Raw genomic sequence first — 72,089 nt, 5'->3', positions numbered from 1 at the left:
GATCACCTATCACCCGTCATGTACCTAGTGATAAATCGAAGTAAAGTGTCGGAGGCCTCGGCCCGGACCAGGACCGTTCTAGCGTTAGTAATACTTAAGTCTATGACATCGGTTACACGCTAATTCTGGCGTCTGTCTAAGTGGTTACCTTAGACAGACGCCAGAATTATTAGTGGTTTAATGGCTACCTTATAGCATGACGCTATAAGGTAGCCATTAAAATACGACACTTGAATTAAGCGTGTGAACTGGTGAAAGGATGAAGCTTAAGCCGAGATTCAAGGAGAAGCAACATTAGCGTAACACACACATAGAGATACTGATACAACATGCTTAGAATAAGTTTTTGGCAAAAATTTAATTTTTGGTACAAGCTTTTATTGCTGACTGTACTTTTCTTTCCACAGGCAACTAATGCTCATCGAGACAATTCTAAAAACCCCGAACACAATTAGGTTTCGTTGTTTTATAACATAGTGCGTATGGTCACCTCCGGTCTCCATCATCAGATCAGCTCGATGACACCATAATATTGCATTTTCACCCGACTTACGTATGTACCTATGCAAAATTTCAGCTCAATCGGAAACCGGGAAGTGGATCAAATTTAACTTGCAAGATTTGATTATACACAGACAGACAACGGTCAGGTGAAAATAGTTAAATAAAAGCTTGTAAAAAGCTTTTATTTCTGTGTCTTAAGCTTGTTTTACCACGGGGCAACGAGGCAAAGTTGTTGTTTAACCCCTCATGTTAATATTGATGCCCAACTTACCCGAACAAGTGGAAGATTCCAATATTTAATCACGAGCTAAGCGAGTACAAGTTTTACATACGAAGCAGGGATGTTGCGGATGCAGATTTTTTTGACATCCGCGGATGCGGATGCGGATATTTAAAGGCTCATATCCGCGGATGCGGATGTCAGGATTAGGTACTTAAAAGACGTCAAATATTACATTTTAGTAATTTTAATTTAAAAAAAAGAAACGTTTAGTTTTTGAGCAAGAATATCATCAGACGTTTGAGACGTGCAATATACGTATTTTATAAACAGTATAACTTAGCCGACTTTTCTGGATCTAGACGATTTCGTTATAGGTAATGACGAAATTACCTAGCACTTACTTTTGGCAGCAGGTTCGTGCAAATCTTAATTCCCCTATAATTGTGTAACTTTTCCCATAAAAGCCCCTACCTTTAAAGGCCCGAGCCCATAAAAAAGAATGTTACTTGTTCGACACTTGTTTTATTGTAAATTTCGATTGGTCAGCGTGTAATGACTGTAATAAGACGCGCTGCGGGCCCCATAAGTCACATACGCCAAGGAACGGGATTATAAAGACAACGGATCATCATTATCTACCGTTTATATCGTCATTCGTTTATTCGTCGTGACGTGTCTTGCTTGGTGCAGTTGCGTATGCTAAAAGGAACGTGGGAAGACCGATGCTGCGCTTTAAAGACTGTGTCAAGCGAGATATGTCTGCATTTGAAATCGACCACCATGCCTGGGAAGCCTTAGCTGAAGACCGTGATGGATGGCGCAAGCGTGTTGTGGAGGGGAGAAGGCTATGCGACCAAGCCTGGTTTAATGCTTTAAATAGCAGAAGGTGTCACAGGAGGCAAACCGGGACCGGAACCTCGGATGGCATGAGCTTTTTCTGCCAAAAATGTGGGAGGTCGTGCCGCTCACGTATCGGCCAGTCACCAAACCCGTTGTCTATACAGGCAATGTATAAATCGTCTGCAATAGACGGAAAGGCCTGTGATGATGATGATATCGTCATTATACCTACAACGGCTGGAGTCCGCCCGGCAGCGTTACTCCGAGGACTGGGTACTCCAAAGGTGGGACTAGGTAGATTTCTGTCTGGTAGATAAGTTAAATAATTTCAAATATTTCTAGCAGATCTAGCCACGCGACAGCAATAATTATGTTCATCAATATTGATTCACTCAAGCGAAAGACGCCAGCCAGTCGCCTCGATAACAGCATTAAAAATCCTCTTATGACATAAATAACACCACACTCACGTTTCTCGATGCTCTCACAGTACTAGTCACGAACTTATACTTCACTTAATTAGCGTAAATAAGACAGTTTTGCGAAAAAAAACAACGCGAGCCGTGAAAAGGCCCTTGTTTCCACCGAACCGGATTCGAGGATTTAAAGTCGGCGTCTTAGGACACACTTTATGTCACTGTTTATTTTTTAATGAGGTTTATCGTCTTGAATGTACACGCAAAAAATACAGGCCATATTTCAGTATTTATTTAAAATGTATAAACTTGTTTTTAATAATACTGGAGTTACATTAAGAACTCGTAATCGTGTTTAAGACTTGGTCGTTTAGATTAGGTACAACTGTTTTTGAAAACAGGGAATTCATCATGTTTATATATTTGTTTTGAGGAGTTTACAATATTTCACATAATGTAGTACCTGACTGCCCTGATTTAAGACGCATTTATGTAGGTATATCGTACATAAATTAGTAACACCTATCATCCAATCAAGGATCGTAAATATAAACGCCCGACATTTTTAATAGGTACATAACATAACCCTGTTCCATACAACAGAGACCTTCTTAGTCCTTATACCAATGTCAACTATTATAATTATTGCCCCAATGACGTCCGTACGAATAGACTGTGAATAGGGAAAGCAAATCGGTTATTTTCGGTTATTTTTTGTATGGAAATAATCGGTTATTAACCGAAACCGCGGTTATTTCCATACAAAAATAACCGATTTGCATTCCCTAACTGTGAACGTATATTTAGACTCTAAAACATAAATTGTGGTTATGTTTGCAAAATAACGAGCGTTGTTCCGAGCCTTGCTTCCAATACATTCTAGAATGTAACCCCAATATCGATGCTTGAATAGTAACCATAAAAATCGATTAATCATCGGTCTTTTCGTTCAGTCCCATCATCAACCCATCAGTTTGAGAGCAACCCTTTTGCCATTAAAAAAAATGTATGAAATAGGAAAAAATAATCTTCTTTGGCAGCCAGTTACGAAAACCATAGTTATGAAAACGGACCAAAGGGAATACGCAAGTCACCACGCGTATGAAACGTCACTTATTGAATGCACGGCGACGAAAGAAGTGAATTGGCATTTAAGAAAAATATATATCTACTTGCAATCTACTGTATTATCAAGGTATGAAGTCCGTATAGAATTGGCCTATAATTTGCTTTGTAATGCTACATTGCATCTTCTGCATATGCTGGCTTGGCAAAATCTAGGACTTTAAAGGCAATTTTGTGTTTATTTTTACTTTAAAAGAATTTAATTGTAAAGTTTCGAAAATCTACAAGGTGTCCAGAAAGGGTATCGGGTATTTGTTTTAGCGCCATATTCGAAACGGGGCCACGAAAGGGAGCGGGGAGGGGTTCGTGGCGTGCGCCATTTAGTGGAGTTTTATCCACGATGGAACAGTACTCGGGGACGCATCGCGCATTTGCGTACGAGCGTATTATCGTAACGGTGATTCAATAGTGACTGCTCAACGTCTGTATCGTGCGGAATATCGTACACGCGGCGCGCCAAGTGACGAAATGGATCAGGATGTTCGAGAATACAGTTTTGAATTTTAATCGTCGCACCTGTATTCTCGAACATCCTGATCCGTTTCCTAATGCTATCGTCACTTGACGCGTGGCGTGTATGATATTCCGCACGATACAGACGTTGAGCAGTCACTATTGAATCACCGTTACGTGATACGCTCGTACGCAAAATGCGCGATGCGTCCCCGAGTACTGTTCCATCGTGGCTAAAACTCCACTAAATGGCGGACGCCACGAACCCCTCCCCGCTCCCTTTCGTGGCCCCGTTTCTAATATGGCGCTAAAACAAATACCCGATACCCTTTCTGGACACCTTGTACCAAGTCCAGTGTAAGGATGTCAATCAATTGTACTCATATTTATTCAACTTTATAGGTACCTATTAAAAACCTTTTATATATTAGTTTGTTGTCAATTTACTTATTATTTTATTAGTTTTATACCCAGACATCGTAACTTTTAAAGCATTTTTGGTGCAGCGGAGTGGTGTTAACGGAATTGGTATAGATAATTCCAACTGAAATGATAAATTAAGATTAATATTAACGTAATTAATGCTAATCAATCATTAGGGTTGAAATTGTTTATACCGATACCGTTAACACCACTCCGCTGCACCAAAATGCTGTAAAAGTTACGATGTCTGTTTATAAGACCCAAAAGAATCTACATAGATGCACTTTAATAATAATATTGACAATGCTCTCTGCTGACCTAATTTCAATTTTTATATTATGTCTCTACCCATTAAAACCATTGCAGGTCTTCGTTAAAGTTAAGTGGCACACAATAAAAAGTAAATGAGTCCAAATTAGCCATTACACAGAGGGTCAGAGACGATTGCCATTATTATGTGCTCTTAATGCGCGCATGTCGACAGTCAACTGGAAACATGTCCACTACTAATGATGCTGTGAAAAATACGTAAGTATTAAATACTTACAGAATGTTTTTGTTGTGACTGACCCTGAGAGGTTAATATGCATCTATAGTTCGTTTTCTTTAGCATTAATAATATGCATCATAGTTCGTTTTTTTAAAGCAAAAAAGCATACTCCCAATCCTAACCCCTCTGGTGTTCCATGTGTGACAGTAATTGCTTACCATCAGGCAATTCGTCTGCTCGTTTGCCTCCTTAATCGTAAAAAAGGTACTTTTAGTGTGGCTCCGAAAACCGGAAAAAAATTTGGCAGTGGTATTCAATTATGATTCACGAGTATATTTTATTACTTTATATACCTACCGGTGTTTTCTTGGAACAGCTGATTTTTTTTCAGATTTTTTGCTTTTTTTTTGCTGATTACAAACTTTCGTTCGTATTCTTGGCGTCTCTAAAATTCAGCCTGTATGTTTTGTGTATGTTCTGTGTGTTAGGTTTTATTATTTTTTATTTATTTATTCAGAAATACTATTGCATTTTTATGCACTTACGATATTCAAGAGAATGTTTTTTTTTTCATAACTTAATTAGTCAATGGCTACCCATCGAGATGATTCTGTAAATAGGTAATTTATGACGAGTACTAACTCGATTACGTTACCATTTATTATTAACTACTTTCAGGTTTTTTATGGTCATCTTTCATCTCGACTTGGCTTTATTATGCCTAGTTTCAGCTTAATCGAAAGCCGTAAAGTGCCGTAAAATGTTTTGCAAATTAAACAAAATAAAAATTATTCAGGATTGAAACATATTTTTTCCTAAATTTTAAATATACAGTTAAACAGGTATATAGAGTTAAACCAAGAAAAGTCTGCAGAGATTATGACAGCACACGCAGTGCCAGTGTTATTTTATACGTCATAATTTCATAGAAGTTTGACGTTTAAAATAACACCGGCACTGCGTACGCTGTCTAAATCTCTGCAGACTTTACTTGGTTTAACTCTGTACATATACGTATGGAAGTTATTGAAAAGACACCTCTACTCGTTATAAACATCACCAAAAGAAATGCTCCCAAGAATTCAAAAACGTCAAGTCACTGTGACGGTTAAAATCTATAATTATGGGGTAGCGAACAAATATCGCGCACTCATCACTTCGGCCGACTACTTGAGACAGTTTTATCCGACTGAGGAAGGGAACGTTCCTCGAATGTGGGAATGTACAACTTTGACTTGTTACATTGATTTGATTTGTCAGTGTTTTAATTATTTCAATTATAATCGATAACTTTTCTTTGGCGGTCAACCGTAACCGTTGAATTGATTAAATTATTGAATTAAATACCATCCAAAAATACACTAAGTACATACAAAAATATGAGAAGCTTCCGAAATTTTTCAATGTGGAAATTTCGTAGTTTTGGAAGTCCTAGTTGAATTGAATTCATATAATTTTATTGTCCAATTGACCACATGAAAAGAGAATAACGCTAATTCAACAAAAAACTACCCGTAATTAAAGTTATCCATAATTTCGCTACGCTGATTCCGCTGCTTATTTATAGTTCTAAAAGCCCTATAAATAAGTGTAGGTAGGAAATGGAGACGTATAATTTAATTTCACCATAGTAACCGTTAAAGCCTGCATGAAAGGTGGTCCAGTCGTGAGTGAAAGAGAGAGGCGACATAGCGTAGGTGCTATTTAGCCCTCAAGGTGGCAGGCTTCGTGACTTACCGGCGCAGCAATAAAGAAAAAACCGCGGCCGCCTTAAAAATGTTAAAATAAATAAAATGCACACGTCGGGGCTTATCTTACGGTTGAGCGCTGCGAGGACAGCGAAGGGTCGGCGTTCAGTGGGCTTGAGAAATATAATTTAGGTCCCTACTAAACCTACCTTCTGGGTAGTAGAGTCCCTAGCAAGCTCGGTTCCCCATACAAACGTAGTTACGCTCTTATTTTGAAACGACTATGGACCCTAAAGAGAATAGTTTGTGACCGGTTCTCAATACAATCGTATTCCTCGGTATCGATCCTAAATATTGACACCATGGAAAATATTTTTTCACCACACCGCTTGTAAAGGCTCTCTATATTCTTCAAAAACCGACGAGAAGTTTGCATTTTGTCTACAAAAGTAGTGCAAATTTTAAGTGGTTTCCGCGTGTTGGATTTTGGTCCCACTATCTTCTTCGAGTTGTCAGTTTCCCCAGTTTATGTTTGTATACTTACTAATTGTTATAGATTTTTTTATTATTTTATTTTCAAAGTAATTTATCACTAGGTATTTAACTACATAATTGAAAAAAATCTGCTTGCGTCTCGCACATTGTAAGTCAATAGTTATTCCACGGAATTCAATTGCTTGATAAATAGATGACAGTTCGAGTCGTGATTTAATTGCAACCTTTTTACACGCCCATATTAAAAAAGGAATTTTAAATCGGCAGTGTGCGTTACGCATGCGTGGCGTGTGCCGGCGGCAGGTGCGAGCGACCGGTCTGCGCTCGCGCCGGCCCTCAGACACGAAACAACTTAAGTCACATGTTAAATGTATGAACATAGGACTATTTGCATCCATATGCATGAGCATATGCATTCTACATTCAAAAGGGCATAAGTCAATGCGGTAAATGAATGGAGATAGGATTATTTGTAACTGAGCGTGTCCAATAGCTTAGTTTACTTTCAAAAGGTAGTATGACACTATGACAATTTGTGTTGAGATGTGTCTTTTTGTTACAGTACGGCAGCACTGTGTACTGTCTTACTGATAAATAGATGGATAAGTCATGAAGAGTAAGGGATTTAGGATATTTTAGTTTAAAGATGTGTTTGGTAGGTATTAGGAGAGCATTGATTTATCATGCTAATAAAGAATAATTTATGTAGGTACTAACAAAAAAACAATGGCGCCTGAGATCAAAACAAAATGCTGTTTTAGTAAGAGGTAAAAAATTCTTTCAGATTTACTAGTGTTTGACTGAAATTTGGGTTCCGAAAGGTCGATACCTGTCGGAACCCAAATTTCCCGATGTATAAGAAAGGTTGGGTTTCAGTCAAAACTATAGCAAAACTAAACCTTTGGCAAAAAATCAGTTTTTTGTCGGCAATTTGTAAATACATACTATTTTTTTATTGTTTTAAAGAAACACAGTATCTGAAATGCTCCAAACTGTATGTTACTTACTGTTTGTTGGCGGTGGTAGGTACTTACTGCTCACAACATGATGATTTGCATAAGATTGTTCCGTAATATTTATTTATTTCTTTCTCACAGCATCCGACCATGAGTTATATCGCCAGGGTGATCACAACCTTTGTCTGGGTTTCCAATCTGCCCATAAACTTTTACAACATTATCATAAAAGAACGCTTAAATGGCGGCTTGATTGCTGTTAAGTCTGATGCGAAAATAATTAGTCCATTAGTCGAAGGGTTTAAATGAGTGAAGGTTAAATAACAAATGTATTTTTATATCGAAAATGAGCAAGCTGCCTTATGAGAAGCGGTCATCGGCCCCCATGGACATAAGGAACATCAAAAGTGTTATGCGTTGTTGATTTTTGATACACATGGATATTCTTGGAAAACCCCTTGTCTAAAAAAAAACACCTCAGGAGATTCTCACTTCATGTTATTACTGCTGAGCATAGGCCTCTTCTGATGTAGACACAACCTTATCCCGGTCCTGAGCTAGCATCACCCAGAAGCGATCTTCCGAATGTCGTCTACCGTCTACCCAACGAGCTAATAACGGGACGCCAGGCCTTTCATCCGAAAGCGCTCATCAATTCGTTAACATTTTGGTCCATCTACTTGGCAATATGTCTCCCCAACTCCATTTGAGTTTGGTAACACATACGAAATTTGCCCCGATCCGAATTATGTACCTACAGTTCGAGAAATTGGTGCAAATTATATTTCATCCTATAGGTACGTAGTTTTAGTTTATTTTAATAAGTTATTTTATATTCAATATGTTATACATAGGTACCTACCTTCATAGGGTATTTTAAGAACGATTTTGTCTATTAAGTTGTATCCTATTACGCGATTAACTTTTTAATTCACGATTTGTAAAAAAATAAAGACGTACTGGAAGGCCTAGCTAGAATGAAGGTCGTGGGACGTTATGGTTCTATTAGGGTCCTTTTTAGGGTCCCGTAACGAAGTTATTATAATACATGCAAAAAGGCCGGCAAGACAAAACTAGGTTACAAGTAGGGTTACCAGATACAAATTTAGAATTCCCTAATAAAATTTTCTAAAAAAAAATTTTGACGATGCCGACGACGACAGGGGGAGGGGGGGTTGGGTTGTGTCTAGCCGTTAACCAATAGCAATAGCCCGATGGAGCCAATAGCCACGTTTTATTAATTTTAGCTAAAACCAAACTCATGGCATATGTCCATTTAATTATAGTGCAATAATATAACCTGGACTGAGAATCTCAATGGCCAAAGTTACCCTCCAGGACTTTACGGTACTTTATAAAAAAGTCTATCAGTTCAAAAAATCCTGATATTTTCGTGTTCCGTCCCCATTCCTGACAAAAGGCCAAAATTCCTGACATGTCAGGAAAATTCCTGTCATCTGGTAACCCTAGTTACAAGTCCTGATCCAGACACCTGGCAATCTAACCTTTAAAATGTATTATCTTATTATATCTCCATCATTGATCAGGCGGTCTAGCATAAATAGCGTTCTCACGCGAGTCCTTACTTATAGTTCGTTTTTTTTTAGCATTAGAAAGAACTTGCAAGAAGGTAAGCGATTTTGGCATGTCTTTTAATTGAAAAACGCTTTTTAAAAATCAAAAACTATTACTTCTGAAAGCAGGAGAATATAAATGATCGTATTAGATTCATAATTGTTACGTATTTGCCGTAACTTATTTTTAAAATGTGTTTTTCAATTAAAAGACACATCAAGATTGTTTACCTAATTTCTAATGCTAAAAAAAACGAAGTATATATATGGAGTCGCGCGCGAGAAAGTAACTAATGCTACACCGACAGGTCAGTGTTTTGTGCTTAGTGTTTAACTTGGTTTACTAACGAATGGGCCAAAATCGTTTCCCAAAGTATCACATCCCAAACTATGTTTCCCAAATTATCATTTCCCAAAAAAATGTTTGGCAAAACAACTTATCGCAAATTTTCAGTTAGCAATAGTCTTTTTTGGCAAGTTATTGTTTAGCAAATAATTACTTGGACAAGTTTCATTTTACCAAATATTATTTAGTCAAATGTATCATTAAGCATAACTTACATGTCCCAAAATATTGCATGGCATACAATTTACATACCAATAAAGTGGAGGCTGCAGAATTTTATTTGTCTAGTATTTAACTGATCATTACATATACATAGTAAAATGTAACGTCAAAAAAAAACATTCTTACTGCCAAAAATATGTAGTAAATGATCACTAAAATTAAAACTCCATTTTAATGTAAAATGACAACCAAATTTGTTACATCTTGCTATACTATTAAAGCAAATAACACCAAAGTAATCATTGTAACTCAAAAATAGTAAATAACCACCAATATCCAAAACAAATTTTAGTTTAAAATGTCATGCAATTTTTTTACATCTCGTTATTCTATTAAATTAATTAATCCACTTCGATGACCTTTTTTTAGTACATAGAATTTCGTTTCTGTAAGGACCGCAGTTCTAACCTAACCTAACCCACTTTTCTAATAGCATTTCGATTCTGTGAGGGTGACAGTTCTAACCTAACCTAACCCACTTTTCTGATAGCGGTTCCGTTTTGTGAGGATCGCAGTTCAAACCTAACCCAACCCACCCAAATTACGTAGAATTTAACGTACCTATTATAACATAACAAAAAGTACTTTAAATAGAGATGCCTATTTGTCAAATTTGCGAAGTGACAATTTTGACCAAACATCTTTTTGGAATATAATATTAGACAATAAAAAACGTTTGCTAAATAAGTTTTTGTCCTAATAACATTTGACAAAGTAAAATCATGCCAAATGATAATTTGACCAAATAAATTATATGCGAAGTGTAACTTTGCTAAAGGTTCCTTTGGGAAATGAAACTATTGCGATAAGTTTGTTGGGAAGTGAAATTTGGCGAAATGTATTTGGCCGAAACGAAAGTACACCGTTTAACTTATATGTGACAAATGATTGTAGAACCCTTAGTACTCAACCCCGATTCACACTAAACTGTTTATTTGGTAGCGTCGAAGCCGGTCACGACGGTGTAAGGCCGGTCCGCGGCGTGTGCATTCCTCTCCCAAACCAGAACGGCCTAACTTCTCACATTACCCGTGCATATAAACCTTATCGGAATGTGTCGAGCAATTACAGAGATCGTGACGCGGCCGTCCTTTGCTTGCAAGCGGCGTAACGCACGCAAAATAGCGTCAGCGTTTTTTTTTTGTTGACAACTTGCCGTAAAGATTAAGGCTCGTGATCTAAAACACTTAGCCCACTTGCACCCTTCCACTAACCCGGGGTTAACCGGTTAAACCTGGAGTTACCATGGTCACCAGTACAAATTGACACTGACTTAACGATTTAACTGTTTAACCCCGGGCTAGTGGAATGGTGCAAGTGGGCCTTATGGCTTTATTTATAAACGCGCTACACGCTTCGAATAGCTAGAGTCTGTGCGGAAAGAGTCGTAGAATGTACGGGCTCCCTTACATTCCACGACTTTTCTCTTTCCACACAGACTCTATTAATCGTTTGTCTTAATTTGTTTGACTTATGTATTTGTAAGAAAGGGATAAAATATAAAATATCTAATTGAGGCTTGTAAAGTTGTATAAAGCAAAATTCTACGCGTTTTTATTTTACTATTTTTTCCGCGTAATAAATAAGCTTTCCTCCAATGCTCTACGCCATTTCCATCATCATCACTAAGATGGTTGGCAATCATCAACTGTGCGTTTTACCAGAAACTTCCTGGTATGAAATGAACTGTCGCCCGTGGTATTTCCGGACCGATACGACCTTCAAGAAAAGAGCGTACCTACTCTCATCTTCTTCAAGATCATCTTCATCATCTTCAAGAAAAGAACGTACTTGTTGTAGGTGTCCACGAGTGACGGTAATTAAAAAAATGCAAAAGGTACATTGTTACCTACAGCTTTCTAAGTAAGCCCCCATTCGCACGGGAGCTTTTTCAACGCGCGTTAAAAAAGCGTTTGAATGACACAAATGGATAACCATGTATGTATTCACATGACAGCGGTGACGCTTTTTATCAAGCGTTGTTGGATTTTCAACTTTAAGCCTTGGTCGTTAAATCGAATTTAGAGTGCGGACATTCAAGTGCTTTTTTAACGCGCGTTGAAAAAGTTCTCGTGCGAATGGGGGCTAAGAGAAAGAGGGCAGTTACTTAGTTAGTTACTTTGCAATCTCATTATAGCAGACGGACAGACAGATACACCCGTTTTAAAAATCCACTATAAAAACAAAAATAAACTTAACTCATACTAAAAAAGTTTTTGACCCATTTCACTCATTTTTTAACGACGAAATGCAATAAATAACATTGGCAACACTGTTTCAAGGCTCGAAGTGCCTGCAGTAATAACCTTTTTACAATTCTGTGAAGTCTCTATAAACTAGCTTGGCAGCAAGGAACATATTTCACGTTCGGTTAATTGCCCATCATAATACTTAATTACATATAAAATTAGCGGGAATGCAACGCATAGTGCTGTAGATTACCTTTCTTAGAGTTCGCATTGTAAAAGACTTGTGAAAACTGGAGCTGATAATAAAACAACGCTATTTAACTTAGCAGCTATGAGATATATAATTTTGATAGTTGATAGTTAAATATGTAGTACGAATGTCGAACGACCCAGAAATGTTTATATTAAAGAGTGTTTACATTAAATTTTACAATAAAGAGTATTCATACTGTATTTTTCTTGTTTGAAGCACTCGGAAACAAAGAGAACCCCAAATTCCATACAATGCGGATCGCCAAAAAGAAGCTGCTTGTGGTTATTTGACTTTCTATAGGTAGGTACTCCTCCATTTTCTATAGTACAGTAAAACCTCCTAAATATGTATAGTCCAAAGCTCCCAACTATGGTCCAAAATTAACTGATTTTTTTCCGTTCAGTAAAAGACATAGTACTGTATTTTTTGTAGTTCTAATTCTAAGACAAGGTATGTTTATAAAAGGACGAAAAAAATCGGAGTAAACCAAAAAGGAACATTGATGCTATTAGTACTTACTTAATTTCCTTTTGAACTTGTGAACCATAGTTGCAGCATTTGACTATAGTTGGGAGGTATTACTCTATAAGAGATGGTCTTATATAAAATAATCCATCTACGGGTAAATATCTGTGAATGGCCCGAAGCTGGTAAATCGAGCTATGGCCGCGACCATGCCCGTTCTTCGAACATTAAATCGTACAGACTTAATGGTCAGTATCGAAATGACAAATGTATGTATCAAGCGTGATTATGATTATATGTGTGTACGTTTTATTCAATTATATATTTTTTACCTGCCTATTTAACTTTATACAGGTATATATGTATATATATATATTCACGCCAGTAAGCAAAGTGACAGCCCCAAAAACTGCCCGCAGTGCGAACCATACACGTGATAAATAGATTTGTCGTACATATCCATAACGATTGTCGTTAATATGCTGAAAAAGATATTCGTATAAAATGTTAAAGGACTGACCTTCCGTGTCATCATCATGTCGGTGTCGTTTAATATTCTTCTCTAGCTTCTTTATCTTGTGAAGCAATTATCGTAGTCACGATCTTTATGCTTTCTCTTACCCATTATATGATAGGTAAGCAATAAAATTAATTTATAGCTGAAAAAAATGTTTTTTGTTATAGAACGTGTCTACAGGCGTAGCACTGAAAATTGTGAATGATGGTAATGTCATATGTCAATACGTTTTTAAATTTTTTAGTTTTTCTATTCTCTCAAATTCAGTGTTACAGGCCAAGCATTACGTGAAACTACATTGTGTTTATTTCTAATCTATTCGACGAAGCAACTCGGATAATTATGATAGAACTTCACTTATGGTAAGTTCGTTTAATCATTAATTATATATTTTTTACCTGCCTGATAAATGTCAAAAACTGAGCAAAGTGGTAGAACAACAAGTGACATTTTATGTTCATCAAAGCACATTTTTTGAGACGCATATTTACGCATATTATGTCAAAAACTAAGTGAGAAAACGGCTATTGATAGTATTGATAGCACTGCAATGGATATTAATATTCCTGGTACAGTGATTATGAATTTTTAGCTATGGGATATTTTCACTCCTCTAGACCAGTGTTTTTCAAACATTTTCATGACGCAATCCCCTTAGTACGAACAAAATGTTTCCCTTATGTATTGTTTTAAGACTGGCAGAGGCTTCGCGACCCCCCTGGGGGTCGAGACCCACAGTTTGAAAAACAGTGCTCTACACTGTCTAACACTTACATGCATGCCCCTGAATCACCTAGGTATATAAAATGACCAGCGACCCGCCAAAGGCTTCTCACAGGTTACACAAAACCTCAACAAATTATGCACTTAAACCTTCCTCAAAAATCACTGTATTGATAAGTGAACACCGCATGATAATCCATTCAGTAGTTATCGAGTTTATCGCGAACATATTTACATACACAGAAACAGACAGACGGGGCGGGGGACTTTGTTTCATAAGGCGTAGTGAACGTATATTCAATCTCATTTAACATAACAACATTTTGCATAATAACATATAGGTATGCCTACTGTTACATCGGACACATTGCAAACTTGCTAAAAAGATCAGTTATTGTGCCAAACTTCCAATTAAGTCCACCCGCTTCCTGACTAACGACATACAGCCTACGCTAATTAGGTAGCGTATAAAACGAGCATTACTCCAAACACTTCAGATTGCCATCAAAGTTACGAGCCCCCTCAAAGCAGGTGCAACTGAGATTGTTGTGTGTTCACAAACACTTTGTATTCGTCTTGTGGACAATGTAAAATGTAACACACCGTAACAGGATCTAGTTCAGCGGTGTCACTCACGAATCCGAGCCAATCGTGCAGTCTAAATAATGCAACTAGTTACGACCAATAGCGCGCCTGATGCGAACTCATCAATCAATCGCGTTGTGGCATTAGACTGCACGATTGGCTGGAATTCGTGTGCGTGACACCACTGTTCTGGCCCCATTATTATTGTCCGTAAGGCCCGCCCTTAGAAATATTATGTCAATGTTTGAATGTTGAACTTGAATTTAACAAAGAACATCTCGAAAGGCCTTTTTTGAAGTAATATATAAGTCAATCCCTTACTTGTAGCGTTTTGAATAGCCAAGCTGAACTTTTAGCACATAATTCGGGAGCAAAAATATTTAGCGGATCGAAAATGGTTTCTTATACTCGTTAAAAAGGATTTAAGATCTACGGTTTAAGAGTTCATTGGCATTTTTGTTCGTGAAATAAAGACTAACTTAACTGATGTACTCGTAAGTAGTTAATGCTTTGGTCTGGACACGTGGAAGTGTAAGAAGCCGAGTATACGGGAGAAGTAGAAGCGGGAGTTGGAAGGAGTAGACCTCGGCGGACTTTCCCTGATCATCATCATCATCATCTCAGCTGCTGCACATATTAGGACTCCCCCTTGGACATCCATTCGTACCGGTTGGAAGCGACCCGTATCCAGCGTACTCCGGCGACTTTAACAAGGTGGTCTGTCCATCTTGTGGGTTCCCTGATCAGATCGGGGAAATCCTGAAGAAAAGCCAGGTCAAGAGCACCCTACACCGGCGAGCGTGTACGAGGAACGTTATCAAAGTGAAGGAAGCGAAAGAGATATTATGTTGGGTGGCTTGATTATATGTATGTATGTATGTACGTATGCCCTACTGAGCATAACAAGGAATTAAAAAATCAATTATACTTTTTTTATTAACAACTTTTTCTTTTTACTCAAATCTAACAAACGTTGGCGATATCGTTAGTATATTTTTGAGAAATTTTGAGAATTTTATTAAGAGTGTTTCTTTTAGTAGCGACCTGTATTATATTACACGGATCACGCACTTACTTAACCAAAAAATGTCCATTAAAACCTTTATGGCGTCATAAAATCGTATATAAACCGAGATAAGCATAAATAAATCCAGATTATGACCTCTATAAGTATAATGTGTTTGACATTTAGCACAACCTAGTTTGTGCATAAAACTATTTTCGTCTGGCGAATTCTTTCGTAAATACCTTAAAATAGGTAGTAAAAAACTTAGTAACTTTTAACCACATAACTTTTTTTATAGAAATAAGCTTTTTGGGAACTTGTTGAAAATACCTATAAATTTTGACTAAACCGAATTTTGAATACCACGGCCAAGATGAAAGTGGGGTTAACATTTTTGACATAATATCCCACACGGCCGAAGTTATGGGCGCAAAGGGCCTACCGCTAATATCGAAGTTCGCAAATTGCGGGCATCGTTCTCTTTTACTCCTAATTGGCGCGGTGATTAGAGTGACAAAGAAAGATGCCCGCAATTTGCGAACTTCGGTGTTCGCGGGGCCGTTCAGATTGGGTACTTTTATTTGGATGGAACATTATTATCGCATGTATCTTTTAGTTTCGACACGTTTATGTAAAGTTTACATTGTCGAGTTATTAGAGGTAGCGTGCGGATAATTAATCGTCCAAAGTATACGTTATACAGGATGTTAAATGATTTAAACACGGGTTTAATGTTTAACACTGGTAGTGCTTTATTTACACGACCAGTGCCAGTCATTATTTCGCATGCGATTTAGATTTGGGTGCGAGAACTTTAATATAAAGGATCAAGGAAATATAATGACTCAATGTGGTAGATAAGTTTATTTTTACTTTTTTAAGTTTATAAAGCTTATCGAGAGGTCATATACCTAGCCATCACAGTAATATGTATGTGCAAGTAGTTGCATAGTATGATGTATTTGCAAGTAGTTGGATGGATCTGTGTAAATAATGTATGAAGTTCTGTGAGGCGTTGGAGAAGCGTGAATCATCTGTCTTGTATTAGTTTTTCTTTCTGACATATTGTTCTATTTTTCCTTTCTAGACTGTATCATGTACCTTGTTTGTATAAATACTGATTATAAATTGCACAATGTATTAGTCCGCTGTAATGCTGTGTAAATTTTATGGATCAATACAATAAAAAAATAAAATAAAATAAAATAAATATCTGTAATTTGCACCAGTTAGTTACATGCAATTGCTTATTACCCTTACGTTCAAGCCTTAAGCTTCATGGATTTTCACTATAAATACTAGGTACGCTATTATAACCGAATCAGATGAAAGCTAATAGATGCTATTACGTAAAAAAATATTATTAAAGTCTATTTTATAAAATAAATATTCTTCTAGTATAATGAAAATAACAAAATTCAAATACCACTTTCTTATAAAAATTAATGCAACATTTTGCCAGTTCCCATCTGGCATTTCGCGGTTCATACAAAAAGTCACAACCGTGGCTATTACTTAGGCCGACGCCTGGTTACAGCGACATTTCGATGCTTAATTACCCGCGCGTTAATGCGTGCCGCGAAATAAACGGCCAGACGGAATTTTATCGGGCCGGCGTCGGCTCGGTTGCACACTATAAAGTTATATGCCCATTTTCAGTGGCCGTATTTAGGTCCTGGGCTATAACCGCGAAAATCGAAGTTCGTAAATTGCGGGAATCTTTATCTGTCACTCTTATTACGCCTTCGTTGGAGTAAAAGAGAAAAATCCCCGCAATTTGCGAATTTCGGTTTTCGCGGTAGCCCCTCTGGTTTCAAGACTTGGCCAGAAAACGGGCACTAAAACGTCTAAAACACATGCGCGATGAGGGTCGCCTAGGTGCGGACCCTCAATGTACTTTTATTTGTCATAAATGTGGGCGATTGTGCCGTTCAAGGATCGGGCTATAGAAGACAGCGACGCTGTCGCTGGATTATATAATTACTATAATTCATAGATGCTGCTTAAATCATCTGTAAAGATGTATAAGGCTTGATGATGATGATGATTCAAAGATTCGCGTCATACCTAATTTTATAGAATTATCGATGTCGGGGTTAGATCTTAAAATTCACCATTTCATGATGCAACCGTAAAATACCTAATCGGTTCCTAAAATAAAATACCTAATTCAAAACTAACCTAACAATTTTATGAAGTAGGTAATTATTTTGTGATTCTTGGGGGCCCACTAAGCCCGGACGATATCAGCCTGTCAGTTAGAAGCAAAATTTGACAGCTCCAAACAATTGACAGGCTGATATCGTCCGGCGAACTTGGTATCTAATATAAGGGCCCCTTAAAATGGCATTTCATCGACATCGAAACAATGTTGTTGGATCATTTTTTGTTTCAAGTATGTATAACAAAGCATTAATTATTTTGTATATTCAGATTAATTAATGTTATTTTTCGTTGGAATATAAAAATGTGACATTTTATTTTATTATAACACATCGAGATAACTAGGTAAGTATATTCGAAGTTACAAAAATACCTTGAATACCGCTCTGGCTAGCGATGTGAATTTTATAAAAAGACAGCCTTTTGTCTTGTGGCTCGGCTTCGTTCAAACTGTGAACCTGTAAACCTACGCACTGCCTTATCGGGAGCGCTACATCACCTTCGATAGCAGGCGTGGTTGTTACGGATCCGAATGCATTCCCACCTACCTCTTTTAGGTAAGTTTACACAAGTCCATATTACAATATTGAAAAGAAAAAGTATTACAAAGCCTATGAATACACCTAAACTAAATTTAACAATCTACATAATATTGAACAAAACTAAAAAATAAATGTCAGCCCATAGAAAGAGTTAATAGTTTTACATATCTTGGCATGAAAATCGACGAAAATTTCTCCTGGACGACTCATGTAGATTACATTAGTAATAAATTAAGAATACTTTTAAGCATATTTTACCATCTTAGTTTTAAAGTTCCTGTCAGCACGTTGAAATGTATTTATACTTCTTTAGTAGAGTCTATTATTAGTTACGGTCTTGACTGCTATGGCCTCACGTTTAAAACTAACATAGATAAATTAGAAATGTTACAAATTCGTTTTCTAAAGTTACTAGTTAATAAAAAGATAAAACACAGTTGCAAATCTGACTATAGACAATTATTTAAAATATGTAAAATTTTACCAGTGGGAGTAAAACTCAAATATATGTTAGCTGTAAACAGTCATGGCAGCCAGGAACACAGGGATCTAGTCAATCATAGTCATAATACCAGAGCACTAACTGCGGGCAAATATGAAGTACCTAGGGTGTATAATTATTATGGCGATAGGACACTAAAGAAACGTTTACCCTATTTACTGAACACTTTGCCCACGGATATAGTAAAAGAGCCCAAAATAAATAGACTTAAAATCAGTCTAAAAAGGTATCTCCTGAATACTCTATAGGGGATGTGTTACCCTATAGTGTATTCATGATATACCTACCTATTTCAACTACGAATGTAAACCTATTCTAATTTTTAAATTTAATTAAGTTAGAGTTAGAAAAACATATTTTGTATCACGTAAAAAATTACACCCTGTAGTATTATAGTATACTGAGACTCCACAGTCAAACTAAATGTAGTTTTGTGGAGCATTGTATGTAACAATAAAGTTGTAACTTCTAGTATAATAAATAACTAAATAAAATAAAGGGGCCCACTGATTACTAATTCGCCGGACGATATCAGCCTGTCAGTTAAACTCAAAATCTAACAGCTCCGCCGACAGGCTAGACCATACATAACAGTATTATAACAATTTTATAAAGTTCAAACAGCCCTCTAGGCTTCTGAAGTCATACTGACAGATGAAAATACAATTTATTTATTATTAACCATCTGTTTTAGAGTGTGTTTGTCTATTATGAATGGAAACTTTAGGAATTATACTTGGTCAAGCAGATCTTGTCAGTAGAAATGGCGGCAAATTTGAAAAATGTAGGCGCGCAGGGATATCGTCTCAAAGAAAATTTGAATTTCGCGCCTTTTTCTACTGACAAGATTTGCTTGACCATGTATATCTCTTAAATTTTTTTCATCATATTAATTCTACAAGAAGGTTAAATATTTATGTTTGGACCTGCTTTAACATTATCAATAGTAATTTGTCTTCGTAAATAAAACTTATTTAACCTTGAATTAAACCTTTCCCAGATTTTTTTAAACCGCCTGGCAATGTACATTTATTTTCAACTGGTTTTATAATTATCATGAATCGTATGGTGTTACAACTCAACGGCGTCAAGATAAATACAATAAATAGTGAGACAAAGGTCAAACAAATTGTCGCAGTGTATTTACGAACAGGCCTTCACGGTCTAAAAAACTATTATACTCGTAGTAGCGTCTCCTTAAGGTATGGTTAAAGAAAAACAATGGACGTATAAAGAATATAGACATGCAAAGTCCTATACTCTGTTAGGTATCTTTAGGTATTTAAATAAAAGTACTTAAACAAACAATTTGTGAATTTTCGGGTAGTTATAACAGTTATTGGTTAACCAACCAAATAGAAAACCGACTGGATCTGTCACTGCACGACCTGACTTCATAGAAGGTAGCATCCTATAGAAGTGGTATACGCGTGCCTCCGTGAGAGACAAAACATATGCAATGCGACATTATTAAAAACACGTTTTAACATTCCTGACAACATACCAAAAACAGTCTACGTAATTCGGTCGGGTTATTTGTTGCCCACCATAAACCATACTAAATTTATGTTGAGGTACTAACAAAAAGTGAGATTGTGACATATAGACAAGCAATAATACGGATTTCTATGCTACTCCTACTGAAAGTTCCATAAGTGCATCTCGTTCGGTTGTTTGGCCCCTCCCCCGTTTCATCTCTATATTATGGTACTTCTATGCTTGAACCTATAATACATTATTTGATCATGTAATGTTTTCATCTACAGTTCAACTGGCTTTAAGGAGCCGTTTTCATCTACACTTCAACTGGCTTTAAGGAGCCATTTGAGGGTAGATTTTTAACCGACTTCCAAATCTCAAAGAAGGAGGTTATCAATTCGGTTGTATGTTTTTTTTATTTTTTTCTCTTTATTTATTTTTCTTCTTAAGTTAGGTTAATTATAATATGGATATAAAAGTAAAATATAAAAACACTTACAAACAATAAAAAAAAAAAATATTTTTTTTATAAATTTTTTTTTTTTATGTTTGTTACTCCATAACTCCGTCATTACTGGACCGATTTTGAAAATTATTTTTTTGATTGAATGTATATGCATACAGATTGGTCCCGTTTTTGTCAAAACCCAGTTCTGATGATGGGATCCATGAGGAATCGAGGGAACTCCTCAAATCTTAAAGGCATACATATAGTGATTTTTGGTTTTTTATCAACGAATCAAGCATATACATCCAAAAAAGTGACATTTGATGAATTGGAACTGCTGATGATGATCAGAACAGAACTCTTCAACGACGCATAGTTCACGTTTGGCGATTTGTCCTCTTCGTTATGTTCGTTAAGCAAGTTAAGTTTTTAAGCCACACTTTTGTCAAGCTCGAGTTCTGATGATGGGATCCATAAGGAATCGAGGGAACTCCTCAAATCTTAAAGGCATACGTATAGAATTTTCTGTATTTACATCATAAAATCAAGCATTTACATTAAAAACTGTCGCATTTGATGAAGTGGAACTGCTGATGATGACCAGAACAGAACTCTTCAACGACGCATGGTACACGTCTGGTGATTACGAATTTCGATTTTGACTTGGACTGGGACCCGGACTCGGACTCATACCCGGACCCGGACCTGGACTCGGATCCAGATTCGGACCCGGACTCGGACCCGGACTCGGACCCGGACTCGGATCCTGACTCGGACCTGGACTCGGATCCGGTCTGGGATCCGGACCCGGCCTCGGACCCGGACTCGGACCCAGACTCGGACCCGGACTCGGACTCGGACCCGGACTCGGTCCTGGACTCGGACCCGGGCTCGGACCCGGACTCGGACCCGGACTCGGACTCGGACTCGGACTCGGACTCTGTAACGTAGACATTTTCTTAGATTTTAAATTTATATTTTTGGGTAGAATTCTTTTTCTTATTTGAACGTTTTTAACAATATCCCAAACTAACTCGATTGATTGCACTTCTTTGCATAATCTGTTGCATTCAGATGCACCTTTTGATGCTTATCTGTTGTCGGGGTTGTCATATTATGAGTAAAAATAATTAAAACTTGAGATATTTATGTTGTCACTCCAGGAAAACTTTGTATGATTTAGGTATGATGTTTATAGATAGAAAATAAGTTTGATGTAAAACAAAACATATAAATTACAGACTTACAAAGTGGCTCTGAAATGAAACCTTATTAGATTTAATGATAAAAATATATTTCTTAGGCTCAGGAGTGAATTTGTCTAAATAATCAGTTCAGAATTTTCGAAGAATTTGTGTCTTCAGGGGATTGGCACCCTACTTTTGTTTTTGGCCTTTTGTTCTCAACATATGAGGTCATTCTGAGATGACATGCACATTTGATGTGTGGACCCCTCCGGGGACGCACGCTCGCATGAGCCCTATTTTGTGATAAGACCACACATTCCACATGGCGGTCAAAATGGTGGAAGCAGTTCGAGTCCTTCGGTGTGTTCCACTGAGTAAGTATAAATGGAATTTAGTTGTGATCAATTCCACAATGGCGCGAAACGTTGTGGGTTTATTCTTAACCAGGTTTTTGGTTCTTTACAGAGGTGACTCCTGCTCGAGGGAAGGGAGCGCTCCGCCAGAAGTCCTAACAGCTTCCAGTGCGGTTAGCTAAATTTCAAATTGTTTAATTTCTTCTCTAGCGGCCATAAAGGGCATCGGCTAATATATCCTTTTCTCGCTTTGCAGGAGCCGGGATGTTTCTAGAAGCTTTCGATGTTTCTAGAAGCTTTCGATGTTTTTATATTTCTTTTGAAGATGTTTTTGAAGTTTTAAAATGGGGCTGTGGGATCTGTTCCACGCCATCTGCAGCGGCCTGCTCCAACCTGGGTAGCAGCCAGCTGCCCGGGGAAAGGCGAGCTCGCTCCCCGCTGCTCCGGTTCCAGCAGCAGCTTTGAGGTCGGTCCGTTGCATAACTTTTGAGTAGCATCAGCGCTCAACTACAAATTTAAAATGGTTTAATAAAATTTAATTTAAAGTTTTGAAAGTTCTGGTGCATAAAACTTAGGTATTCCGAAATTTAATTTTTAGTATTTAATTAATTGGTGTTGACCTTTATTACTTGAACCTGTGAAGCGACCCAGCTTTGCCACTGAGCTTTTGAAATAATTGGTTAGGAATAAAGTTTATTAGATATAAATTTGTTTAATTGTTTCTCCTCTTAGCTTTCCTACAGCAAGGTTTCCATTTAGTTTGTTTTATTTAATTTTGATTTAATTTTATTTTGTTAACATGGCTGTTTCCATTTTAGACAAGCCGGAGCTTTCCATTCATTTATTTTACCCCCTTTCAAAACACCCGTGTTACAACTCGGACTCGGACTCGGACTCGGACTCGGACTCGGACTCGGACTCGGACTCGGACTCGGACTCGGACTCGGACTCGGACTCGGACCCGGACTCGGACCCGGACCTTGGCCCGGAAAACCACTATGATACCTTAACTAAATAAACCACTATGATTACCTACCATAAAATGTAGGTATAAAGTATGATGATGCCAATCTTAATAACCCCTACCGCTTAAACCCCCGTACACCGCACCGCATGCGCCATTAAGTGGGTTAGGTTAGGTTTGAACTGCGATCCTCACAGAACCGAACAAGGGTTAGGTTAGGTTGAAACTGCGAGCCTTACAGAAACGGAATGCTACTTGAAAAGTGGGTTTGATTAGGTTCGAACTGCGATCCTCACAGAACCGAACTGCTATCTGAGAAGTGGGTTAGGTTAGGCTAGAACTACGACCCTTATGGCTCCTCTACACGATGGGCCAACGCCGGCCACTCCAAGGGACGCATTTATGCGTTAGAGGGAGCAAGTAATATTGCTATCTCTTTCTACCGCATGGCTGCGTCCCTTGGAGTGGCCGGCGTTGGCCCATCCTGTAGAGGAGCCATTACAGAAGCGAAATGCTAGTAGAAAAATGGGTGGTTTTACCTCCTTTTCTACATAGTGTACTATCTACTATAATCTTTCACCGGCCCCCAAAGAAGTCGGTTTTTTTTTCTTAAAAATTATGTTTAATTTTATTTGAATACCTAAAGATACAGAGTATAGGTATCGATGAGCGGATGTGGTGGACGCTGATCTGCGCGAGCTCTAGGTTGTAGACTGTCGAGAAACGGCACAGGACCGGGATCAGAGGCGAGCAGTCGTGTTGGAGGCCAAAACACACTTTGGGTCGCTGCATCGGAGGAGTAAGTAAGTCTCCACTACTTTCGGCGCGATTCAGGAAATGAATTAGACATTCACTAGATATGAAATAGTAACGATATGTGACGTTCCACGGCAAAAGGTACCTTATGGCCGCAATAATATTGGAGCGGCTTTAATAATAGCGTTTAAGCGCCGACCGTCATAGGGTACCTTTTTTCTTGGAACGTCACATATCGTTACTATTTCATATCTAGCGAATGTCTAATCCAGTTCCCGAATCGCGCCGTTTGTCTCTAAAGCCATTAAAGGTCTACCCGTATATAGTGCTTAGACTCCGAAGTTCTGGAAGTCACGTACAAAAGTTTCAAACGAAAGTTACCCATTGAAAAAGATAGAGCAGAGTCAGGAACTTGTTTCAAATATCGTTATAACTTAACTTACTTTCAAATAACTTCACATATCGTTACTATTTCATATCTAGCGAATGTCTAATCCAGTTCCCGAATCGCGCCGTTTGTCTCTAAAGCCATTAAAGGTCTAACAAATTGCCGAAGCTTTATACAATTCCGACTACACTAATTAAACTATTACATTAGGTGTCGGTATACCTTACGCGATAATCGAAGCAAAAACGAAATTGCGCTAAATTCAATTGGCCAATTCGATTTTTTCCTCTCATCAATTCAATTAAATCGACGAAGTTGTATAAAGGTATTAAAACGCCTGGATAATAATAGAGTTAAGCCGTTTTAAAAGTATATAGTTACTTCTAGTGGCTCTGAGCGTAATTGGAAAGATTAATGCTCGGAGTAAAAAATCGATTCTTTCTCTGCATCGGATTGGACATATTGAAGGCATGTTCGGAATTAAGAGTCACATGTACCCACCGCTAAAAGGCGCTCCCATGCAATTAATGTTACGCTCTCTTTTTAAATTATAGTATTTTTGAAACAGGATGGTTACGCTGACAGATGTCATCTCAATACAATTTTGCAATATTTGGCGTTTTAATGTTATAAATTGTATGGAGATGACACCTGTCACCATACTCATCGAGTATAGCCGCCGTGCAGGTCAGGATCTCGACGACTCAAATAAAAAGCATCGATTTGAAGTAAACTATTATAATTTTCCAAAGGTATCTTTTTTTACAAGGGCTTTGACTAAACGGTTAGATGTAGAAGTGGTGTGGTTATTGTATGGCGGCTGATGCAAGAGTGATTTGGCAAATTTTTAAAGTACAAAATGGTGGTTTAGATTTATGTGCCTCTAATTGGCCGCGATACAGTGTATGTGGAGCGCTCCTATTGGTGCTTTAGAAAAAGCTTCCAAATACTAGCCGAGCCCGACGGCTGCGTTTAGGTACTGCATTATACAAATAAAGGTTGCGTTCGCAACATCGAGTTTGAAAAATACTAGGTATACCTACACGAAACTTGGCATGAACATTTACTTATTAACATATAATTACATATATCTAAATCGGGTACTAGTTTGCTTTGCTAAAAATTGTTGTATTAGAATTTCTAATAACGAAAATTAGTACCAAACATATTATACGAGTAAGTTACTTATTATTGTCCATGTTATGCCAGAATGTCGTGCCCGTTGAGCCCGTAACTTCAATGGGATGGCGGCGGCTAGATTCACAATGACTCTTAATCGAAGAAAATGTTTTTGTTCGCAGATAACATCACTGCACACAAGTCTGTTCAAATAGATAATAGGAAATTGAAGTCAAGAATGCAATTTCAGTCCATTCGTTACGTTAAATCGATTATAAGGTGTTTGTAGAGGTGTTATTAAAATTCTATTTGTATTTTTTTTGTTAAGCTACTGATAGCTTTTTTATCTTGTAGAATTTGGTTAGTAAAAAATAATCATAATACAGTTATGTATGTAGGTACATATTGTCAGGCGCGGATCCAGCCCTCAAAAAGGGTTGTGGTCACAGCCACTCCAAAAACAGCCAAGTGCGAGTGGAGGGTACCTGATGATCCCCGACCAATAAATTCGCAGAGGGATCGCAAGCGATTTATTTCAGTCTACTTATACACACTTAGATAGATTACTACGCTAAAAAACTAAAAACTAAGCTAGAAATAATTGCCCCTGTTAGTAAATATATAATTCTTGCAAATAATTAGGGCACTGTATTCAGCTGGGGTACCTAGCCTAATAATTCTCCGACCAATTTTTAGCAAATTGTCGATTCGCTTACAACGTTTCGCCGAAAATGGTTTCGCAGAGTCAATTATTCGTAGATGTAACTTTTGGTCGACTAACTTTTGGTAGACTCTTGATTCACATATCATTCAGATCGCTTCTGTGTACATAAATTAGCAGACCAATTTGGTAGAGTAATCTTTTCATCAAGCAACCTTCAGTCGAGTAACGTTATATAACTTTTTGTAAAGTTTTTGTCAAGTGGCACTCGATCACACTACATATAAGTATTGCATGTGGACGGTTTTGCCTGTGGACACTGCCGGTATGTAAAGAACTACTAACGATAGATAGACTACCATCGTGAACTTAAAAAAATGCATTTTCTTATGGCTCCTCTACACGATGGGCCAACGCCGGCCACTACAAGGGACGCAGCCAGGGCCGGATTAAGCATGTGGCCCTAGGCAGTGCGAGGCACGGGGCCCCTTACAGTCAATTCTGCACACACAATATTCAGTACAGGGAAATAAGTTTGAGTTTTTAATTTATATACAATAACAATTTTGATAGCACTCGCAGAGCAAGTGTTATTTTAATCTTCAAAACTTCTATGAAATTATGACTTATAATTAGCACTTGCACTGCGTATGCAAGAAAAGTCTGCAAAATCATTGGTCTTACTCTATTCATTTACTAGTCACAAGCTAATATGTAGATACAGGGTCATCTAAAGAACAAAAAGAAACGCGAGCACAGCGAGCGCGAAATTTTCTGTTAACTATATCGCAAAAAGGCCGGGTATCAATCTTCATCTGGGCCTAAGACTCCGAAGTGAAGCGAAGTTAGGACACCCTGACTAACGAAAAATCAAGCTTTATTCGTCTAAAGCTTTGCATACTAAACGATGATTTCGAGGTCTTTGTAGACCCTGGAGACAATATCAAGTCCATAATAATTGCTGAAAAGTTGTACCAAAAATATTGTCCATAGGTACAAACCCTGCCTATACAAACAGTAGTTGTACCTATGAACAAAAATATCAATTTTAACATTTATTTTATATCTATGGTTCCTATTTAGCTAACGTGGGAAAACTAGTCTGCAATTATAGACTATATAATAATTATTCAAAAGAAATAAATAAGTTTATGACATTGTCAATAGTTTATGATTTATGAACAAAATAAGGCCAAAATCTGGAAAATGTCTACATGTAGAGCACTTGCCCCTACACTTAAGTAGTCGGAATTTTACCAAAAATGGCATGCGATTTTTGTAAGGTCTATGGAGCCCTTTCCATGCCCATATAGACCTGTGGCCTATTTTATAAAGCTACAAGTTACAATTTACAAGCGGAAGTCTCGTTCTAAAACATAGGGTTAGAAAGAGACTTCCGCTTGTAAATTGTAACTTGTAGCTTTATAAAATGGGCCACTGCGCTCTAAAACTCCTATGACAGTCAAAGTCAATTAGAAGCTGGCATGGCACGTTTAAAATTTAAATTTAAGACTTCATAAGTTAACAATTTAAAAAAAATGCTGTTTATATTCTGTATCACTAATAATTTGAGTTGTCAGCTGATACTAAATACTTATGACAGGTAGTTCTATTTAACTAAGTACCTTCATAGGTATATAGGTACCTACCGTGTTTCAGCCAATGGTTAATTTACTCGGGCAATTTTAACTTTTACCAAACTCAACGATCATTCTACGATAAGTAAATCTGCTTACCTATCGATCAACTGACTACCTACTCTGTGTATTTATATGTACCTAATGAAATTCTATCAAATGTTCCTCTGCCAAAGCGTCTGCGAAACAAAAATCGGCGTAATTCTACTCGGGGAAACAATCGGGCACCCTATTAGGGTTGTGGGCATGCCCACCGTGCCCACAACGGTGGATCCGCGCCTGCATATTGTAAGCAACCCGGGGCCAAATTCGACACGTACAACTGTCAGATTTCGCATCCACGTCAAATCAACAGTTGATTTTATTGCATACTGAGTGTTGATTCCATCAACGGTGGATAATATAATTTCGTACAACCAAAACTCAACTCTAAACTAAGGGTGGTTCGGTTTGGTTTGCTTCTCACCCCAACTGTGGATTGTTAATGTCAAATTTTGACATTGTACGTATTCGAGAACTTATGATTTCTCCCACATCAACGGGATATCAACACGATACGTCAAACGTCGCTTGTCGAATAGGGGTCCCGAATCTCATCGGCAACTGTCTAAAAACACCCACATTTTTTCACTCACAAACCTAATCTATATTTATTCAACATGACGCCCAGAAAAAGTTCTGTTTACACACATTTACACTTTCGTAAACACTGATTGAGGCAGACCGCCGCAGAAACGGGTACGAGCTAAAGATCCCGGCGACATCGCACGTGCGCGCTGTGGGTGGGGTGTCTTATGTTTTTTCATGTTTGAGGTCTGGCGGTGAATAGAACCTTACTAACTTATGAGTAACACAGACATCTCCAAGCTTAAATGGAGTTGGGCGGGACATGTTGCTAGGCAGAGTGATAGCAGGTGGACCAAAAGTTTGACGGATTGGTGGCCGCTTTCGGATGAAAGAAGTGCCTGGCGTCCGTTAGCTCGTTGGGTGGATGACATTCGGAAAATTGCGGGGCACTTTTGGATGAGACTAGCCCAGGACCGGGATAAGTGGCGTACACAAAGAGAGGCCTATGCTCAGCAGTGGGCGACTGAAGGCTAGAATGATGATGATGATGAACACAGATGAGTAAATTAATATGTTTTAACTAATTATTTAGGTGCATGTCACACTTAATGATGGCACATGAAATTCAGAAAATTAAGAATCAGTATCACTTTCAGAGGTTCAGTCACCTGAAATTAAATAAGGTTACACAACGTTACGAAGGCCGCAAAAAATATCTGACTCGATCTTATTTGTAGAGCCATAAGAGCGAGAGCGTGTCACATATTTTTGCGGTTGTAGAAGAGTAACATAATTATTATTGCAGGTGACTGTTTATGAAATTTGTCTGTCATTGTTTTTTGTCATATATTTAACTCAATTATTAGATAAGGTGATTTCGAAAGTTTGGAATAATGTCCCATTTTTAATAGGTCCCAAGATTTTCTGTAATTTCCCTCTCCTTTCAACGTAATTGATCTGGTAAAGAAAGGTAGGTATATACGGGTCATCTGATAAAGAGGCTTTCCTTCGGCCTTTTCCATCCTTTATTTAGACGTAAGTACATTTATATTAATGTTGGTTGTATTTAAAAATATAAAAAACATACTCGTACAGTCACCTGCAATAATATGTTACACAACGAAGGCCGCAAAAATATCTGACACGATCTTATTTGGAGAGCCGTAAGAGCGTGTCACATATTTTTGCGGCCTTCGAAGAGTAACATATTATTGCAGGTGACTGTACCAAGTACTGTTGTTTTTTAGTTTAGTTTGAAAGAGCGCATCGCCAACAAACTTTATTACAGTTTGCCGAAACTTTAATTATAGGCACACTGTTTTTTGTGTTCTGTTAAATAAGTAAAAAAATACGCATACGGATGGACTGATATTATATTACTTAGTAATACAATATTTATATTACTTGATTAGGCACCAAAAGAAGCATAATAAAAACACTGTTTTTGAGAAATTACGATTTAAAAGCAAACAGGAGGTGACCAATTTGGCCGCTTCAAATTGCTATTATTACGGCCATCGAAGTTAAGGCCACCCTGATGTTACAATTATTCTCTAAAATGCTTCGGAGGCCTTCATTAAATACTAAAATGTTTATTAAATGTGTATAGAGATATTATTTATGGGTGGCTTGAAGCTGTGTTTGAGATAATTGTTAGTTTCTTTCTGAAGAAACTACTGTGGAATGTTCAGGCCATCAGGGAAAGAAACATGGTAATAACTCAAATAACAGATCTAGAGATCGATTCTAATTTTATAAAGTTTATAAACTGGTTATGACACGACTTTCAATATCGCTTTGGTGATTGGCGCGCATCTAAAGGTGACAGTCCATTTCCAACGACAGCAGCACTACCATTCATTTTAGTATGGAAATTGACAATAACACCGACGCGTTCGCACTAGTAGTGCAGCTGTGGTCAGAAATGGAATGTTACCATAAGGGTAACCCTTTATGGTAACATTCCATTTCTAACCGCAGCTGCACTCCCGGTACTGAACGCGTCGCTGTCATTGTCAAATTCCATACTAAAATGAACAGTAAAACAGCTGCGGTTAGAAATTGAATGTTACCCTAACGCTTCAGAGGGCCTAATACTTACCGCGAACCACGTTCGACTTGTTGCATCGCTGTCACACTTATGTGCGAATTTACAAGAGGGACAGAGCGGCAACACGTCGAAAGTGGTTCGCGGTAGGCCCTCAGCATCGTGGGCGACCCTCAAGGTCGTATCAAGAATATCAAAACAAGTGAAATCTGTGACCGGCTCCTAACGTAGATTCTCCTCAAAATACATACATACAGTATATAATGTATATAGGTAAGTACCATAATTTTAGGACAATTTTTTTCATATGGATATCGAAACCGCTCGCAATTTTGAGTTTCCTAATACAAATTATCAAAGAACCAATGTAAGACTGTTTTAAAAATGCTCAAATAACCTTCAATTCCTATACTAATGGTCAGAATGAAGCTTACCGGCCGCAGCGACCACCTAAATAGTTCGTGGTCGGAGTCACGGCGGTCTTGCACAAAAACGAGTACGAAATCCAGACCACCGCACAGAGGCCACCGAGGCAAATGTTTTTCAAAGCCATACCACGAACAAGACAAGACCTTCCGATGGACTTCTGAGTCATAAACAGGCAGAAAAAGTTGTATCTTCCATTTTCAAAATTGGGTCTGATTGCTGGCAATAAAAACGGACCCGACGCAGTTTCATTGGCATTTGATACACAAATGTTCTTAACTTAGCGCCACTTGCACCTTTCATCGAACCCGGGGTTAAGCGGTTAAACCGTTAACCCAGTGTCAAATTGTACTGGTAACCATGGTAACTCTAGGTGGTTAAATATGGTTAACCCCGGGTTAAAACAAAAACAAATTTCATAATTACGGGGAGGTACAAATAACTAATACTTACGGCTTGTTAAATTTGACAGACGTTTATAAAGACTTCTCCATGAAGATGAAAAGAAGAAAGTTATACCCTTCTACAACTTTCTTCATTTTACTACCCTAAACTGCTACTTACCCTTGCTGTCTCCTACAGATTCATTTGTTTAAAAGCAACCATAATGAAATTAATGAAGTCTTCTCTTGAACAAGGGCGGATTCACGGGGGAGGGTGCATGGGGTTCATGGGCGTTTTGACCCTTTCCTAGGCCCTGGGTCTAGGAAAACAGTAGATATTTTTCTAAGCCGGCGACCCCCTCCGACTTTATACCTAGTCAGGCGACTCCCCCTTCCCCCTGACTATAGAACTGGTTCCGCCATTGAACGCTGCTGTTGATTTACTTTCAAGTGAATTATGCACAGAAAAAAACACTAAATGTGTGACACGTCATTCAAAGTCTTAGCATAGCCCATAAACAGATAGGTCTAGAGAAACATCCAGTTTGAATAAAAATTCTTGCTTCTTCAAAGTCTTCAAACGAAGCTTGCTGTCTTTTCAATTAACTCTCAAACATGATCGTGACGTGAAAATGCCAAGCAAAATGTACGGAGCAGGTAATCAACAACACAATTAATTAACCATTCGTCAACCTTATTCTCAACGACGTAAGGTATAGCTATGGCCAATAAGTGTTTACATAAACACGTAGCCAATCTGCATACAAGCGCCATGTTGGGTTCTCATTAGCTCTTGTCACGCGTCATAACACTGATTAATTGTGCATCTCACTGATACTCTGTGGAGATAAAAATACGTACAAGTATGGTCGGGAGAGGGTTCTGTACAGGTAGAAGTAGAAAAGTCTAAGGTCGTGACGCGTTTCATAAGTTTTCAATCAAATTCATTGTTAAAGTTACCGCAGCAAGAGGGGCAGTAAAAGTCAGGTGCCCACCGTAACTTTTATACATAATATGTACTACCTCCACTTGTTGCGAGTCCCACTTCATAAGGTCGCTCAAGTACACTTTCGGGTAACATGTCAGCTACTCAGCTACTTAAAAGACTTTCACTGCTGGCTAAGCAAAGATCTTCAACGACCAGCGGTTCCCTGCTTTCTTGCCCACCACCTTGTTGGAAGCTTCTTGCTTCGTCTTTCAATTCGAAGTAGTCACTTAAGAATGATATACGATAGGCAAATTGCGATCCTAGCTTGCTCCCGCTAAGTGATAAGCCTTCTTATTAGACCCTTCGTATACGGAACCCTAAAAAAAGGAATGACAAGAAGCAAGCATCGACCTTTCCGTAACGAGGAGCCGTCACTCAGCGGCCCGACTGAGCCTCGATCTTGACATGTTCAATTTACGTACCAACAGCAACACATTTAATTGACTAATCATGGACCCTATGTCTTCGCCATAAGGGTTATTTGTAGGCTACGGTACATCAAAATGCAGCTCGATGCATTCGTCCAACCGAATGATAGGATTGATAGGTAATAAAGTCATGGCATCGAATGCTCTCAAAACGTTTATTGACGGAGTTTTCGACCATTTTGGACGCGATGCCACGCACCGCCTAGTTGTTAATTGTTATGTATTTACATAGTTACGAGTGTAATACCTACCGTGTTTGTCAATTACTCATTCATTATATTCTTCGTTGGCCTAAAGATTTTCCACATAATATGTATGTTTAGCAAACTAAAAATACATCATTATGCACGAAAAACGGGCTACCAAAGGAAAAGCAGGATAACCCAATTTATTTCTCAATCTCGTTAACACAGTAATTCAGAACGCTAAGCCTTAGTTAATCCCATCAAAATTGACTATTATTTAGCCAAAATTACAAGGGTACAGTCATTAAGATTGACGTAAACTGTGGTTAGAAAATATGCAGCCGCGGCGACCTGGGTGGCTCGCCAGATGTTTTAAATTCATAAAAAAATCACAACCATATCAATTACGGTTGGTCCTTAGAGCACGATATCGTGTATTACACACTTAAACCTTGTGAATTTTAATGCGAATCAGGGTAAACAAGTATTCATATTCAGTTTTTATTAATATCAATAAATGAAACGTGTAGTTCCATGCATTTGAGCTTTTTATTGGTGCGTTTATCGTTATCTTAATTAAAATAATAAACGAAGTAGCTTGAGATAAAATAATCGCTTCGCCACCCAGCGTGGGGAGGCTTCGTGTGTTCACGAAATTAAATAATTAAGACACGCTGGATCGAAGTTGGCAAATTGCCGTGGTCGGTGCCATAATTTGTGCAATAGTGTGTGATTAGTGTCCGAACAGTGCAAACATACGTAACAAATGATGTATTTGGACCACCAGCAGTATGTATATAATTAGTCGCCAAGGCAGGAGAGGTTGTAGAATTGGAGCAATTACTTACATTTGCTTATTATTGAATACTTTCCATAAGAAAGATGATCGTTTTTCCGTTCTATTACTACATTTTCTACTGCTATTGACTATGACTGCAGGTACAAGTGGTAGGCACCGTAAAATCAAACTATATTCCAGTAAGTACTGCAAACTATGGTCCAAAAGTTCAACACGTAATGAAGTATAAATACCTACCAATTTTCTTTTTGGTGATGCCTGAGTTTTTTGTACCTTTTTAAACTATGAAAAGATTTTTGCCTTAGAACTGCCACATTCAAATAATATTCTCAAACGGTATTAGACTAAATATATTATTAGTCCACGAACTGGGGCCCATCTCTCGAAAGGTATTAGTCTAATATTTTTAGTGCATTGCCATGGTAATCAATACGACTTGACTTGATAATTTGAATCATAGTTTTGGTAAATACTTACTTAAGTACATATCAAATCTGTTATGTAGCGAGACACGACACCTACTTATTCACAAGAGGCTATATAAAGTCCATAAGTGTTTTGTTTACAGTAATCAGTAATGTAAATACTCTACCAGGAAGGCGATTGACATGAGTGTCAACTCGTTAATGTTATCTTGTAAATCGCTTCAGACATGTTTAAAGTACATGCCTACACATAGTTACAGTCTCATATTAAATAATATATGTTTTTCTTTCTACAGTAGGTACTTTACTCTGTATAATTTTAAATTTAATTTAATGTATGTTAAAATATAATATGTAATATTCGGAAAATATGTGCCCTCCCGGGTTACTTGCTGGAAAAGTGGTAGGTAATTTAGTGGTATGTTAGGCATAAGATAGCTAATTAATTAGTTAATATACTTACGACAAATAAAAGTACATTCTAGACTTTGACATCTTTATAGGTAGGTACTCAGTTAGGTACTTATGTTTATGTAAAAGCGTTTTAGTGTTTTATTTCATTAAAATATAAAAAATAAGTTCAAAAACTAAAACCCGACTACTGCAAATCGCGCTCTAAAAAGTATGAAACAAGATAGAATTCGTATCAAAAATTATCAAGCAGGAAATATTATAAATGTTACCATTTTTTTTATATAAAAATACAACGTAATATAATTTACTATTTTTTTATATATATTTACTGAGATTCAGAGGATCGCCGTGGTCGTATGCCACGATTATAAACTTAAAAGTAATGTGGCATACGACCACGGCGATCCTCTGAATCTCAGTAAATATATATAAAAAAATAGTAAATTATATTACGTTGTATTTTTATATAAAAAAAATGGTAACATTTATAATATTTCCTGCTTGATAATTTTTGATAAGAATTCTATCTTGTTTCATACTTTTTAGAGCGCGATTTGCAGTAGTCGGGTTTTAGTTTTTGAACTTATTTTTTATTTAATTAATTTTGGGGTCATGATTCCGTGACTAACTTTTTGAAGTCACTTTATATTACTTTTGCGATGGCGTCCTCAGTACAGAAATGCACGCAGAGCGCCGCCTATATCGGGCTACGCCCGACTCCTTTAGTGCCTATGAGGGCGCCGATGGCGGCCGTCTTTGGAATGCGTACGTCGGGTTACGCTCGACACTTTTAGTATGAGGGCGCCGAATGCGCCCGGTTTTGGAACGCGTACGTCAGGCTACGCCCGACTCTTTTAGTATGAGGGCGCCGACGGCACCCGGATTTGGAACGCGTACGTCGGGCTACGCCCGACTCTTTTAGTATGAGGGCGCCGAAGGCGCCCGGCTTTGGAACGCGTACGTCGGGCTACGCCCGACTCTTTTAGTATGAGGGCGCCGAAGGCGCCCGGCTTTGGAACGCGTATGTCGGGCTACGCCCGACTCTTTTAGTATGAGGGCGCCGAAGGCGCCCGGCTTTGGAACGCGTACGTCGGGCTACGCGCGACTCTTTTAGTATGAGGGCGCCGAATGCGCCCGGTTTTGGAACGCGTACGTCGGGCTACGCCCGACTCTTTTAGTATGAGGGCGCCGAAGGCACCCGGATTTGGAACGTGTACGTCGGGCTACGCCCGACTCTTTTAGTATGAGGGCGCCGAAGGCGCCCGGCTTTGGAACGCGTACATCGGGTTACGCTCGACACTTTTAGTATGAGGGCGCCGAAGGCGCCCGGCTTTGGAACGCGTACGTCGGGCTACGCACGACTCTTTTAGTATGAGGGCGCCGAAGGCGCCCGGCTTTGGAACGCGTATGTCGGGCTACGCCCGACTCTTTTAGTATGAGGGCGCCGAAGGCGCCCGGCTTTGGAACGCGTTTGTCGGGCTACGCCCGACTCTTTCAGTATGAGGGCGCCGAAGGCGCCCGGCTTTGGAACGCGTACGTCGGGTTACGCTCGACACTTTTAGTATGAGGGCGCCGAAGGCGCCCGGCTTTGGAACGCGTACGTCGGGCTACGCCCGACTCTTTTAGTATGAGGGCGCCGAAGGCGTCCGGCTTTGGAACGCGTATGTCGGGCTACGCCCGACATTTTTAGTATGGGGGCGCCGAAGGTGCCCGGCTTTGGAACGCGTATGTCGGGCTACGCTCGACACTTTTAGTATGAGGGCGCCGAATGCGCCCGGTTTTGGAACGCGTACGTCGGGCTACGCCCGACTCTTTTAGTACGAGGGCGCCGAAGGCGCCCGGCTTTGGAACGCGTATGTCGGGCTACGCCCGACTCTTTTAGTATGAGGGCGCCGAAGGCGCCCGGCTTTGGAACGCGTATGTCTGGCTACACCCGACTCTTTTAGTATGAGGGCGCCGAAGGCAACCGGCTTTGGAACGCGTACGTCGGGCTACGCCCGACACTTTTAGTATGAGGGCGCCGAAGTCGCCCGGCTTTGGAACGCGTATGTCGGGCTACGCCCGACTCTTCTAGTATGAGGGCGCCCGGCTTTGGAACGCGTATGTCGGGCTACGCCCGACTTTTTTAGTATGGGGGCGCCGAAGGTGCCTGGCTTTGGAACGCGTACGTCGGGCTACGCCCGACACTTTTAGTATGACGGCGCCGAAGGCGCCCGGCTTTGGAACGCGTACGTCGGGTTACGCTCGACACTTTTAGTATGAGGGCGCCGAAGGCGCCTGGCTTTGGAACGCGTACGTCGGGCTACGCCCGACTCTTTCAGTATGAGGGCGCCGAAGGCGCCCGGCTTTGGAACGCGTATGTCGGGCTACGCCCGACTCTTTTAGTATGAGGGCGCCGAAGGCGCCCGGCTTTGGAACGCGTATGTCGGGCTACGCCCGACTCTTTCAGTATGAGGGCGCCGAAGGCGCCCGGCTTTGGAACGCGTACGTCGGGTTACGCTCGACACTTTTAGTATGAGGGCGCCGAAGGCGCCCGGCTTTGGAACGCGTACGTCGGGCTACGCCCGACATTTTTAGTATGGGGGCGCCGAAGGTGCCCGGCTTTGGAACGCGTATGTCGGGCTACGCTCGACACTTTTAGTATGAGGGCGCCGAATGCGCCCGGTTTTGGAACGCGTACGTCGGGCTACGCCCGACTCTTTTAGTACGAGGGCGCCGAAGGCGCCCGGCTTTGGAACGCGTATGTCGGGCTACGCCCGACTCTTTTAGTATGAGGGCGCCGAAGGCGCCCGGCTTTGGAACGCGTATGTCTGGCTACACCCGACTCTTTTAGTATGAGGGCGCCGAAGGCAACCGGCTTTGGAACGCGTACGTCGGGCTACGCCCGACACTTTTAGTATGAGGGCGCCGAAGTCGCCCGGCTTTGGAACGCGTATGTCGGGCTACGCCCGACTCTTCTAGTATGAGGGCGCCCGGCTTTGGAACGCGTATGTCGGGCTACGCCCGACTTTTTTAGTATGGGGGCGCCGAAGGTGCCTGGCTTTGGAACGCGTACGTCGGGCTACGCCCGACACTTTTAGTATGACGGCGCCGAAGGCGCCCGGCTTTGGAACGCGTACGTCGGGTTACGCTCGACACTTTTAGTATGAGGGCGCCGAAGGCGCCTGGCTTTGGAACGCGTACGTCGGGCTACGCCCGACTCTTTCAGTATGAGGGCGCCGAAGGCGCCCGGCTTTGGAACGCGTATGTCGGGCTACGCCCGACTCTTTTAGTATGAGGGCGCCGAAGGCGCCCGGCTTTGGAACGCGTATGTCGGGCTACGCCCGACTCTTTCAGTATGAGGGCGCCGAAGGCGCCCGGCTTTGGAACGCGTACGTCGGGTTACGCTCGACACTTTTAGTATGAGGGCGCCGAAGGCGCCCGGCTTTGGAACGCGTACGTCGGGCTACGCCCGACATTTTTAGTATGGGGGCGCCGAAGGTGCCCGGCTTTGGAACGCGTATGTCGGGCTACGCTCGACACTTTTAGTATGAGGGCGCCGAATGCGCCCGGTTTTGGAACGCGTACGTCGGGCTACGCCCGACTCTTTTAGTATGAGGGCGCCGAAGGCGCCCGGCTTTGGAACGCGTATGTCGGGCTACGCCCGACTCTTTTAGTATGAGGGCGCCGAAGGCGCCCGGCTTTGGAACGCGTATGTCTGGCTACACCCGACTCTTTTAGTATGAGGGCGCCGAAGGCAACCGGCTTTGGAACGCGTACGTCGGGCTACGCCCGACACTTTTAGTATGAGGGCGCCGAAGTCGCCCGGCTTTGGAACGCGTATGTCGGGCTACGCCCGACTCTTTTAGTATGAGGGCGCCGAAGGCGCCCGGCTTTGGAACGCGTATGTCGGGCTACGCCCGACTTTTTTAGTATGGGGGCGCCGAAGGTGCCTGGCTTTGGAACGCGTACGTCGGGCTACGCCCGACACTTTTAGTATGACGGCGCCGAAGGCGCCCGGCTTTGGAACGCGTACGTCGGGTTACGCTCGACACTTTTAGTATGAGGGCGCCGAAGGCGCCTGGCTTTGGAACGCGTACGTCGGGCTACGCCCGACTCTTTTAGTATTAGGGCGCCGAAGGCGCCCGGCTTTGGAACGCGTACGTCGAGTTACGCTCGACACTTTTAGTATGAGGGCGCCGAAGGCGCCTGGCTTTGGAACGCGTACGTCGGCCTACGCCCGACTCTTTTAGTATGAGGGCGCCGAAGGCGCCCGGCTTTGGAACGCGTATGTCGGGCTACGCCCGACGCTTTTAGTATGGGGGCGCCGAAGGTGCCCGGCTTTGCAACGCGTACGTCGGGCTCCGCCCGACTCTTTTAGTATGAGGGCGCCGAAGGCAACCGGCATTGGAACGCGTACGTCGGGCTACGCCCGACACTTTTACTATGAGGGCGCCGAAGTCGCCCGGCTTTGGAACGCGTATGTCGGGCTACGCCCGACTCTTTTAGTATGAGGGCACCGAAGGCGCCCGGCTTTGGAACGCGTATGTCGGGCTACGCCCTACTCTTTTAGTATGAGGGTGCCGAAGGCGCCCGGCTTTGGAACGCATACGTTTCTTGTAAAAAATTGACTGTTTCATATATTTTGGCTGATGAGGACTTCTATACCTATTCACGTTATAAAATGTTGCAGTACATTAAAAAAACACCATGTATAGCGGCCAAACAAATTTCTTTTGCAAAAACCTTCTTGTATCGCCGTAGTCGCGTAACACGCGGATAGAATCCAGAGCGCTTGTAGATTCATAGTTCGAATCACCTAACCGATAAATTAATGTTTTATCTGGCGCATGCAAGCAAAGTCGGGTGCAAAAGCTAACAATATTTATATATTTGAAATGTGCTAATTGAGCTCTTTCCAATGATGTATAACACATCATCATTACTTAATTTTAGTTTTTTGGTTCGTGACTTTATGGCCTCTAGAGGGCGCAGTGTTCATTTTTTTGTGACGCCATATAGCCTATAACCAGCGGACGATTAAGACGATTCGAATGACACATCGTTTGTTAAATTATAATAAGTACTTTAGAAGTTATGAGGGAACAGATGAACATACATACATACATACATACATACCCACATACATACCGGTCAAAATCATAACCCTCCTTTTGCGTTGCCGTAGTCGGGTAAAAACATGTCGTTTGTTTTCTTGGTTATTGCGAGTTTCATTGCATTTTATATTAATTATATAGGTAGGTACATTATTACGACAGGACGGCCTTATCTTTATTTCATAAATAATAAAAGTAAGAAATACTCAAAGCGTAATTGCATACAAGTTATTTAAAAACATGTATATTTAAAAAAGCATCAATGGTAAAAAAAACCGATAACCTAATGATAATCATAGGACTATAAAAACTGTTTAATGTACCTACTTACTTATTCTTTCTGTTTTCTGCGTAATTCGAACGCTTGAGTTGTAGGCTACGTCCGTTGTATGTGGGCTGTATGCTCGTTTGCACGTTATATGGTATTTCTTTTTGTATATATTTTTTTATGTTATATTGTTTGTGATGTTGGATTTCTTTTTATATGTATTTCGATAAAAAAGGGATTTTCTCGGGATCAAATAAAATACTTTAATTGTTATCATAAATGTATTTCTATTTTACTTAAATGGCATATTCTTTTAGGTACATTTAGCTCTTAGTTTTAGAAACTGTACACTTTTAGGTACCTTATACAACATTAGAGGCATCTTAGTATTTAATATCACGATATATACTCTAATATACTTTATTCGAAGACAAAAAAAAGGTAATCCGTTCCTGAGACACAATAAAAGTTCTTAAAATATTTTGAATTAGGTTACGTCTTAAATATGCTGTATGTGGTAGTTATGTAAACTGTAACATTTACAAAAAAATTGAAAGAGTTCTTAGAAATTTAACAGGAAACAAAGGAAACTTTTCATTTTGGAAATGGAAAAATCAATCGCCATACAAAAATATGCGAAGTTTCCGAATTTTTTCCATGTGGAAATTTTGGAAACTTTGCAAACGTTCCCACGGTACATCAATACACACATAGGTACTTATTAGATATAGGTGTACTTTAAAATAAAAGTTACTTCAGCAATGCCTTCCGTTATATCTTCAAATCATTAAAATACCTTAGCTTAAATCTATCCCACCAAAAACATAAATGTAAAAAAGGAGAGCCAAGTTCAATACAAAAATTATGCTTGGCTGTGGGGCTCGCCGCAAAAAGAATGGAGATCTAAATGAGTGTCACTGCCAAGTTCTATGCAAAATCCAAATATGTATTTATAGGAACAAAATAACATTATAAACAAGTATTAAACTCTATTTCTTTGCTTTATTGGATACCTATAACAATTGCTGTTATTTAAAAAAATGTGAGATCTTAAAGTAGGTTAGATTTGACTTGGCCAGTTTTCATCATATCAATCATTTTATTTATATTGTAATTCTGATAAAACCTGGCCAAGCCAAATCTAACCTACTTTAAGATCTCACATTTTTTTAAATAACAGCAATTGTTATAGGTATCCAATAAAGCAAAGAAATAGAGTTTAATACTTGTTTATAATGTTATTTTGTTCCTATAAATACATATTTGGATTTTGCATAGAACTTGGCAGTGACACTCATTTAGATCTCCATTCTTTTTGCGGCGAGCCCCACAGCCAAGCATAATTTTTGTATTGAACTTGGCTCTCCTTTTTTACATTTATGTTTTTGGTGGGATATCAATACTTTTTGTAAAGAAAACTAGGCAGGTATTGAGATTTAATGTTTTTTCTTGTGTTTCCGCTGTATGGTTTTTACTTCTGTTCTTTGTATAATTACGTGGTGCCGCGCGCCGCCGACGACACACCGTTGGCCGGTTGTTTAGAGCGTATTACAAGTTTTTTTGTATGGGGACACCACTTATTTTTTGACTAAATTTTAATATAGCAAATATAATAATACATATATTGGGGTAGTTTCAAATATCTGCTTGTAACGGTTCCAACGCTACAATAAAAAAATATTTTTTTTGTATGGGGACCCCCCCTATTTTTTAACTTTTTTTTATTTTTAGATTTTTTCCTACGCTTACACACAATAACCGAGCTGGATTCCAAATTTCATCCTTCTAGGTCATCTGGAAGTAGGTTAGGTTTAGGTACTTATATGTCAGTCCCAATAAAAAATGGTATTTTGTATGGGGACCCCCCCTATTTTTAAACTTTATTTTATTTTTAGATTTTTTCCTACGGTTACACACAATAACCGAGCTGGATTCCAAATTTCATCCTTCTAGGTCATCTGGAAGTAGGTTAGGTTTAGGTACTTATATGTCAGTCCCAATAAAAAGTGTTTTTTTTTGTATGGGGACCCCCCCTATTTTTTAACTTTATTTTATTTTTAGATTTTTTCCTACGGTTACACACAATAACCAAGCTGGATTCCAAATTTCATCCTTCTAGGTCATCTGGAAGTAGGTTAGGTTTAGGTACTATAAGTCATAAGTCAGTCTTAAAATTTACGACTTTTTGACCTTCATACCTTTATAACCGTTTGAGCTAGCTTCATGAAATTTGGGCTTCTAGATATCCTTATGGATATAATTAAACACACGTAGTTTTATGTGTTTACGTCAAAGATGTTTTGAGTTATAGAAGGGTCAAAAGTGGCACCAAGTGGTTCGTGTAATATTACACTCGGCGCTGGCTAGCCAGTTCCTTTGCTTGAACTTGGCTTGACACGCTGCCGCGTGTCTAGATGTAAAAATATACTAAGTAAATAAAATAAAATATGAATGAAGACAATCTTTACTATAAAATATATCTATGTATAGGACACAAAATCTTTACATACATATGCTGAAGTCAGTACAAGGTGATCATCAGTGCAAATATTAGGTTTATTCCCGCGTGTTACCATCAAAAATGATAATGAAACGAATTGAAAAAATATAATATATTTTTTGAATGATGCATTTTAATGGTCAATATCAATACCGGTATTAATTCCGGAATTCCAGTATTGGGCGGGCCATTATCGAATTTCAAAACGGGTATTGAGAATCGTCGGACATTAGATGCCCTACATTGTGGTAATCGCTGGGAATATCCTGAAAGAGATGGTTTTCAACGCTATATTTATTTTAGACATAAATTTTTACTTATTAACATATATTTCTGTTTGCTGGATTCCGCTTTAGGTAACTTATAAAGGAAGACACTATTCGACTGTTTTATTTCGGTAACAAGCTAAATAATTGAGCATTTATTAAATTAGTGGGTAGTTTAAACTAACTTAAAAAGAACTAAGTGAATTAAGTGATAAAAAGTGCTCGAAAGAAAAAAAAAGTCGTTTGGCATAGTTTTTACTAAAATAGAGATTAATAGAACTGGCAAAAACTTGTATTTTATAATTAAAATCGCTAATGTTTATTCATATTTTAATAAAACATCAAAGACATTAGGTTATTTGTGAAAAACGAAACTAATTAATCATACCTTGTATACTTTGTTTGCTACTTTTATTATGATTATACTCAAGCGCCAACGACAAATTTTTTCTCAAGCACTTAAGATAAACATAAATTATTATAATCTCACTTAGATCTAAGTAATGGAAGACTATTCGATTTTGCTGTAAGGCACACAGAATTCTTTAAATGGACAGTTACCTATTTAATAAAGTCGTTTAAATATCTTATTTAAGTGTTTGTCGCTAGTGATAAGATTATTATGTGTTAGCAAAACCGATAACCGAGTGGTTTAAGAGTTACATGAACCCGTCGACAAAAAGCCGCTCCCACACAATCAAAGTTACGCTCTTATTTTAAAATTACAATCCTAAAAGAGCGCGTACCTTCATTGTATGACGGCAGCTAGGTTCGTATGACTCTTAATGAAGACATTAAATTGTAGGTGGATATTTGAGATGTTTATAGGCCTCCAGGCTAGTTAAATTTTTTATTTAAAGAGATGATTTGCGTGTATTGAGAAGAAAACATCTAATTTTAATTTCCTTAGAACAGATATACATATTTTTGTTAGCACAAAAGCTTAAAAAATTGTTCTTAGTTTTTGCTTTTTGATTGATTGATAGTATATCTATATATCCTGAGTCACTATTATGTTAATAGAATGCATAATATAAAATCCATATTCAAAGGCCTATAAATGTCAAAATTCTCGTCCAAAATTTGATGTCTGTGTAAATAACGGAGCGACTTAGAGAAATAACACAATATAATGTTTATATAGGATTATTTACTGTGTTAAAATATAACGAACATACCGTTCTCTCACATAATCATACGAAATACTGCCTCAGATGTCTTTCACAAATTTACAAACCATAACTAAGAATCTATGCTTAACTTAAGGAAGACTAAATTAATACATCGTTAAAATTAAAGACCAACAGGTCGATTCCAAGTTTAAAATTTGTTATGGTTTTGAACTGGTTTTGATACGACCTTGACGATTGTCTTGGTGATTGCCGCTCATCTCACGGCTCCTCTACACGATGGGCCAACGCCGGCCACTCCAAGGGACGCAGCCATGCGGCAGAATGAGATAGCAATATAACTTGCTCCCTCTAACGCATAAGTGCGTCCCTTGAGGTGGCCGGCGTTGGCCCATCGTGTAGAGGAGCCATCACGCACGACTTTCACTTCATTTCGCATGCACCAACGCAAGATCAATCTTCAAAGCAAGGGCCATTACCGGTATAAATAAAAATCAATATATGTCATTCCTTTCACAATATTTCTTTGATATTATAATATAATAGTATTCAGGCAAGCATAATGATTGATCACATTAGCTAAATTAAGTGCATACATATACATAAACAGCCGTGATACCGAAATTGAATACCGGTTTATTTGTATGAAAAATATACCGGTATTGGGTCCCTGCTTCAAAGTCTTATCAAAATTAGATCAAAACCGTAATAAGTTGTTAAACCAGAATCAGGCTCCGAATGAAATTGAAATACATACAGTCAGCAGCAGAAGTTACTAAGCGGGCGAGTTGATCAAAATTACCTTGACACGCTCGTATTTTCTTAACAATACAGTCGCGTCAAGATCATTTTGAACACCTGGCCCGCTTAGGAACTTCTGCTGCTGACTGTACCTTAAAATATCGCACACATACTCGTACTGGCCATGCAAGTAACTTGAGGAAAATTTACACGTTCAATATTTACAAGCATATTATCTAAATAAAACACACACGCTTTATTTAATCTAGGAACTTCATTCTTTCCACTCACAGACTTAAAAGTATATCACAGAATCCAATAAGTATTATGCTTATGCTCTTTTTGAGAATTCAAAATGGAAATGTCATTGTGAATACTTGAAAAAAATGTGATGTAAGTAAAAACAGTGGATTGATTTTACACTGGCTAGAAATTACATCATCATTAAAGGTGCTCACAAATATCTGAACACGCTTCTATTCTCAAGGCGTTAGTGTTCAATATATCTTTGAGCTCCTTGGCCGCTCCTATATATCTGATGACGACTATACCACATAAAAAATACCAACCAAAAACACTTAATTTGAACCGACATTCCCTCAGAATTCTCAAAAATGGCGTTACAAAACGCTGTCACCACGGTCTCCACGGTTTATCCTCCGTAGCCTTCCTTGTAACTAAAGCTAACGGCGCTGGATCATCAGCAGGTGGAGGCGAGCTCCATCCAGAGCTGGCTGGCGAGAAGCACCTGGGTTCTGACGAGGCGGAGGACGCTCGAGGGGAGAGGGGGACGAGGGTCGGAACTGCTCCAAGAGCGTTGGCGCTGACGCCGGCTGGGAGGACAAGAGCTATGTCACCGTTGGAGAGGCGCGTTGGGACGAGGCGTACTCCGGAGCCGGGGCCCGCTGAAAGAGGAAACTTATTAGAATTGCAAATCTATTAAATTATCAGATCAATACTGTGACTGAAAAAACTCGTATCTTCTTCTGTCAATCAAAATAAAAATGTGATAACTTATGTATGGGATGCATACAGACTTATTGCGTTTCAAGTTATGAGTAGCATTGTGAGATACGCGATTTTTTCAAAGTATTTTATTTTAAGTCGAATCTAAACTTGAACGCAATCGGAGTTGGGATATTGCTTTTACCTAAGCAGAGTAGGGATCTCGTTTTGATAGCGATATCAAATTGTTTTGCTTTAGAATGTCGAATTGCTCCCTAGTATTATTTACCTATATAATTTATCTACTACTTATAAAATTGCTTAAGCTAAATTTTACAGGTCATAAACAATCTCGCAAATGGAATCGGAAAAACGGAAAATTTGCTTGTAAAAACCTCGCCATTTGTAAGCATTGCGTTATTCATGCAAAAACATTACCTATAATTTCCAATTATTTCGAAATCATACTTTTGCCATAATAGGTACGAAGACTAAGTATTTTTATAAAAATAACAGAACTGCCTAAAAAAAGTAAAAACTAACCTGATATTAAAATAGTAGAATGCGGAACAGCGGTCGCGTCCTCAGCATCAGATGGCGGCGTCGGCGCACCTGGCGGCCTAGCCCCTTCCACATTCCCCTCTAAATGCTTGACCAGCCGCTTCCTCAAGCCGGCTTCCAGCCCTGGGAACCGGGAGACTTCGGACAGACAATGCCGGTAGCCGGCACGGAACCGGTCCGGGGACGCCTCGGTCCGGAGACCTTCCAGGTGCTTCACAGTCATCTCGAGGATGTCGGCCTTTTCGAGCTTCGAGTGTCTGGCTGGCTGTAACAAGAATGGGAGTTGTGATGCCTGCTGTGGAACCTAGCTTTGATGTTTTTTTTAATCTCCAAACGCAATATGAAAAATGATAATTTTAACCTCTTTTCAGTGCATGGTAAGGTTTTCTGTGCATTTTTTTCTAAACGATTTATTTTACTTTAAACAGCCAGCCTAGCCAAGGAGTTAATGATAGCTATCGCTTCGACAGTTGTGTCTCTCAATCAATTTTCCATAATACGGCTCGGCCACAACATTGAGCGACTTGCGGCAACCAAAGGCGGGAACGAAAGGTCCGATCGCTGTCTCTCGCTCCAACCTATGGTTATCGCTGCCAACAGCGCAAGTCGCTCAACGTCGTGGCCGAGCCGTTAGTGCGACAGTGACAGTTGCGTTTCACTACTGTGTTGCGTTGCTATAGTTCGTTTTTTTAGCATTAGAAAGAACTTGAAAGAAGGTAAGGATCTTGGCATGTCTTTTAATTGAAAAACGCTTTTTAAAAATCAATAACTATTACTTATGAAAGCAGAAGAATATAAATGATCGTATTAGTTTCATAATTGTTACATATTTGCCGTAACTTATTTTTAAAATGTGTTTTTCAATTAAAAGACACATGAAGATTGTTTACCTAATGTCTAATGCTAAAAAAACGAAGTATAGGCGGCCTGCACAACCGAAATTTGAACCCTGTAGGGGAGACCGAAGTGAGTTGAAATCGAAACAGAGGTAAGTTAATCGTCTTGGAGCCCTTGCTCAAAGACATATTCAGCGACCCACAGACAGTGGGATGCGGCCGGCTACACATCATTTTTCAACTGGTGATAGAAACACGACAAATACGTCTGTCTTTAACCTATTTTTACAAATGATTTACTCAAGTTACTCTATTATAAATAAACTGCTATTATATAGCACATCACAGGAGGTATCTTTACCACTTAAAAGAAATACAGGTACCTATTATTGTATCGGGAAACGAATTAAGCGATCAATATGTCAATCATGATTTTTTATATCATTATATTAAAGCGTCCCAATTATATGGCTAACGGGAGGCATGTCCACGTTGAAAAAGTCAAAGGACTCGGCTATATGTCACTTAGTGTTTTTTATCTGTCAATATGATGCCTACTTAAGCCTTATACGCAACATCGTTACTTAAATGACAATGTCATTATCTGCCCAGTTTATTTATGTATTTTTTCGTAGCGTACAATTGAGGGCTACAAAGGTTCGTTAAGGTTAAGACAATTTAGACAATAATAATCGCTTGAATAAATAAATTAAAATAAATACTTACCTAATAAAGTTGATTTATTTCCTTAAGACGTAAATATCATATTAGACTAATATTATTAGTCCACTCATATCGTATGGGTTGCCATGACAACACACTAGTAATATTAGACTAATATCGTTGGAGAAAAGGGCCCCAGGTGTGAACATTATTTAAATGACGCAGCTCCGAGGCATAATAATTTTCATAAAAGAAAGAAAAAACTCAGGCAAAACGAAAAATTGGTATTAAACTTAACTACCTATGTGTTGAATTTGTGAACCATAGTAAAGTTGCAGTACCTATTGTATTATTCTCCTCCCAGTCATGTTTTAAGTTTTGAATTTGGAACCTTCTTTTATTCTATTATAGTTCGAAATTCGTTTTGCTAATATCCTTTTAAAAGGTTATTGGGACGTAGGAGGTTTTACGGTGATTGGTTACCAAATAGGAATTATCTCCCTTTTCGCAGTTACCAAATGGAACTTAAGAGCAGGAGTGGTCATTTCTCCATACAAACGTACTCGACTGTTTCCTCCGTGGGTTTTGATGCTAGAGCAATGATTTTTTCAACACAGATTAATATTGTCAATATCTGTTCTGCTTTATTGATATTTTTGTTTTTTAAGGCGCTAGAGCTAGAGCCAATCAAAAATGGCCAATATGGCCTCATTGACTATGCCGCAATGAGAGGCGTAGTACCTATTCAAAACTGATATGAATTAGCCAAAAAGCAAAACGGTTCGACACAGATAATTTCATAATCATTTAGATTTCCAAATTTGGTTACGATTGGTTAAGTTTTGGGAGAGGAAACAGTCGAGTACGAAACCTCGATTTTTGAGATTTTTACGCAGGATTTTTCGCCTTGTCCTTATCACACTAGTTTTAGGAGCCGCTTCCGTTAGCGAGACGTTTCCGTTACCTAAAATATTTAAAACTCAGCTCCTGTTTCGTCTTAAGGCGAAGTCATTAACCAACGGTTTACTTACGTCTTTTTTCATGGCATCCAATATGAGCGCCTTCAGTTCGTTGAGACAATTATTGATACGCGCCCGCCGCCTCTTCTCCATTATCGGCTTATTGCTCTGCAACAAAGAAACACTCATTATGAATATTACTGCAAAAAATATTTTGTGAAGAATGCCTCCTGTAGATGCCGCATAATCTCAAAGTATCTGGGAGACCGAGGTTGGCTCGGTAAACATATAAAAACTCAAAAATGCGCGTTTTACCAGATATGAGACCTAGCTAGATATAGTTATTACCCCCGAAAACCCACATATAGTAAATTTAATCGAAATCGTTAGAGCCGTTTCCGAGATCGCCGAAATATATACGTATATATTAAAAACTATTATTTGATTATTTCGTTTAAGTATTAGAAATTAGTGTTTCTTATTATAAATCTATTGTAATGGATATATTCACTAGGTCGTATAGTTGTTCGCGCTTTCATGCTAAGAGGGTTTACCGCGAACATCTAAGTTCGCAATTTGCGGGCATCTTTCTCTTTTACTCCAATTAAGGAAAAAAGGAGTAGTGACAAAGAAAGAAGGCCACAATTTGTACGCCACGTATTTAGGTACCCATCAGTACTAAATTAGAAAGCACCAATGCATGGCGAGCATTCGTAATTTATAAATACTTACCCCCTTATTCATAAAACTTTACGGGACTGATTTAGTTCAATTATGTTTTAACCCTTTCTTGCAAATACATAAGTCAAAATGACAGATAAGGACAAACGATTATTAACTAATTGAGGTTTGTAGCGCGTTTATGAATAAGGGGGTTATGCTGTATCTAGCGTGTAAGTTATCTGTGCCCCTCTGTAAGGATGAGACGGTCCGCTGCACATTTTGTCTTCAGAGTAATTTAATTTGCATTAAAGACTGACAGGTGAAGGTTGACCATCCTCCACAATATTTGCTGGCACATCGTACACCTTATTACAAAGCCGTAAGGTTCATTTATAGGCAGTTAAGTCTATTGCTGTGAGTAACTTGAAGTTTTGCGAGTAATGTTCTTTTGGTTGACCTTAGACGTTGTACAGTCGCCATCAGATATATCGGAGCGAACAAGGTGTTCACAATATCTGAACACGCAATCTAACTCCTTGACAATAGAGGCGTGCTCAGATATTTGTGAGCACCTTGGCCGCTCCGATATATCTGATGGCGACTATACTTAAATGATTTTCAATTATTCTCGGTAACAGTAAAAAAAAATTTTCCTGGACATGTGCAATTGTATATGCATATGCATTGTTTGGATTGTTTTTTAGGGTTCCGTACCCAAAGGGTAAAACGGGACCCTATTACTAAGACTCTGCTGTCCGTCCGTCCGTCCGTCCGTACGTCCGTCCGTCCGTCTGTCACCAGGCTGTATCTCACGAACCGTGATAGCTAGACAGTTGAAATTTTCACAGATGATTTATTTCTGTTGCCGCTATAACAACAAATACTAAAAACAGAATAAAATAAAGATTTAAGTGGGGCTCCCATACAACAAACGTGATTTTTGACCGAAGTTAAGCAACGTCGGGCGGGGTCAGTACTTGGATGGGTGACCGTTTTTTTTTGCTTTTTTTTTGCATTATGGTACGGAACCCTTCGTGCGCGAGTCCAACTCGCACTTGCCCGGTTTTTTTTGACGTGATAACGACTTATAAATCGATGAACACCGGTAGCATGCACGAAAAAGTGTCACGTTGTGGACAGATCTCCATAGTAACGTTACGTAATGTAATGGTAATGTTTTCCTATGACGTTATCATATGTAAAATTGAAATCTAAATATCAATTGTATACCAAATAGGTATATAATGTATCTCAAAAATCCCAAAACTCTGAAGATAAGTGAGGTTTCAATCACAATAACAACAGTTATGGACATTGGACAGTGTGATTGAGTTCTAAATAACCGTCGTTATACGTCCCACGTCGACATTATCACCGGACCAAGTATGGCGTGCGACAAAAACCGACATTAATCTCATGTTACGGAGTATAACGCAGTAAAGAATCGCATAATACCTACTGCCGTATTCGAACTTCCCTATATTCACAAGAGACGACACGTTATAGATCCATTCTAGATACGTTATAGTTTAGATATCAACTAGTTCTCTTTTGCAACGCAATTCGGGCGACTAATGTCACTTTTACGTTAGATAGAGTAAAATATCTATTAGATGTGAATTAGATCTCTAAGTCATTTCCTGTGGAAATCGTTCAAGAGTATCTCCCAGAATCGCGCAAATGTCAAATTTGACAGGTTAGATCTTAAACATATCGTTATCGTTTCTTGGTGATGTCTAAAAGATGTCTAATAGATGTCTATTTCATAATCCGAATCGGGCCTCTATACTCCGTATTTATTATTACATTCATCATAATCGTTAAAAATGTACATACATAGGTATGTATGTTCACACTTCAGAGCATAAGCGAAACACAATGCACCAAGACTATAATGTCATGTATGTTCACACTTCAGAGCATAAGCGAAACACAATGCACCAAGACTATAATGTCAAATGTTTTGACTCAAAACGCAATAGAGAATGTGGACATTTTTAACGATTATGCATACTTAGGTAATAGTAGAGGCAAATGATGTAGGTATACACGTTACAATGATACTTGTATTTGCAACTCAATATATTTAGCTAGGTGCAGGTGATGGGTGTACCTATTACTGTCGCGTTTTGTACACATATTTAATTACACAAACGGGTCTATCGCGATATAATTTCATTGTTTTTACCTTTAATTCCGACGTTTCAGCTGAGTTGCACCGGCTGTGCACCACATTAACGGGTAGCTGCAATTTCTTTGTCTACCCCGAACATTTTTATAAACTAATTTCGGTTAGTTTAGTGGTGTTTTATTAATATCTCCGTTGACATTTGTTGGGACGTCAGTCTTTCCGTGACCACAGCTGGTGCAACTCACGACTCAACGACGTTTCAACGTCGGAATTAAAGGTAAAAACAATGAAATTGTACGTATCTGTACAGTATATTAGTAAGGCCTAAAATATGGTTTCGACCAGAAATCCGCGTTCGCGATGATTTCCAGCAGCGGCCGCGGCATGCGCGGTACGAACGAGGAAAAGTGCACGTAACACATTGATCGTTAGTATGTTCATTATAGCAACGGATTTGCCGTGTTCGCCGAACGCGCCGGCGCGTGGCGTCCCTAATCGTGCGTCACGTGGTGCGGCGCGCGTGACGCTCGCCGCGTCACCGGCTCCAATCATGACGGCCTTCACCTTGGGACGCACGCGCGCTCTGCTATCAATGCTATCATAGATCACGGTATCTGTATCTCTAGTCGTCCGAGTAGGTATCAGTACCTAATTACCTATCAACCTTTCGACCACAAATGGCACGGCGAACGAGTAAAAGTGCACGTGACACACATAGACCGTTAATAGGATCATCATTATAGAAACGGATTTGATCACCATCTAAAATCACGACAATCTTCACCTTGGGACGCACGCGCGCTCCGCCATCATAGATCACGGTATCTCTAATAGTTGTCCGAGTAGGTAGTAACCTCTATCAACACCTTTCGGCCACAAATGGTACGGCGAACGAGTAAAAGTGCACGTGACACACAACACAGATACTTATTGTTTACTTAGATCGATAATAGGATCATTATACAAACCGATTTGCTCACCGTCTCGAATCACGACTACCTTTACCTTGGGACGCACGCGACACGCTGTATTATCATAGAACACGGTATCTGTAGTATAGTTAGTTGCAGAGAAAAGGTACAGTCGCCATCAGATATATCGGAGCGGCCAAGGTGTTCACAATATCTGAACAAGCACTCTAACGCCTTGACAATAGAGGCGCGTGCTCAGATATTTGATGTGAACACCTTGGCCGCTCCGATATATCTGATGGCGACTGTACCCCTCTGCACTCTTTGTAAAGGTTGAATAGTATCGTTGACTGTACTTATCGATAATTTAATTGAGGTGACGGTACCTAAAGTTAGACCGTAAAAAGTCTGCAGCGATTTTGATAGCCCACGCAGTGCAAGTGTCATTTTAAACGTCAAACTTCTATGAAATGATGACGCATAAATAACACTTACACTGCGTGGGCTATCAAATCCGCTGCAGTCTTTTATTGGTGTGACTATATTAAATATATACTTAGTAGTAACATCACGTAAGAATTGTTTTTTGCCCGATCGTTAGCGAAGATGTTCGTTTCAGTTTGAGCAAATGCTTTCGTATTGTCCGGTTGTGTACAGAAAACTTGCGTGTTCCGAACTGTACAGTTTTCTCTCCTGTAGGCAATAGTTATAACATCTTGTGGACATGTAGGTAATGATTTTATCATACTTATTCAAATAAAAGGACCTTTTCATGTGGATAAGGGTTAAATAAGAAAATTAAACTTTGTAGCCCTTAACTTTTGGGTATGTCTACAGAAAAGACGCAAACACAGCTTTGTGTTTGACCCACCTATCGCCCCCTGATCCCTTTATGTATAATAATTTGTAAATTATTGGTAGGTATAATTATTATCATTACGAATGAGTACCTCAATAAGTTTATGGACATTTTATGTCATATTATATCAGTCGCGACGGGAAAGTGTAACTGCACGACTGTAAGACGTTTTACTCTAGGTACGTCAAAGACAATGAGAGCATTATAATAACACCTACACTTCTCTGATCTTTAGTAGACCTTATTGTATCTACAATAAAGGTTAAGAAGAGTCAGTTAACTGTGTAGGATATATTTAGTAGCGGCAGGCTGGCGCCGCAGTGTTAATTCTAATTAACGATCGTGCCATGACATTATACGCCAGGACTAGAAACAGAGGGGCTACCGCGAAAACCGAAATTCGCAAATTGCGGGGATCTTTCTCTTTTACACCAATGAAGGCGTAATTAGAGTGACAGAGAAAAATGCCCGCAATTTGCGAACTTCGATTTTCGCGGTTATAGCCCTGTAAAGGCACACAACAGAGGGTCTATCGCGAACCACGTTCGACGTGTTGCCTCTCTGTCGCACTTGTAAATTCGTACGTAAGTGTGACAGGGAGGCAACACGTTTAACGAGGTTCGCGGTAGATCAGATAGCCACTGCGCGATATTCCGGTAGTTTCCTGGACAGTCAAAATGAAATGGTCTTTTACGATTTGGCAGAGCAAGCAGCTGGGCAGCGCCAACCCGGAATGGTACTTTAATTTGTCTGCGCCGCGTGGAGTTTCAACGAATAATAAATACCACCATAAACATTACCTATTACGTTGCCAAGAGTAACAAGCTTTTACTCTAAAATGTTCTTCAGATTTTGTAGAACTCTGTATCTGCACAGATTCTGAAGTGACAAAGTGGTTTTAGAGCCACCCCACACTAGCGTGTCTCGAGCGTCAGCGTCTAGTCAACTCTATGGCTGCTGCTCGACGCAACGTTGGCACAACTGCGCAGCGACGCCATTTTTCATAGCGCTGACTATGGGCCCTCCCACATCTGGCGTCTTTCGAGCGTCGGCGTCTACAATTCTATGACCGACGTCGACACAACGTCGACGCAGCGTCGACGCAGCTGCGCAGCGACGTCAATTTCCATAGCGCTGGACCGACGCCGACAGACGCCGACGCTCGAAAGACGCCAGATGTGGGGGGGGGGGGGCCTATAGTTCGTTTTTTTTAGCATTAGAAATTAGGTAAACAATCTTGATGTGTCTTTTAATTGAAAAACACATTTTAAAAATAAGTTACGGCAAATATGTAACAATTATGAATCGAATACGATCATTTATATTCTTCTGCTTTCATAAGTACTATAGTTTTTGAATTTTAAAAAGCGTTTTTCAATTAAAAGACATGTCAGGATCGCTTACCTTCTTGCAAGTTCTTTCTAATGCTAAAAAAAACTAACTATAGGCGCCGACGCTCGAAAGACGCCAGTGTGAGGTGGCCCTTCATAGGAATTTTATGGTGGCTCTCTACACTCTGACACTGCAATGTTTATTATTTATTTAATTAGCTTAACAGCTCTTGCATCTCTGCGACTTAGCTTTAACCTGTCAACTCAGTGAATCCTGAATATTTGAAGGTTCGATCGTCATAGCATTGTAGTACGACTGAAATTGCATTCTGTATTGGCAGGACTGGGTGGACCTTGCGCTTATTAGCCACCGCCGCGGTAAAAATGTAATCGAACCATTAGGAAAGCACTCAGCGGCATCATAAAAGCGTTTAATTATGGCGATTGCCGTCACACCCGCGCCATGTCCGTCCACTTAAGGGCAGCGCGCACTGCCTACGCCATAAACATGTCGGGTTTATATGTAGCTTTAGACTAGAGTCCGTATCTTTAGATATTTAATCACTTAATCAATTATACTACAATACACCCTTCACTACCACCATCTTTATTTTGTAAATATAGCTAACTATAACTATACTTACTGCATGCCTTTTTTAGTAATTTTAAAGATGTTTGTATTTAGTATTACAATTAAAATTCCTTAAGTACTAGGTAAACTCATAAACCATAGACATAATATAAGACAGAAGTGTATCAAAAATTTATATACTTAGGAACTCTCTATGGTTCCCAAGATACAGGCTCGGCCTAGTTTGGGGACCACTGTCAATTTGTTATGATGTAATGTTTTTTTGCCTCATTAAATCTTTTTCATTTTTCATTTTTTTTTTTAATTAAAAGTAAACAATTTGTACATTTCCGGGTAGTTATAACATTTATTGCTTAACCAACCAAATACCAAACCGCGATCAGTCACGACCTAATGTTTTTCATCTACCCTCAACTGGCTTAAGTAGCCATTGGAGGTCATTCCGTTGCCGGGCGTCAGACCGTCAACAACTCCTGAGGATGCCTCGTATAGAGAGGCGAAAAACGTGTCGAGTATTATTCTTTTGGTGGTGGTTTGTTATATTTATTTGCGTATTTACTTTTGCGGTGGGAGGGTGGTAAGAAATACGCAAGTAAGTATAACGGGTTAGCACTGATTGACTAGCACGTTATCTTTTACGCGGATTAGCAAAGTAATATTTCGGTTTTGATGAGGTACATTTTGTTTACTTTGATTTAAATATACATAGTATATTAGTTTCTGCCTGCGACTTAGTCTGCGTATAACATGTTATTCATTAAACTTAACAAACCCCTGCTATATTCAATTTTAGAATATAAAATATGTCAAAATTACTGACAGGGACAGTATAGGATTATCGAAGCCATTTTATAAACCTTTGACCACCGACCGAAGTCGCGCGCTGACACAGACGTGCATAATTGTTTTCCATCGTATTTTGACGAAAACGTACGAACGTGTCTTGCTATTTCAGTCAGTTTCGATACAAAAAGTACTGAGGTCGACTGGAGTGGCGATGACAAAGACGAACGTTTCTGACAAAATACGATGGAAAACAGTTATGCACTACATTCGTAACTTTTATTGGACTTTTTTTTAAAGGAATTTCTCTTGACTGTCAAATTGTTTATATATTAATAAGGTTATTTGTATGCAAAATCTAGGTTATATTATATCTATTGCACGGTATAACAAGAAACAGGAAAAACAATAAAATGCAAAATAGAGCTGAGGCAACAATAATAAAAGGAAAACCATTGTAAATAAATAAAGGTAGGTATATAACAAATATGGCAAACAACAAACCAGTTAATTTAAATCATCACGACAATTTTATTACGCGTAGGTATATACCATTATGGACACGTTTCAGGTAAATAGAGAACAACTATATTGTTTTGTAAATAATTTAGTATTTTCATTATTATTTTAATTTATGACGAACGTCGAACGACGATATATATATATATATATATATATATATATATATATATATATATATACAGGGTGATTCATGAGACGTGAGCAGGACTCGTCCTACGCACTCAGTAACTGATAATTGATCGATCACCTTCGTATTTAGGTGAAACAACCACACTTTGTCCTACTTTTTAACTTTTTGGTAAGAGCAAATCTAATTTTTACAATCATGGTCACCCTACAAGACCTAATTAATAAACATAAAACCTCTTTAACCGTCATGGCAGCATTTTGATTACGAGGAAAATAAACTGTCAAACTTGAGTGAGATACGAGTTTTCAAAAGTAACCAGACCGTGATGACAGTGATGACATTCAATTTGACACAGAATATCGGTAGTTTAGTATTCTAATTTTAGGGTGACCATGCATGTCGTAAATAAATTAATAACTTTTTTTTTCAACAGGATTAGAAAATTAACGTTAACCTCACTAATACTGATACGAAACAGTTGCTTATAATTTACGAAATGCACAGTGTTAGTCCTGCTCACGTCTCCTGAATCACCCTGTATACAGGGTGATTCATGAGACGTGAGCAGGACTAATCCTGCACACTCAGTAACTGATAATTGACCGATCACCGTCGTATTTAGGTGAAACAACCACAACTTTTCCTCTTTTTTTACTTTTTGGCGAGGGCAAATTTAATTCTCTACAATCATGGTCACCCTACAAGACCTAATTAATAAACATAAAACCTCTTTAACCGTAATGACAGCATTATGATAACGAAGAAAATAAACTGTCAAACTTGAGTGAGATACGAGTTTTCAAAAGTAACCAGACCGTGATGACATTAAATTTGACACAGAATATCGATAGTTTACTATTCTAATTGTAGGGTGACCATGCATGTCGTAAATAAATTAATAACTTTTTTTTTTAACACGACTAGAAAATTAACGTTAACCTTACTAATACTGATACGAAACAGTTGCTTATAATTTACCAAATGCGCAGTGTTAGTCCTGCTCACGTCTCCTGAATCACCCTGTATATACAGTGAAACCTGGTTAATTGGAACCTGCATAAATGTAAAACCTCAATAATTGCAACCAAAAGTCCGGTCCCGGTCCCTTAATTGAGATCAAAAGGCCTCTATAATTGAAATTTTGGAACCTCTATAATTGCAATTTAGATTTTAGTGCTTTTCGTAATTTTGCCTCTATAATTGACCACATCGCAACTTAAGACCTCTATAATTGACACTGTGCAAAAAAAATCCGCTATTTTTGCTCTTGTTTTTACCTCTATTATTGAAACGAGTCTTGCTTATTACCTCTATAATTGAAATAATGTAGTTGTAGACAGCAGAAACAATATTTTAATAGCAATGATCCAGTGAACGCATATATTTAGTATGGAAACCGCCTTTAGGAACATTACCGTTCAAATTCTGGGGCCAAATTAGCACACATACAAAATTACGCCTACATTTAAATAAGACAACGCGTTTATAGAGCCTGTAATCAAAGCTGGTAAACAAAATAATAGTCATCTTTGTTACACTAATGGTACATAGCAAAGTGTAGATGAAATGCATATAATGTCAATAACTACCAATCAGCGACATTAATCCGCTAATAACCTTCTTGCTGTACGTACTGGCCGCTGAGAGTTTGCGGTTCATATTTGATTAGAATATGACTTGGACAGGGATAGGTTTATGCCATATATTGAAGAACCAGTCAAATAATTCACGTATAATAATTTAATGCAGATTAAAACATAACTAGTTAAAATGTTGTTATGAAATGACAGACTAACTCAACATAAGTAAATATATCATTGTTGTATAAATGTATTCCGCTATAATAAGTATTTTGTATATTTTATTATCAATCTGTATGGCAGTGCGAAGTCACGTTCAGGTATAGTCTGTCCGTTTTTCTAAGATCAAGTACGCCATTGTAAATGTATGGTAAACTTGATCTTAGAATTCGGACTGGCTATACAGCCTGCAAAATTTACATGGGTACACGAATCGGGGTCAAAAATATTTGAATAGGCGGAGTCACAATAAATCCCCACTTTCAGTCCCAATGGAAATATTTTATATAGCCGGTGAAGCAAGTTTGTCAGTAGAAAAAGGTGCAAAATTAAAATTTTGTATGGGACCACACCCGTTCGCGCGCTTACATTTTCTAAATTTGCCGCTCTTTGCTACTGACGGAAATGGCTTGAGAGAGAACCTACATATATGTGACGGTAGAGGGTGGATTCGAATGATCAACATTTTCAGATAATGTGTGTATTTGTTAAATTAATTCAGTGGCAGTGTATCTACATATAGGAGACCGGGTATGATTATCTCACGAGTTATATCTCATGAATAGAACATATTCTAGATATCTTTCCAGGCCTCCACTTAATTTCATGTCTCTCTAATTGGACAGCTTTTTTCCATAGTTCTCTGCGAATGACATCTTGTGGCAATCTGAATGGAAAGTAATATAAAATGATAATATCGAATTTGATTATTAATTTGAAATAATAAGGTAGTTTTTTTACAGCTCCATCTCATGAAATAAAAAAGGAAAATACAAATCTGTAAGAAAGAATTCATTACTACATTTATATTTATATAGAAAATACCTAAACCAAGCACAAGTTAATAAAATAGTCTACTTCATTTGGCATAACACCATCCCTATTATCCTCGCAATTTAAAAAGTCGTATGTTGTTATGAAAGTCGTATGCAGTTGTTACGTTTTAGCTTAGCACGGTAGTATTGAAAACAAATCGTCGTGTTTATTCCAAATTTTACTGAAGTTATCTGTTTACTACCAGTGAAAAGTGATTCCACTATCCTTGGTATAAACTAAAATAACTTCTTCACTACTTCACGACACATGAAGACATTTTTAATTACAAAAAAACGTTGTTTTTATAAATCAATTTAGCCATCCGTCACTGACTGTCATCTCGGACGAACTGAAGTTGCGAATCGAATAGTTTGTAAGCACCGCCTACAATCGAATAGTTTACGTTGGGTCATAACTGAGCGGACAGAATACTTCCATGTATATCAGTTCGCTGCAATGATCATTTTATTTATATCTCCATCCAGAATTTAATTTAGTTATTGGGTATCTATCACAGCCTGTAGTAGGTGAAATAGTTTTGATCAATAAAAAACAAAGTATGCTTTCTACATTCTAATAAAACTTTCTTCTACAATTCAAGGGAATTTTTTAAACCCAAATGATAAGAAAATAAAGTGGTAATTAATGTAGTGTAAAAGTGCAAGTATAGACAGAAGCAATATATAGACCAGAAACCCAGAACGTAAGCGTGTAAATCTACTTTAAATGGTTATTTGCACCTCCATAAAAGAAATTTGTCAGAACGCAACCTCTATTAATGAAAACCTCTATAATTGACACACACACACAGGTTGCACTTCGGGGAGTGTGCCCAAGAGCTACACGAGCTTATTCCACCGTCCCCATTCTACCATCGGACTTTTAGACGCACGGCCGGTTTCCATCCTTACTTGGTAGATATTCCACCAATTCGCACGAAGCGCTTTGCTTCTACTTTCCTTATGCGCACTGCCAAGGAATGGAATTCCTTGCCGGCGTCTATATTTCCGTGTTCTTATAACCCGACAACCTTCAAATCAAGAGTGAACAGGCACCTTCTGGGCGAGCTCGCGCCATCGTAGGCCACGTCTACGCCTCGGCTAGTCCGTGGCCATGAGTAAGCCCATTCATAAAAAAAAAAAAACAACGATTTTTTGAACTTAATTGACACGAGACACGACCTGCTTAAATGAAAAACCTGGTTAATTGACAAAAACTGGCCGGTCCCTTGAGATTGCAATTATCCAGGTTCCACTGTATATATTAGGTACGTAGTAGGTTTATTTATATATTTATTTATTTATTTTGACTACAGATGTTATACCAAGTAGTGTGCAGTGTACACTTCTCTAGGCGGCACGCGGCGCAGCGTGTCGCTAAGCCCATTTCCCTCTGACGCACATCATTTGAGTTTCAAATATTGCGCTAGTTTTCCTAGGCGACAGCCAAGCTGAAATGACCCTTAAGGTAAAACGGGTATTTTATATGGAAAGGAACACAGCGGGAGATCATCCGTTTATGGATGGTCGGATGTAATACACTAGCCTCTAATCGCGGCATCTGCACAAAAGATAGCTAATTAAAAAAAAACCTCTAGGTACATAATAAGAGTATGACTTTCGATCCGGAGGTTGTGGGTTCAAACCCAGGCTTGTGCCAATGAGTTTTTCGGAACTTACGAAATATCATTTGATAATATTTACCAGTTGCTTTTCGGTGAAGGAAAATATCGTGAGGAAACCGGACTAATCCCAACAACTCTTAATTTCCCCTCTGGGTTGGAAGGCCAGATGGCAGTCGCTTTCGTAAAGACGTTGCCTTAGACGTTGGATTAGTTTCCAAGCGGACTCCAGGCTCCCAGAAGCCGTGTCAAAAATCCGGTATAACGCGAGGAAGAATAATGGTAACATTCCATTTCTGACCGCAGCTGCACTACTAGTACTGAACGCGTCGCTGTTATTGTCAAATTCCGTAGTAAAATGACCAGTAATGCAGCTGTCGTTGGAAATGGACTGTCACCTTAAGTAGACATATACGAGTAGGTATAAATACGTACCTATTATAAACAAACCGTCTCGTCTTGACATCCTGCACGTCCACACATGTAGGTATATATCGTTAAATTTTCCTTACACGCTTATCGGCATGCATATGTAGTGTGCAGCCGGCAGCCATAATCGATATATGCCGCACGTGTTGTGATTCACCGAGAATATAACAGTAGGTAGCTGAATAATGCATGAACGTTTCAATGCACCACGAGACTCATTCAGGCGACTTCGGAGATTTCGTAGAAAACATCTTTTGAGATCATGGTTTGGTTTAAAAAAAAAGGGGTAAAGATACTCAAAAGGCAAATATTACCTTGCTGTAGAGAAAGATTGCCTTGATGTTTTCCCAAATTTAGTAGGTAAATCAGCAAGTATTTAGATATTTCGAAGGTTTTCTATATTAATAAATAATTCATATAGATTTTTAGGATTACGCATCATGTAGGAGAACGGCTCGATTCTGAAAATGTGTTAGATCTCTACTAGACCTCAACAAGTTACGATATGGATAATTTAAAGATATTTTTAAGATTAGATATGTCAAATTTGACGTTTCCGCGATTCTGGAGGCCCTCTTGAACGATTTCGACAAGTTATGACTTAGATATCCAAGTCACATCTAGTCGATATCCAATGTAAATCTAGTTGAACTCTATATCATTTCTAGATCTTGTGATTATCTCGTTTCCCGAATACGCGTGGAAGTCATTGTCATATTGAATTGATACTGAAAATCAATATGACAACGCAACGTAAGTAATTTTAACGCCTGCATCTGTGTCTCATCTGCATTAAAACCTGAAAATATAACCTAAACCACTTCCAATAAGATTGAAAATGCAATATCCCGTTACACCCATGCTCTTGGCTAATGAGTAACATTATGTATGCAAAGAGACTGGGCGCGTGCCAGTGCAAATGTTCACATTGCTTTACAGGTTAACGACTTCACTAAAATTGACCAGTACCTACGGATATGATGGTCGTTCTTGATGTCTACGTGACAAAACAGTGTCCGCCACTTTTTATCCCACGGTGTTAAAAAGTGACAGTTATTTTATCACGTGGATAAAGATGGATAAATCCATCCATAATGTACCGGCTGGACCCCTATTCGACAAGCAACTTTTGACGTAATCTCCCGTTGATGTGGGAAAAATCATAAGTTCACGAATACGTACAATGTCAAAATTTGACATTAGCAATCCACAGTTATGTGACAAGCAAACCAAACCGAACCAACCCGTGTTCAGAGTTGAGTTTGGTTGTACCTACCAAATGATATTCCACAGTGACCACAGTTGATCGACTTGATCGAATCAACATACAATAAAATCAACTGTTCTTGGTAGGTTGCTTTGACATCGTTGTTATTGTAATGTATGTACAATCAACCGTCAGTCATCTGATTTTATGTATCAAATATATTCCTAGAAATTCCACTGTGACTTATAATCGTAGTTATTATTCCTCAACTGTTTTCCGAATGGAGCCTTGTCCTACGGCCTCGCACTTAGGGGGGCCTCGCAAAGCAAAATGTTCTTATGCATTCTCTAATTTCTTAGTATATGTATTACAATTTCTTGCAAGGAAAACTGGGACCAGATAGACAGAATATTTAACGTTATTTTAAAATGTCCTTAAAATGAGAGTGTAGCTTCAATTGTATGGCGGCGGCTGGGTTCGTTTTACTCTTAAAGTCAAGTTATACTGGACTCTGGCTGATATTCGAGTTGGGAGTGGTGCGTGAATGTAAGGCGGAGTAAAATAGACGGCGTCTGGCTACGTAACTACGGGTGCGAATGAGCGACTTGTGGTCGCTGAAAGTCTCAACTCAACTGAATTGTAAACGACGCGCAATATAAGTAACTTAAAACTTCATAGACTCGTGAATTCCTATATTTTCTCTTTTCATTTAGGTAGGTACTACCTATTATCAAATTTTAAATTAAATTACATATCCGAATTTAATCGAATTTAAACTGTGGTGACTAAAAACAAGTGAGTCTAAACCGTAAAATTATTTAAATTACATATCGTATGGCACACATGTTTTGCAGTTTTTAAATATGTAGCTTTATTGTGATGTTAATAGGTATCTTCGGTAGGTAGTACAATTAATGGGTTGCTCGGATCGACGCACTTTAAAAAGTATCTTATAGGGGTATAGGAGCAAACGATTTCAACGGTGTGTTAACCTTTTGGACGCTGTGTCAAACACAAAATTTGTCACTCGGACGCCACGTCACCGAAGTGTCAAAAACTAAAATTGAATTTTATGTATGCCAAACTTTTATGTAGGTACTTATAACGCCATAATTTTTAGCTGGAACTTATATTACGCTACTAGAAAATGGTAGATAATTTTGCCGCGTTTTCCCATTACCTACTTTAGATGCCGACTATAATATAGTCGGCATAATATTATTATATACTATAATATTATTATCTAGTTAAAGTGCAAACCAGTGGTAGTGCATAGAATATGTGTCACATGTGGGCTCGTCAGACTCGTCACGTGCGTGCGGCGCCGGTAATCTATTCCCGCGTTACGTAAACGTCACGTTGATCGGCTGTTTATTTATCGCGGTGTACACCTACTGCATCTATGTGGGAGTGAATCGGAGAAATATGAGTGTGTTCTGATGCTCCTTAGTCTAAACAATAATAGTTTGTGCAATATCAGAGCTGGGAGTCTAGCAAACTGGCAAACGTTTATAGAAAGCGCGTATAGAAACTTAAATAGGGTCTGAGGATCTGACCAACCTAACGTTGCATGGCCGTTGCAATGTCATCATTACAGGATAGAACCGATGAAAGGTTAAGATGATGACCTGTTAGGGCATAGACATTGTATAGAAGACTTCAAGATCAAGATTCAAATAATCTTAAAAATGTAAGATTAGTTCTAAGATAATGGAATGTTAATTCTTTATTTAAAAATAAACAGTTTAAATTTATAAAAAAAAATTTAAGATGACCTGTAAAGTCAGCAGCATAACTTGCTAAACGGGCGAGGGCTTCAAAATTAACTTGACGCGCTCTTATTCTCTTAACAATAAAGTTGCATCAAGATCATTTTGAACATCTGGCCCGCTTAGCAACTTTTGTTGCTGACTGTACCTTAACCTATTCCCCGTCGCGTTACGTACTTAAACGTTACGTTGATTTTAACGTCTATTTATCGGTCGTCGTTTATTTATCGCAGGTGTCTATGTGGGAGTGAGTCAAGATATGAAAACGGCAAACTAATTGTGTAATATTTTCGGTAAACAATAGTAGTTTTAGCAACTAGAGAGAGATTTGTTGGTGTAGTGGTGGGTACCTCGCAGTCCAAGCACCCAAATGTTGGGGGTTAGAAATAGAAGCAGACAGCAACTGGTTTTATCATTAAAAAACCTATTATTGCTACCTTATACTAGCAATTCAACAGCTATCTGATATCAAAGCTTCTCAGAATTCTCTAAATAAAATCTAGTGACGCTTCAGTCTGAGCGGTAACAGTCTGAGACGTTGGCACATAACGTTGGCACACGTTTTACTGTCTAGCGCCGTATATCAGAAGGTTTACGACGCACTATAGTACTTTTTAAACTGTGAACAAACGTACGTCTTGATAAATATGTATAGCAAAAGTTGCCTATTGATAGTATGGACGCTTGCAACATCAAGACCAATAAAGGTGTCTAGGCAAGGCTTAAAACCCTGCACACTGCAAATTTGGACAGTCTCCTACTGTACTTAATGCGTTGAAAAAACCTGAAGTTCAAACGGCAGGTGATTTCAGTAGCTAGCAGGAGGCACTCTTTGGATCAGAGGGGCTACCGCGAAAACAGAAATTCGCAAATTGCGGGGATCTTTCTCTTTTACTCCAATGAAGGCGTAATTAGATTGACAGAGAAAAATGCCCGCAATTGACGATTTTCGATTTTCACGGTAGCCGTCCAGAAGTGAGTTGTGGCGTAGCTAGGCTCGGCCTCGCGGAAGGCAAGCTTGTTTAATATCTTGGGAATACACATTGAAAGGAAAGGGCCTCGCAGATGCGACTTCGCCCACGGCTAGACTAGTTCACGCTATGCCACTGGAAGTGAGCGACTATTTATGTTCTAGAATGTGAGGAAAACCCAAACACTACTGTAATGTTATGATATGCTCGGTTTATCTCAACCTTTGCGTGACCTGGCGCTAACGTACTTCTTGCTAAACTAAAATAAGACTCTATCCCAAACAAATTAGAACTCAATTTACACAAGCACGTCATTGCGTTACAGCGTGCTTAAAATTAGAACGCATTTAGTCGACAGTTAAATTCAATAAAATTTGAATCCTATCACGATCGAATTGAGTTAAAATTGCCGTGAGCTTCAAAGCGATTTGACGTTCTTTTGTTTCGCAGGTGTTGGCGCTAGCTGGCGAGTCGCGTGCCAAGTCTGACTTGATATCCAAAAGGTCTTATCTCCATATAGTTTATGTAGTGATTAGGCCTTTTGGTATTTGATAGTGATGCGTGGGAGCGGACGGGCTTCCGGCACGCGCGTATATACGACACGTGGCTATCGACGTCCTTGTCTGTAGTACGAATGCTTATAGCATTTAGAATTAGTGAGACTGCTGGTGTTAGAACTTTAGTCACGCCGTGTGAAGAGTTCACGACCAACTCTTGCCATAAAGTTTGAATGCAGCAAGGTTTTAACTCGCTGCATATAAGGTATTATACTTAAATATAGCTTAGAGCACGGCTCAAAATACTAAGCAATGTAGTGTATTGCAAAACATTGTAGCCATTTTGACTGATAAAAAAGCAGTTCGGCCCAGTAGTTCAAAGAATCCTTATGTCTTACTTATACTAGAAGTATATGTTACAGCGAAAGCAATAAATCCGGAAAAACCTTCGTTGATGATATTGGAAATTATCTATATAACGTTATGGTAACATCGATAACAGACACCTCGATATTTCATTTTGTCAATCACTCATCTTTACCCTGAAAAGTAGGTACGTCCGGTCGTGTCTTTGAAGGTTTAACAACCAGCTTCTACCTTACTCAGTTATCGGCTTCAAACAATACGATTACACCACCTAGATCGCCCTAATCAAATCAATACACACGGTTTTAGCGCCTCCGTTCCGTGGCCGTAGGCGGCGCGTAGGCGCACGCACGGTCTAGTGATGTTATCGCTATGATGGATGCCTTTAATAGCTTCCCACCGATCCCACGCCCTCCCTAGTAATTATAAGGACTTAGTCACTTTAGATAAGACTTGAGGTGACATTCAGAGTGTGGAGCGATGGTTAAAAAATATTTGGTTATCGAGAATTATGTTATTATGTATCAAATTTGACATTTCCTGCAGTAATGTCGCGCTGAAATTTTGCAGTAGTAATGCTGGTGAAGTTTGAACCTGAACGTCACCTTAAGTTTCAATTTTTAGGGTTCTGTACCCAAAGGGTAAAAACGGGACCCTATTATTAAGACTCCGCTGTCGGTTCGTCTGTCTGTCACCAGGCGGTAACTCATAAACCTAGACAGTTGAAATTTTCACAAATGATGTATTTCTGTTGCCGCTATAACAATAAATACTAAAAACAGAATAAAATAAATATTTAACTGGAGCTCCCATACAACAAACGCGATTATTTTGCCGTTCTTTGCGTAATGGTACGGAACCCTTCGTGCGCGAGTCCGACTCGCACTTGGCCGGTTTTACAATAAGCCAGCAATTCATCCAGTCACTACTGTCACTAGTAAGCACTTAATTTCTCACCAACTATACTTGGTCAAGCAAATCTTGTCAGTAGAATAGGCGCGAAATTCAAATTTTCTATAGGATGATATCCCTTCGCGCCTACATTTTTCAAATCTGCCGCCTTTTTTTACTGACAAGATCTGCTTGACCAAGTATAACTGCCTCATTGGTACCTATTGCATCTAAGATCTAAGGTCGGTGCGCAGTAGCCGACTTCGGTGAGTCATGCGTGGGCGCAGGTTAATTGTCGTGAGAACGGCGCACACGCCCGGACGCCTACGGTAGACGAATTATAATGGGCACGGTGGAACAAGGTACAAGGGTAACGAAGAGGCGCTTATGGCTCCTCTCCACGATGGGCCAACGCCGGCCACTCCAAGGGACGCATTATGCGTGTGAGTGATATTGCTATCTCATTCTACCGCATGGCTGCGTCCCTTGGAATGGCCGGCGTTGTTGGCCCATCGTGGAGAGGAGCCATTATGTGCCTTATCTGGCCACTAGTAGCCCTTGTGACTTCACGATCAAGTTGAAGCCGTCTTGATGTATGAAACCGACCGCTCGGCTAGTTCAGCCACCACGGCCGCAAAATTTGACCCACCATGCCGCCGTTAGGATAATACTACCTATTACAGTCACCATCAGATATATCGGAGCGGCCAAGGTGCTCACAAATATCTGAGCACGCCTCTATTGTCAAGGCGTTAGAGTGCGCGTTCAGATATTGTGAACACCTTGGACGCTCAGATATGTATATCTGATGGCGACTGTACTTACTCGGTGCCACCGTGTCCCGGTTGGCCGGTCTAGGCGTCTGCCGCGAATGCAGAGGACGCTGGTTCGATTCCAGCCCTGGGTACTCTCTAGTACCCAGTAGTAGTACGGGGTGTCCAAAATCTCTATGTTGGTCACTGTTTCTTTCGTATATAATTTATATTTCAATCTATGTCAAGTTGATTTGATTCTTGAAATCTCCTTGGAATGTTATGGCTCCTCTACATGATAGCTTTACTATAGCTTTAGTTCAAATTCACATGGCAATTACTCACGTAATTTAGCAACGGCTCCAGTATGTGCCTCGTGGCGTCGGCGCCCACTGCGTCGCCCGCCCACACTCAGGGCTGGAGCGGCGTCCAATCTTTACAGAATTACTTGATTTAATGGCTCCTCTACACGATGGGCCAGCGCCGGCCACTCCAAGGGACGCAGCCATGCGGTAGAATGAGATAGCAATGTAACTTGCTCGCTCTTGCTCGCTCTAACGCATAAATGCGTCCCTTGGAGTGGCCGGCGCTGGCCCATCGTGTAGAGGAGCCATTAAATCAATAATTCTGTAAAGATGGGACGCCGCTCCAGCCCTGAGTGTGGGCGGGCGACGCAGTGGGCGCCGACGCCACGAGCCACTTACTGAAGCCGTTACTAAATTACGTGAGTAATTGCCATGTGAATTTGAACTAAAGCTATAGTCTGTGCGGAAAGTGTCGTGGAATATAAGGAAACATTCTGATACGTCTCTTTCCGCACTGACTGTATAAAACAATCGCGTTACCTATTATGTATTAGGTAGGTATTATAGTACTGTAGTTGTTATAGCTCTATGTAAGCTCTCTAAATAAACAGTGTTACCGGTTGTACCTATTATATAGTCGATGTAGGTACAAAAAGCGTATTAAGCTCTCTAAAACATCCGTTATCTATGTACCTATTAGGTATTATGCAGTCGATGTTAAAGCTCTAAGTAAGTTATAACTATGTTTATATTTTTCACCTAATCAGAAAGGAAGGAGTAAGGTGCAATACACGGCATGCCATAAAACGGCAGTGAAGCAAAAATATAATACTCTTTTCTCATAAATGCATTTGCATACGATGCGTACGTAAGATAATGTGTGTGTGTGTGTGTGTGTGTGTGTGTGTGTGTGTGTGTGTGTCTTTAATCGTAGGTACACGAAAGCTTGACAAAACAGTTTACAAGGTCGTGCCAAAAGATAACGCATCGTCAATAATCACACCACTAACGCCACGCTAACGAGCCTTTTTCCATGCGCACGACCAGCGTGTTTTTACACGCTTGCACGATCAGCGTGACGCGCTGGTTTGCGCGCGTGCGCGGAAAATTAGCGTGGACAATAACTATGCGAGGTGGAATAAATTGTCATTGAGTGTCCGCTTACCCCGGCTACTCACGTAACGATAAATCGTTGCGATAAAACTGTGCAGTCCGACTGTGCAGATAAATCGAACCGTGTGTATGTCGATTATCGTAACGATTTGTCATACACACGGTTCGATTTATCTGCACAGTCGGACTGCACAGTTTTATCGCAACGATTTATCGTTACGTATGTAGCCGGCATTAGGTGTCTACATTTGTTTTATGCCTAAACTTGGCAAATGAAAAAGTTTACAAATGCTATAGTTAGCTAGACTTTTGAGGGTGCCATGCGTGCAAACGGTATTACAAAAGGAATTGCCAAAGACTGGGCGTATTTAGTGGAAGAGGAAAGTCGGAAAGCGAACATTGGAAAATGAAATTTCGTTATTTGCCTCTCAATTGAGTAAGCCCATTCATAATAAAAAAAAACAATAGCGCGAATATGCAACGGAGAGGCAGGTAACGAAAATGTCAATTTACAATAGATATCTAATAGACGTCTATTTTAAAATCCGAATCGGGCTCACACTCCGTGCACAAAGGAGGCAGTTAGCAACCTGAAAACATTGCTAGGCTTCGTGGAAGAGCTGGGGTAGTTAGAGTTTCTCGCAAAATAGAAAATAGGCACAAAAATTGCCCAGAAGCACTAACTAACTAAGGTTTTTCTTTCAAAGTGGTTACATATTCATTGAGACAAAGAAACGGCTTTAAAATAACAATTAAACAGTCATGTTGAAAATTCTATTGGATACCTAATACCTACCAACATAACAATAAAATAATCTCAGTAACACTCAGTGCATGTTAAGATATTTATGAGCAGCTTATCCGACGGCGATAGTAATCCAAGTCTGAACAGTACTCAACCAGCTTTTTTAACAGTGTGAGTTTTGTTCATACAAAATAACCTGCTCACTACCATGCTGATAAGCAGGTAGTTTCCTTATCTTATCTACAGTCTAACACTCTTGCTTGTTTGACTCTTTAACGGCGTAGCACCTTCAGTAGCTGTTTTTCTATTTGTATACCTAGGCGGTAGCATGAAATGTGTTAATAAGGCCCACTTGCACCATTCCGCTAACCCGGGATTAATCAGTTAAACCGTTAACCTAATGTCAAATTGTACTGGTAACCATGATAACGCCAGATTTAACCGGTTAACCCCGGGTTAGAGGAATGGTGCAAGTGGGCCTAAGATAACATAAGATTACGAAATAGTAATAATCATTGGTGGTTAATTAGTTTTTTACGCGTTGATGTCTTTTTGTAGTTTGTTTAGCATTAAGTTTATTATACATTTTTAATAATCCCGACCAGTTCCTTTCATAAAGCTTTCCAATATCATAAAATTATCTAAAAGAAGTTAAATATAAATACTAATTATAAAACATTAAGACACTTTGTACTAATCAAACGACACTGAAAATTGAATGAAAATCTCTAGTTTTTTTAGTGGTGCAAAAGAGCGTAGGTACCTCTACCTAATTAACTTTTCATATTACATATTATGATTTTTGATAAGTAGTATTAATAAAATAATAAATAAATAAATATTATAGGACATTCTTACACAGATTGACTAAGTCCCACAGTAAGCTCAAGAAGGCTTGTGTTGTGGGTACTCAGACAACGATATATATAATATACAAATACTTAAATATATAGAAAACACCCATGACTCAGGAACAAATATCTAGTATTAGTAAGTAAAGTACACTACCGATAGTTACAAGGATGTATACTGTATATCAGTGTTTTAAACTGTGGGTACGCCCCTATAAGGGTGTCGCGGAGGCTGGCCAAGTGTAATTGAAAATTTAAAAAAATTACAGTCAAGAGGGTAGCTACGTCGCGAAAATTGGTCTAATGCCCAGGGGTCGTCAACTCGTCACGCTTGGCAAAGGTTGCAAAACACTGTTTTAAAAGTATAATCACGACTGAAAAGAAAACCGATCACGCGAAAAACTCAACAGGAGAAACATGACCATAAAATTTTTCACAGATAAAAAAATTCACAAAAGAAAAATTTACGTCACTAAAAAAGAATCTCGAGACTCACCCTCCTATTCTCTGCTTTTTTCTCCGGCACGGCCGGCTGCCCGACACCGGTCACCATTGTCACTGTCACTCACTGTGTCATCACGGTCGTGCGATGCGCTGCGCGGTCGGCGCGCGACTGCCGTGGCGACTGGCGACCGGCGATGGCGTTCGGCGCGGCACGCGTCGCGCGTGGCGACACGCGACCCGGCACGGGGTTTCGTCTAAAGGGCCTCATACATGGTACGATTAATCGCTTCGACAAATCGGACGAAAATCGTTGCGATCGATCGCTTCGAAATTGCCAGCCACACAAGAAGCAATTGATCGTTTCGATCGAACCATACACGAAGCAATTGATCGTTACGATCGATCATTTACTCGTTGGACATGGAATGGCCGTTGCGTGCGTCGCCTTCGTCAAGAATGAAACAAAAATCAAATCGTTGATCGCAAAGAGCCACACAAATTCGATGCGTCGTTACGATATTCATGATTGCACGGGTTTTTGCTGCGATATCCAATATCGTCTTCGATCAAGTAAATCGTTTACGATATTGAAATACACTATCGATGGGTCGTTTCGAATGGTTTGTAACGATGGATCGCAAAGATAAATCTTACCGTGTATGGGGCCCTTTATGGCTAATTTACATAGGTGTGACGAGTTAGGTGTTCGATTTTTTTCTACGTTAAGTATATTAAGTGGGACACCACAACTGACTAACAAAAAAAAAAGTATATTAAAATGAGGTAGACGACAGGCGTCAGAATGCTCGCCACTGTCAGAGGTAATAGTAGGGTGTCATCTATTGGGCATTTTAGATTAAGAACTTAGACTTAGGTCATTTACTATGTCAGGTACGTGGATTTTTAATAGGTATCGCAATTTATTATGATGGAATGCAATCTCGATCTCGCAATTTCAAGATCTCGCACGAATATTCGAGATTCAATCTCGTTGATAGTAAATCTCGATTTTAGCAATCTCGGTCGAGATCTTGATTAATATTTTCGAGATCTCGAACGAGATTGAAAGATTGATCCGTGTGAATTGCTTTATTTTAGTAATCTTTTTGACCTTATGTTCATGTTGTTCAGGCAGTGCTATTGTATGCGGCCGGCTTGAGCTGACGTTAAAAGCACTGTGGCGCGCTCTGTGCGGAAAAATCAGACGAACTGACGTACCCTGTCACAATTATTTACAATTTTTGCTCGCTTACCCTACAATTTTTTGTAAGT

At 39.3% G+C, this 72,089-nt stretch overlaps 1 protein-coding gene across 1 annotated transcript; it reads right to left on the bottom strand.

Annotated features, from left to right (window-relative positions):
• Positions 1 to 44,280: 44,280 nt before the first annotated feature.
• Positions 44,281 to 70,997, bottom strand: LOC134670414 (protein hairy-like). The gene is made up of 4 exons (XM_063528258.1): positions 70,870 to 70,997; positions 48,392 to 48,487; positions 45,844 to 46,126; positions 44,281 to 45,260 (listed from the first exon to the last, which is right to left on the bottom strand). The coding sequence occupies exons 1-4, from the start codon at positions 70,924 to 70,926 to the stop codon at positions 44,989 to 44,991; spliced, it is 708 nt and encodes a 235-aa protein (XP_063384328.1). The 5' UTR covers positions 70,927 to 70,997; the 3' UTR covers positions 44,281 to 44,988.
• Positions 70,998 to 72,089: the final 1,092 nt, after the last annotated feature.

This window comes from Cydia fagiglandana, chromosome 13 (genome assembly GCF_963556715.1).
Source record: "Cydia fagiglandana chromosome 13, ilCydFagi1.1, whole genome shotgun sequence".
NCBI classification, from domain to species: Eukaryota; Metazoa; Arthropoda; class Insecta; order Lepidoptera; family Tortricidae; genus Cydia; species Cydia fagiglandana.
This window is presented reverse-complemented; position numbering and strand designations above follow the sequence as displayed.

Bases quoted from the DNA above. Each gene is read 5' to 3' on its own strand.
- LOC134670414 (XM_063528258.1), bottom strand. From the start codon at position 70,926: ATGGTGACCGGTGTCGGGCAGCCGGCCGTGCCGGAGAAAAAAGCAGAG. The intron at 48,488-70,869 runs GTGAGTCTCGAG...TCTTTGTTGCAG, and splicing joins AAAAAGCAGAGAATAGGAGG to AGCAATAAGCCGATAATGGA. The intron at 45,261-45,843 runs GTTAGTTTTTAC...TTCCTCTTTCAG, and splicing joins TTCTACTATTTTAATATCAG to CGGGCCCCGGCTCCGGAGTA.